Source organism: Sminthopsis crassicaudata, chromosome 4 (assembly GCF_048593235.1).
Source record: "Sminthopsis crassicaudata isolate SCR6 chromosome 4, ASM4859323v1, whole genome shotgun sequence".
In the NCBI taxonomy this organism is placed as follows: domain Eukaryota; kingdom Metazoa; phylum Chordata; class Mammalia; order Dasyuromorphia; family Dasyuridae; genus Sminthopsis; species Sminthopsis crassicaudata.
Window position 1 is genome coordinate 343,336,261 of NC_133620.1, and position 72,089 is coordinate 343,408,349.

General features: G+C 41.6%; 2 protein-coding genes across 6 annotated transcripts in view; both read left to right on the forward strand.

The window, feature by feature from the left end:
- The first annotated feature begins 12,541 nt into the window (after positions 1-12,541).
- On the forward strand, positions 12,542-58,733 carry MAP3K14 (mitogen-activated protein kinase kinase kinase 14). Its single transcript, XM_074261021.1, is given in 17 exon segments — positions 12,542-12,681; positions 38,535-38,675; positions 38,678-38,803; positions 40,143-40,212; positions 42,865-43,075; positions 43,207-43,779; positions 44,309-44,446; positions 49,163-49,292; positions 49,571-49,702; positions 50,754-50,858; positions 52,086-52,249; positions 52,570-52,720; positions 53,255-53,614; positions 53,844-53,950; positions 54,582-54,726; positions 55,791-55,891; positions 56,164-58,733. Coding segments are annotated over 16 exon segments (2,799 nt in total). The 5' UTR covers positions 12,542-12,681; positions 38,535-38,554; the 3' UTR covers positions 56,329-58,733.
- Positions 58,734-60,852: 2,119 nt separating this feature from the next.
- The window catches only part of SPATA32 (spermatogenesis associated 32), a 14,402-nt gene continuing 3,165 nt past the window's right edge, over positions 60,853-72,089 (forward strand). For 2 of the 5 annotated variants that reach the window (XM_074261023.1, XM_074261025.1), the window contains exons 1-9: positions 60,862-60,967; positions 64,282-64,336; positions 65,400-65,457; positions 66,070-67,139; positions 69,290-69,341; positions 69,897-70,033; positions 70,427-70,533; positions 70,950-71,093; positions 71,509-71,580. In XM_074261023.1, coding sequence (XP_074117124.1) covers positions 60,955-60,967; positions 64,282-64,336; positions 65,400-65,457; positions 66,070-67,139; positions 69,290-69,341; positions 69,897-70,033; positions 70,427-70,533; positions 70,950-71,093; positions 71,509-71,580 — 1,708 coding nt within the window. In that variant the 5' untranslated portion in view covers positions 60,862-60,954. Of the gene's footprint in view, positions 60,968-64,281; positions 64,337-65,399; positions 65,458-66,069; positions 67,140-69,289; positions 69,342-69,896; positions 70,034-70,426; positions 70,534-70,949; positions 71,094-71,508; positions 71,581-72,035 lie in introns of all 5 variants that reach the window. The other 3 variants (XM_074261026.1, XM_074261024.1, XM_074261022.1) reach the window with 3 other exon arrangements.

Below are 72,089 nucleotides of genomic sequence, written 5' to 3' on the forward strand. Positions count from 1 at the left end.
TCCTATTTGTAGTGGTCAGAATATTCAGGGATTTTATATTGGGAAGGAACCTTTGGGGCCAATGGGTCAGATTCCCCTTGTCTTACAGAGTAAGAAACTAAAGCCCCCATACTGACATACTGAGTGATTTGCCCAAGTTCAATTCAAGGCAGTAAAGTAGCATAGGCAAAATGTGAATCCAGGCCTTCTGATTCCAAGTCCAAGACTCTTTCTCTCATCTTGCCTTCCTAGGTCAGTTACCTCCTCCCATACAAGATCCATGTTAGTTTTTTTGTGAGGGATAGTTGTGAAAAGAATGATTGAGACTTTCTCCATTTTGTGTTATATTTCTTGATAGTATTATTTTACTCTTTTTTCTTATATCAAAACTTTTGGAAAGGGATGTAAAAAAAAAATTTTTTTTAGCACAGAGCAAACTGGCTCACCTCCTACAGAAGACAATGAATTGGTTGTATTATTCATTTATTTTAATTTGTACATTTTAATTTATTTCATTTAAATGATAAGAAAGGCCTGCAAAGTGTGACTCTACACTAATGCACTTCCTCCTAGGAGGTAGTTTTGAGTTGGAATGTCTTGGATACCTATCTCACTGACCTTGTCTAGCATAGAAGAAACATTCATATCTTAGAACTTCTATTCTAAAACGTGGAAAAGAAAAAGAGTTTCCATTTTCAAGGCCTAAAAAATCAGTGAGGATGAGGGTTTTGATTCAGTTCAATTAAACAAATATTTAATTTTTAAAAAACACCTATTTTCTACAAAGCTCTGGGTTAGGAATTGGACATGGAAAGACAATAGAAATCATTTCTTGTATATAAGGAACAGCAGATTCCTTGGGGAGCTCCCTCTTTGGGCTAATTCCTCAACTTTCATTTGCATTGTTAGACCAGGTCCCCAAAGGGCAGCTGACTCCAATTAGTCAGGACTTTAGGGTTAACCTGGAGGGTCAGGATTTTTTTAGTACAATTACTCAGAAGCCTCCACTAGTGTGCTTCCCCAAAGATTATTAGTCAGTACTAATTAACTTTAAGAAAGGGTGTTTACTAAGCACATAATAAGAAGGATAGTTGATATATAATATTCTGTCCCTTGCACACACAAAGTCTCTGGAAAGAGTAGCTCAAACTCAGAGAGCATATGTAGCCAAAGAACAAAGTAAAGTACCCAGTTTCTGGAAGTCTTTTTATCCCTTGGTAGAAACCTCATAAAGAAACCCTTGCAAGATCTTGAAGCTGCCTTTTCTTAGTAAATTGAGTTCCTGCTCAGTATGTCTCTCATCTATCAAGATCCACTTTAAAAAATGTTACCTTTTCTTTCCTCTTCATCTCCCATCATCTAGATATCTTCCCCCATTATTTATTTCTTCACTCTTGTCTCTAATAAAGAAATAGCATTTGATGGAATAAAATTGTCGTATGTCACATAAGCAAAAATATTGCTATCAACTCTGACAGAGATTCTAAATTTTGGAAGTTCCCAAGGTTTTTATTTGATAATTGGCAGGAGAGAAGAGAAATTCAATTTTCCAATTCCATCCCACAAAAAAGATTCCAAACCACTGGAATAACCACCAATTAATTGACCTGCTGCTACAATTCATAAAATTGGAATTCATTAAATTCATGAAATAGGTCCAAAGGAATCTACTATTTCTTCAGCCAGTTACAAAATGTTTTCTGTTTCCTATCATCAGCTTTTATCCAATGGTCCAAAGACCCTATGATTCTTTCTAACTATTTAAGGACTTATTCACATGTATTTTACTTTTGATTTTGGTTGATTGGTTCAAAAGCAATGCCTAGAACTTTTGTGATTAATTGGAATGGAGACGGAGCCTCACCCAAGAGATATATGTTGTTGTTATTGTTATTTCCAACTCTTTGTGATCTTATGAACCATAACATGCCAACACTGTCCATGGTGAGGGCTTTTCCTGGCCAAAATATTGGAATGGTTTGTCATTTCCCTCTCCAGTGGATTTGGTAAATGACTTGCCTAGCATCACACAACTAGCAAGTGTTTGAGGTTGGATTTAAGAAGAGATACATGTACTCAACTCTATTCTATGCTCTACTCTCCCTTGCCTCTTGTCCTTTTATCAATTGTGTTGTATCAAATCCTCACCCTGGATTACTCCTACCACCTGCCTCCTTCACTCCAATTTACATGCTACTAACAAAATGACAAACCATGCTGATTAGATCCTCTACAAATATGTATTACCTAATCTCAACTGGACTTTCATTTCAGCAAGGCATTCATTCTATTCTTCCTTATTTGATTCATTACCTTGCTCTCCTTAGTGGATGCTCTAAACCTTTTCATTTCCCTTTAAGTCTCCTCCAGGACATATTCATTCCATCCTCACAGCTGAAGATTTCATCTCATGCATACTTCACTGAAAAATTGGGGTCACTTGCTTAAAGCTCCCTCTTCTCTCTTACATTATTCAAATATCTCCTCCCATTATCTCCTTCACTCTAGTGTGAAAAGAAGAAGTAACTTTAGAGGAACAAAAGATCTAGAATTTCAAGAGAAATAATGAAAAAAAATTGGAAAGTAGTATCAGATCTTAAATTTTACTACAAAACAGGAGTCATCGAAACCATTAGGTAATGCTTAAAAAAGAGAGAGAGAAGTAGATTAGTGAAACAGATTAGATATACAACATACAGAAAGCAGCACATAAATATAACAGCATAATATTTGATTAGCTTGAAGACACAAACTACTGCAGTAAGGACTAAATCTGACAAAAACTACTAGGAAAATTGGAAACTACTGTGGTAGAAATTAAGTATAGACTAACATTTCTAAATAGTGGCTTTTCCAAAACTTTACATACTCCTCAAAACTCTCATTGTTACTCCCAGCCCTACCCTTTAAGATGAGAATCTTGCCACATATTTTACAGGGGGAAAAATTAAGTAAAAAAATGTACAGGAAAAAATATATTCTATCCTTTTCCTCATGTCATATACCTTGAATGCCTTCTACAACTATTTCCTTCTTCATCCCTGTCTCACATGGTGAAATAGCTTTATTCTTTATCAAGGCTAAACCCTCTACTTAATCAAGTTATCTCCTCTAACAGACTGCCCACTCTATTACCTATTTTCAATTTTTCCCTGTTTACTGGATCCTTCCCTACTGACTAGTAATATAACTAAGTTTCCCTCATTCACCAAAAAAAACTCTTACCTAATCCTTCTATCCCAGATACTTATAGTCCTGTAATTTCTTCTGCCCTTTGTGGCTAAATTCCTTGAAAAAAGTTATCTGTAATAGTTGCCTCCACTTTTTTTCTTTACTTTCTTCTTACCCCTCAAGACTGACTTCCAACCTTATCATTCTACCTAAAATGCTCTCTTCAAAGTTATCAATGATCCTTTAATTGCCAAATCCAATTACTTTTCTTAACCATCACTCTCCTTGACCTCTCTTTAGCCTTTGACACTACTGATCATCCTCTCCTCTTTGACATTATTTTCTCTAGGTTTAGGGAAAATTATTCTCTCTTCTCTTACCTCTTTAACCTTATCAGTCTCCTTTGTTAGATTTTATCCAAATCATCAGGTTCCCATAGAGTTCTGTCCTAGGCTCTCTTTTCTTCTCCTTCTATTTGATTTCATGTGGTGATCTCACCAGCTCCCATAGATTTAATTACCATCTCTATGCCTACAATTCTCAAATACACCTATCCTGCCCTAACCTTTCTGTTGACCTTCACTTCCAATTGCCTTTCAGACATCTCAAACTGGATGTTCAGTAGACATCTTAAACTCAACATATCCAAAACAGAACTCATTATCTTTTCTCTCTCCATCTCTGCTGAAGGCAACAATATCCTCCCAGTCTCTCAGGCTCACAACCTAGAAGTCATCCTAGATTCTTCACTTCCCTCTTACCCCCATATCCAATCCATCGCCAAGGTCTATCAGTTTCACCTTTGCAACACCTCTTGAATATGGCCTTCTCTCCCCTGATACTGCTACTACTCTAATACATCTCATCATCTCACAACTTAATGGTGTATCTGCCTTTCTTAGGTTTCTCACTACTCCAATCCATACTTCATCCAACCACCAAAGTGATTTTCTTAAAGCACATATTCAACCATGTTAACCTAACCCCTGATCTCCACTCAATAAACTCCAATGACTTTCTATTGCTTCCAGGATTAAATACGAAATCCTATGGTTGGTGTTCAAAGTCCTTCATAACCCTGTCTACCTTTCCCATCATATATCTTACTCTTCAACATATATAATCTTTGGGCTCCAGGAACTTTCTCTGACTGCCCCCAATTTTTTCCTCCTCATCTTTGTCTCCTGGCTTTCTGGCTTCATTAAGTCCCAACTAAAATCTCATCTTTTACAGGAAACCTGTCCCAATGCCTGTTAATTATTTCCTATTTATCCTTTTTATAGCTGTCTGTATGTATTTGTTTGTTAACTCCCTATTAAAGATTGTAAATTCCTTGAGGACAGGGATTGTCTTTTGCCTCCTCAGTTCTTTGCACACTGGACTGCAACACAATAGGTATTTAGTAAATATTTATTGTTTGAATGACATCTTAAACTATATACCACAGTTGAGTTCCACATGGATATATGATTTACATATAAAAGGTCAGATCATCAACAAACTAGAAAATCATGAAAAAAATATACCTTTCACAGTTATGGATAGGAACAGAGTTGATAATCAAAGGAGGATAAAGAGAATTACAGAAAACAAAATAGACACTTTTGATGACCTAAAATTTTAAAAGATTTTGTATAAACAAAAACAACACAATCAAAATTAGAACAGAAGCAATTCACTAGTGGGGAAAGTCTTTGTAATAAGCTCCTCTGATTAAAAATTTCCAATACATGTAAGGAAGTAATTCAAATGTATAAAAACAAAATCTACTCCCCAAAGGATATGAACCTGCAATTTTCAAAGAAATTCAATTTATCCATAATGATATGAAAAAAAAATTCTTCAAATCATTAATAATTAGGGAAATTCAAGTTGAAGCAATTCTGAGATTCCATCTCAGAACCATCAGATTGGCAAAGATAAAAGATAACAACAACAAGAGATAATTGGAGGAGCTGCATAACACAGACATATTAATTCACTGTTACTAGAGCTCTAAATTAGTCTGACCATTCTGGAAAGCAATTTGAAATTCTAACAAAAAACATCACTGAATTTTGATTATCCTTTGCACTACTAGGCCTATATTCAAAGAGATCAAAGAAAGAGGAAAAGGACCCATAAAAACAAAAATATTAATAGCAGCTCTTTTTTGTGGTGGCAAAAAACTGGAAATTAAGGGGGTTCCCATCAACTGGGGAATGGCTAAACAAATTAGATAACATGAATGCAATGGAACATTATTATACCTTAAGAAATGATGAAAGGAAGAGTTTTGGAGAAACATGAGAAAACTTGTATGAACTAATGCAGAAGAAAGGGAGCAGAACCATAACAATTTAGATAATAACAATAGTGTAAATAAAAACAACTTTGAAAGACTCAAGAATTCTGATTAATGTGTAGACCAACTATGGCTCCAGAATACCAGTGACAAAGCATGCTTTATGATCTAACATGCAGGAATTTGTTTTGATTCATTTTTATTTATAACATATTTATTTATATTTATAACAAGAACAATTTTGGCTGTGTGTGGCTGTAGGTAGGTGCATAAGAGAAAGAGACAGACAGACAAAAAGAAAGGAAGGGAGTGAGGAGATAGGGATAGAGTTAACAAAAATAAGAATCAATGAAGCATTTTTTTCAAATGCAGAAATAGACTTACATAGAAACAGAACAGTTGTGAGAGTTACCTGTTGACTTTATTAGATACTTAAAAATAAAGATGGAAGATAAATAAAAAGTTGAAGAAATAATAAATACTTGTAAAAAAAAAATCCAAACAAAGAGGTGTAGAATGAGACACACCTTTTTATTCATAACCGGTAGGTTAATCTATTTTGCTTCTCTACATTATTTCTTTCAAGGGAGGGCTTCTAAAGAAGTGGAAGGAGTTGGTGAGGAGTAATAAAATTGCACACACAAAAAAAGTAGTGCCAATGAAACATTTTTAAAATACACAGAGACCACCAAAAGGACATTAACAATAGCTAATAATAATGATAGCTAACATTTATACAGTGCTTAATTGTATGGGAGGCACCATGCTAAGCACATGTCTCATTAAATTAACATTAACTCGAAAAGTAAGTGCTATTATTACCTATTATCATTTTACAGATGAGGAAACTGAGACAGACAAATGTTGAATGACTTGCCCAGGATTACACACAGATAATAAGTTTCTGGGCCAGATTTAAATTAAGGACTCCAAGCTCTGTGCTCCATCTATTGTATCACTTAGCTGCCTGAATATCTTCCCCCCACTCCCCATTCAGAATGGTGACATCATCAAACAGGATTATTTTGTTACTCATTGTATTATGTGTATATATAAACAACTTGGAAAAAAGGAAATAATTTGTGTATAATAGGCATTTACAGATACCTAGACAATTATGTTCTGTTCTTTATCTAAAGAAATGCTCATATTTGTTAATACCATGCTAAAAAAAAAATTTAAAGCAAGCTCTACATAACAGATTTGCAGTTTCATGGATAACCTTCAGTGTTACACACACACACACACACACACACACACACACACACACACACATAAATGTTCACTTTGACATTTTAGCTCAGAATTTTTAATAAAAATTCTGGATTTTGCCAGATCCAACTTTTACATGCATCCTTGATCCTACCTCCTTCTGGTTTCTCCAACATCTTGCCTCCCAAATCTTCACTATTCTCTCTTATCATTTTCTCCATTTATTGATTTCTTCTTTGATGCTTACAGACATTCCTGCCCTCTCATCTCAGGAAAAAAAAAAAAAAAAAAGACAACTCTGCTTGATTTGGCCACCCACACTCACTATCATCCAATATCTCTCCTCCCCTTCTTGGCTAAACACCTTGAGAAAGCCATCTAAAATCAGTGTCTCCTCTTCCTTTCTTCTTGAGCCATTCTGAACCCTCTATAAGTCTGCCTCATCATCTCATTATTCAACTGGAACCTCTCTCCAAAATTACCAGTAATCTCTATTGCCAAACTGATGGTTTCTTCTCATTCTTCATCCTTTTTCAGCTCTGCAGTCCCTGGCAATGGTGACCACCTTCTCCTCCAAGGTACTTTTTGCTTTTCAGATTTTCATAACTATTGACCTCTCCTGGTTCTCCATAATTAGCCACTTTTCCTTAGTTTCTTTTACTGGTTTTTCATCCATGAAAACACCACCTGTGGATAGCCTCTAAAATCTGGGCTTTCTTCTCTTTTCACTATCTCATCAGCTCATATGGATTCAATGACTATCTCTAAGATGATTCATAGGACTATATCCCTAGCCCTCACATCTCTCCTGAATTACAGTTCTATAAAATACATTTATATATTGGAAATTCTGTCCCATAGCCAACTGAAGTTTAACGTGTTTAAAACAGAAATTATTATTTTTCCTTCCCACTCTTTCCCTTCTTCTGAGGTTCCCAAGTGCAGCGCCATCCTGGTCATCATTGATTCCTTCCTCATACTCATATCTCTCTCATTCTGTGTACTCAGTGTAGTGCTAAGTCTTGTTTCTATCTTGTTTCTACCTTCCTAATTTTTCTCATCCAAACCCCATTCCCTCCATTCCCACAGCCACCAATCAAGTACAGATCTTTGTTGTCTCATACCTTGACTATTGTAATAATCCCAGTTCTACGTTGTTTGTCCTCCATCTAGTCCATCCTCCATTCAGGAGTCAAAGATCTTTCTAACATACTGATCTGCTCATGTTATTCCCTCTATTAAGCAAAGTTAATGGCTCCCTATTACCTTCAGATCAAATTTAACATCATGTTTTCCTTTTAAAGCCCTTTACACACTAGCCCTTTCCTGCCTTTCCATACATTTATATTTATCATACATTTACTCCACACACTTCATGATCCAATTATGTTGGCTTTCTTATTGGTTCTTTCATATAACACTCCAACTCGGGATTCCAGACCTTTGTCCTAGCTGTCTCCCATGCCTAGAATTCTCTCCCTCCTCACCTCTTCCCTGGCTTCCTTCAAGACTCGGTTCAAATCCCACCTTCTGCAAGTTTTCTGTCCCTTGCACCTCTACAAATAGTGCCTTTCTTTTGGGATTAATTCCCATTTATATTATATAGATATCACATGTATATAGCTGTTTGTATTTTGTCTCTCCTCTATTCCATTGTGAGCTTTCAGTCATGTTTATACCTTTCTCTGTATCTCCAGCACTGAGCACAGTGTCTCTTAATTGTCTTAATAAATGTTTGCTTATCATGTTTAACCTATATCAGATTGCTTTTTGTTTTAGGGGAGGGGATGGGGAGGAGAGAGAGAAAAAAAAATTTGAAATACAACGTTTTGCACAGGTGAATGTTGAAAACCATCTTTGCATGTATTTGGAAAAATAAAATACTATTTAAAAAATAAATGCTTGCTTAATAAACATTTATTTAATAAATATATTAATAAGTGCATAATCTACAGATATAAATATGTGTATACTAAAAACATAAAAACCAGTACTTAATAAATGCTTGCTGGATGAATTATTGATTGATTGATAGTAAAAAGACTACCTGAACTAGACAATGGTACCAGAACAAACACTTCAAATGAGGAAGACTGTGTGCTGTTAACTCAACAACCAATTCTAATCAGGAGAAGGGATTAATCTAGAGGCAATACTTTTTCTGTCTACAACTTTAAGGGTAGAGATTCTTAGGGTGCAGACAAACCCCTGAGGGCATAGAAACACTGCTAGCTAATTTAGGATCTCCACAATTTAGGAATGCAGGATTATAGTTCTGATGAGGACAAAACCCAGCCTTAGACATATTGTCACTGAAACAGACTAATCAAAATGTTCTGCACTGCTATGTTCATTACATGTGTTATCAATATATATTTGCTATGAATATCACACTGAGATGATTACCAAAGACTCTTTGTTCTGTTAAGTACTGGTTTTTATTTTAATTCTATGATATATAATTCCAGATGTCAAGTATATCACAGTTGGTTTTGCAAGATATTAAAAAAAAATCTGACCCCAGGGAGGAAGGCAGCACAGTATACAATGTTTGCCAATGGACAGAGAACACAGATAACCCTACCTGCCTTTTGGGAATGGCAAGATTATGAGCATTTTTTGAAAAGACAGTTTGTCTCCTCTCACCCAAAAGAAGAGAGATAAGTGAAATCTCCTAAGAAAAAGCAGATAAGCCAAACACTCCCACTGGGATAGTACAGCTGTGAGAAGAAGGAAAGCTGCAGTCATAGCCAAGAATTTGCAAGAGAAAAAAAAATGAAAGGGATAGGAGATGATAGACTATAGCTGATCTTTCTCTATCCTAGACTACAATGGCAAAACTCCCCTCCTCCTTCCAGCTCATTCTTTCATTAAACCTATTTGTCAATGCTTATCTCTTTTATAATCTCTTTTAGCCAACTGATCTTAAAAAGAAACTGCTTTCACCAAGATATTCTTAGTACATAGGGGTTATGATAACTCTAGGATAAAAAGAAAATGAAAAAGTAAATTCTCTTTCTAGAGCTTCAAGGTGTTTCTCTAGAAAGGAACTCAACAAGGAACAGGGACTCAACATGATATGAATTATTATAAGCTCCTCAAAATAGAAGATCCAATGAATCAATGGATCAATATTGTAGGCACAACTTTAAGGCAATTGTAAACCATTTTAACTGGTAAGAAGAGGTTTGATAAAGAGAATTAGGAAGAAGCTCCAGAAAGTAGTGGCCCTTAGGAAAATATTCCCTTACTTGTCTTCCCTTTTTCATCAGGTTAGAGCTCCATTCTTGCCTATCTAGTCTAATTGCCCCTTCATTTTAGAGTTAAGGAAATTGAGGCCCAAGGAGATAAGCAATCTTTCCAATGTTATATAGTGAGTTAATGGCTGAACTCAAGTGTAATTCAGGTCTAATTCAGGTTCAGTCTTTGCTGACCCTAGATCTGTAAGACTGCAAGAAACGGAATTGTATATTTGGGACTCCTCAATCGGACCTTTTTCTTACTTATTTGATGAACTCCAATTGCTTACAGGAAACTGAGGCATCGAGAAGGGAAACTGCTGAAATGTCACACAGGCTCATTTGCTCATTATTTGTTCTTCATTTTCGAAGAGGACCGGTGACATCAGGAAGGTGATGACATAATTTGCAAGTGAACTGGATTTAAGTGAGGCATAGGCTGTCCTAAACAGATCATATCTAGAGTAAAGTGTTCATTTCTGGATAAACCATTTTAGGAAGACATTGAAAAATCAGAAAATTTTAAGTGAAGGAAAGTTAGAATGTTGAAAGGAGACTAGAGATTGTGTTACATAATGAAAGTTGGAGAAACTGGGGATGGGTAGCTTAGAGAAACAAAGACTAAAAAGACACCATAGCTGTTTTTTAATATTTGGTGGACTATCCTATAGAAAAAGGTTTAAATTTGTTCTGTTCGGTTCCAGAGGGCAGAATTAGGAGTAATAGGGTGTTTACAGGGGAGTTATTGAGAGCAGATTTAAATTCTCATAGGGAAAATTTTTTCTCAAAATTAGATGTCCTGTATTTCATTTATACTTTAACATATTTAACATGTATTGGTCAATCTGCCATCTGGGGGAGAGGGTGGGGGGAAGGAGGGGAAAAATTGGAATAAAAGGTTTGGGAATTGTCAATGTTGTAAAATGGTAAATAAAAACTATTTTTAAAAAAAGTTTAAAAAATTAGGTCTGCCCTTAGGAGCTCAGATTTGACTTCACACTTATCAGGTGTGTGATCCTGTGCAAGTCACTTAATCCCACTTGCCTCTCCCACCTTCCCCTGCAAAAAAGAAAAAGAAAAAAAAAAAACGTACAAAAGTGAATGGGCTGCATGCATGACGACACAGGGCCTTCTAGCAGAAACTGGCTGATGTCATCAAAATGACCTCTGAAGTGTCTCCCAACTGGACCTGTGATTCTGTGGGGAAGTGTTATTCATCAAGTTTTAAAAGATGGATACATAGGAATTACATTACCATCTCATTTGAGCCTCACAATAACCCTGAGGGTCAGAGACTATTATGTATGTTACAGAGGAGGAAACTGACGGAAGCTGTCAGTCAGTCAGAATGTGAAGCTGGGTTTTAACCTGACTTGACTCTAAATCTATTATTCCATGAATTCACATTCTGTCTCAGTCATTTGTCATCTCTGTGACTCCAGACTAATAATTTAGTCTCCCTTGACCCCGAATTTTTATTTTTTTTAATAGATTAGATGGTCCCTTTCAGCTCTGAAACTCTGGCCCCCGTTCTGTCTGGAACTGTTAATGATAATACGTCGCATTTTGGGATTTAAGCGATCTAGTTGGAAGCTCGTGAGATAAGAGAATATGAATGTTATTCCCCTTTTACAGATGAAGAAAACGGAGGCTCTCAGTGGTTGAAGTGATTTGTGCAGGCGCCATGGCTAGTAAATAGCGTAACTGGGATTCGAACCTTCTTTCTCTAGTAGTAAATCTAGCGCGTTTTTTACTAAACACTATTTACTTCGGTAGGTTTGGAAGAAAGTGAAAGACAGGAGGCTTCCATTCCTCGGGAACGGATTCGTTTCCAAGGCAACCAAAAGCCCACGCATGCGCAAGGTCACTTTTCCTTCCCGTAACCCCCGGAACGTATCCAGTAAAGGTCGGCGCATGTGTATTTCCTAGCTGTTGCCACTGCCTCAGTCTCGTTCTGGTCTCTAGTCGCCACCCCCGCCACCACCTCCAGTCTAGCTCCAGACCTCCCGGCCTCGGTTAGAGTTGTCCGGAAATAACGCCCATTTTTCATAGGACACGATCTCGCCAATCACTGCTCCCGGAAGGCGGAGCGACTCGGAAGGGAGCGGGTGATTGGACTCCGAGCAAATTGCGCTTTGCTTAGGACCCCGCCCCGAAAGTCGAAAGTCTAGAGGAACGCGTGGAAGGAGCTGCGCGCCGCTCATGTAGGTGGAGAGGCGGGGCCGGGGACCGAAGTTGGAGCCTAGGGGCGGGGCCGGGCGGGTGCCGGAGCCGTCAAGTGAAGGGATCGTAGCCGAGCTAAATTGGCGACGGCGGCGGCGGCGGCAGCGGAAGAAGACGAGAGCGCGGCGCTCGGGCCGATAGGTAGGCGGCCAGGCTGGCGCACGGACTCCGGGACAGCGAGGGCCGGGTCCCCTCGGCGTCTGGACGCGAATCTCCCGCGGAGCCCCGGGCCTTCCTCGGGGATCCTGGGCAGCGAGGCCCTCTTGGCTGTCTGTCCCACGCCCAGGCGCCCACTCTGCAGCCCGGCTCTCAGCCGCGGGGTCCACGTCTGGCGGGAGGACCTGCCCTTCTCCGTCCGGAGTCACCCCTCCCTCCCACCTGGGCCTCCTCGAACTGCGACTTGTCTCCCCTAAGCGGAGTGTCCTCAAAAGTACCTTCCCCTCGTTCGGACCCCGGCGCTGCCGCCCCGCGACTTCTCTGGGGAACGTGGACAAGTCCCCTTGGCCGCTCAGAGCCCGCCAGGTCACCCTCCGTAAACCAAGGCCACTGACCGTCCTTCGTAAACCGAGGCGGGTGAGTTCCTGGCTGTCTAAAACCCCATCTTTCAACCCTGACGTTCTTTGGCCCTCGAAAGAAAAGTTCCAATCTAAAAGCCGAAGCGTGTCACTCCCCTAGCATCCTCCCTCCAGAAGCCGTCCATCCAGGACTGGCGCTGGTGCCTTAAAAACTACCTAGGAAAACTGCGGATTCTGCATCCCTCTGTCCAGGCCAGGAGCTCTGTACGATACATATGCCCAATGGTAATAAGAGTGATTCTCTAGATGACTTGGAATTAGGAGTGTATCCATCTCCTAGCCTCTTAGCGAGGCTACAATGTTAATAGCAACTTCAGAGACACTCTTGGCCAGAGGAGAGATTCCTTGTCTGCTAGGCGTTCCTAATGCCCCCAAACTTCAGAAAAGTGCTTCCCCTACGGACATTAAAAAAAAAAAAAAAAAAAAAAAAAAAAAAATACTCTCAGCCCTAAGTAGGTAAAGAATAAGAAGAGGGAGGGGACAGATGGAGAGAAGGAAAAGAAATGTTAACATGTAAACAAAGAATTCAGTTCCATTAAACAAGTGTTCATTTAGTGCATACCAGTTCATTTTGACATCTGGATTAGGCCCCAGAGAGACAGTGAAGATCATAATAACTTGTTAAACATCCTGATGATTTAACAACTCCCATAAATGCACATGAAATTTAATGTGGTAGCTGATAGAGGGCCCATCTAGCCATCTAGACTGTCAGTTTGATGTCAGTAAAAAGATTCACAACCCCATGTTTAGAATTAGGTCTTTTAAGAAAAATTTGGAGGCAGTACTTTAATTTTGAATCTTTTTCTGTTTCTTTTACTCAGTTATAAAGGTTTTAAAGGCAGGGAACTTGGCATAATTCTTATCATATTGGTTTTTATTTTTTATTTTGAACAGGGCATAATTCCTGTAGGGTGCTTTGCAGTTTAATTCAAGAAACATTTATTAATCTCTTGTTATTACACAAAGAACTATGCTAGATTGGGGATCCAAAACCAAAGATAGATGGCTTCAGCCCACAAAGAGCTTAGATTGTACCCAGTAAGCCCTTAATAAATGTCTATATTGGACTGAGCTTTTCTAAGTGTTTTCACATCGATCTTATCTTGTCTTTACAACTTCTCTATAAGGAGGATAAGACAGAAAACTGAATTTGTCTAAAGTGATACAGCTCATTAGTGGCAGAGATAAGATTCAAGAATACAGGACTCTTGACTCCTAATTCCAGCATCCATCAACTGCTTACAGTCTTGTATATTTAAAATCTTGGAAGGGAAGAAGAAATGTTTGATTTGGAAATGGTCATTGTTAACATTTAACCCAGCATATAGTCATTTAGTTAATTTAATAATGAAGCATTTATGTTCCAAGAACTGTGCACACTTAAAGAGGCTATAAGTCCTTGCTTAATTGAAGTGGATTTATTGTTTTGTTTCTCATAAATCTTACTTTCTCTTTTTTTTTAGTTACTTAGTTCAACAGACCCCAATTCAGGAGTTCTTTTTTGTGTCATGGACCATCCTCTCAAAATAATGTTTATAAATGCATAAAATAAAATATATGAAATTATAGAGGAAACCAATTATACTAAAATACAATTTTAAAAACAATTTTAACAAGTTCACAGACCCCTTCATGAGAATCTTTCTCTAAGTATGAATCAACACATATTCTTGAAGAGTTCTCAAAAAGTAATGAGTTGTAATTTATCTTTTAAACTAAGTGTACTTTAAAATTTAAAAATAAATGCATTAGGTTACACTTTGAGGAAGAAAGTGTTGCTTTTGTCGAAAGGACTAGGGATCTCTGTTCTTGATCACATAGCTTAGTAGGTTTTTAGTTTGTAAGGAGCAATTCTCAAGAATTTTTTAAGCCTTCATAAAGAAAAGTGTTTAGTGTTATCACAGTCCCCCAAACTTGCCAGATTAGAATTCTTGTTAATGAAAATGTTTGGTTAAGCCTATTCCCTTCACCAGATGGAGATTTGGTTCCTCATTTTGAGTCTTATATTTGAAAAGCTATTTTGTAATCCACCTAGAGTGTCATTTGTTGCTGAGAAGAGAAGCTGTCTTTATTAGTTATTTGCTTCGATCCCATTAACATCAGTTTTAGATGAATGAGGAAAGTGCCACACAGTCCAGAACCATACTTTTCTTCCTATATTCTTTAGTAGAAATAAAGGAGTTGTATGATTTCATTGAAGGGTGTTTTTTGCCTTATGGTGACATAGGTGTGGTAGGGCCTATAATTTTGATTTGTTAAATTACTTTAAATTTCTTCCCCCCCCCCCCCAGTTTCATAGTAGCATGTTTACTTTCAGTAGATCTTTGTTAGCAGGCTTTTTTGCTTATTGAAGTTGACATGGTGGTTGTTTTTTGGAAAAAACTCAGTTTTTTAAATCCAAATTCATACCTAAAGAAACTCAAAAGATTCATTTAATCATTTAGTTGATATATAGTTAGCATTTGTATAGCAATCACACTTTTATTTAAAAGCTGATATATTTTTCCTGGCAAAGGGTTAAAATGCAACTAAAATTCTGCTTTCGTGATTAATAAGTTACTACCGCAGTTGTTTCTGATGCTTCCTGTTTGCTTCATTTTAATATTTCAGTTAAACTGAAAACATCTGAGCATTATGGGCACTTTCGATGGCAGCAGTGTGAAATTGATAGGGTATATAATAAAAGGGGGAGGGGGAAGAAAGGCCATGACATTGGGCCTGGGAACTCTTAAGGAAAAGTTACTTAGTCCTTTGGCTTCATAGGAAGTAAGATGAAGTGGAATTATCCATGTTTATTAGGATGATCATTTAAAATAATACTCTTGTTAAAGGCTTAAATTTATATAAATATTGATCAAAAAATAGAAACTAGTAGATTAGAAAATAATCCAGGTGATCAGTCAAATTGTGGAAAGAAAATTTTAGTTGAACTGGACTTATATTGTATGTTTTCCATTCTGTTTTAAATTTCTCTTGTTAATGCCAAGAAAAATATATTTATTAAATTCCTGTATTTTCCTTTATTATTTCTGTTTAGTTGAGAAGGTTTTTCCTTGAGGTATAAGGGAGCTGGACTAGAAGATTTTAAGGGTGTCTCTTCTGGTGTTGCCAATGTTTTAAGATTCACCTTTTTCTTTTCCTTTTTTTTTTTTTTTTTTTTGACATCAGTAGCCTCTTAATAAAATTAACACCTTAAAATTATATAGCACCAAAAGGTTAAAACAATTTGCATTCACATCATGAATTTTGATAGAAGCCTTTTTATTGTTTTCAATTTTTAATAAACTAGTATTTTTAATAATCTGTTTTTTTTTTACTATTCCCCTTCCCCATTGAACAAATTTTTTAAAAAAATTTTCAATATATATCCATATAAGTTTGCAAAATTTCCATATTAGCCTTGTCCAAAAATTATGTCTTTCTCTTCATTTTTTAGAGGAAACTAATTATACTAAAATATAGTTAAAATTAAAAAAAAACAAAAACAAAAACAAAAAACAAGTTCCTAGATCCTTCCATAAGAACCCCTTCCTCTAATCTATCTCTGTCAGGATGTGTGTTTCATTTTCATTCTTTTGGATTCTTAGTTTATTATTGCATTGATTAAAGTTCTAAAGTCTTTCAAAGTTGTGTTTTTTTTTATAATGTTGTTATTGTATAATTTGTTCAAATTCTGCTGTCTTCACTCTTTATCAGTTCATAAAGATCTTCCCAATTTCTTCTGAAACTGCCCACTTCATAATTCCTTCTAACCCAATTAATATATTATTATTTATATACCATAGCCATTTTCCAATATGAGGACAACCCCTTAGTTTCCAATTTAGAACTGTCATGGTAGACTTCTAAAATAAGAAGAGGACAAAGATTTACCTTTGTTTTGCAAATAGGAAAAAATGAGGAACAGAAGATCTCAGTGATTTGGACGAGCTCACATGGGAAGTTAGTAGCCTAGCCAGAATTAGAACCCACATTTCCGGATTCCCAATTCAGTGCTTTTTCTACTAATGTATGCATGGTATAACTCATATTTCTCTCAACCTGTCAACTTTGATCTTTATTAAAGCAGAATATTTACTTTTTTTTAAGTACCTGACAGCTCAGGATAGATAGAAAGTTAATTAATAATGCCCATTACTTTTTATTTGAACAAAAAACACTTTTACATGCACTGTTTCATTTGCTTCTCTTAAATGTTGAGAGATAAGAGTTTGGGATTTACAGTGTGAAGGGACTGAAAGAACAGCTAGTCCAATCCTCTTTTTACAGATGCTTGAATAAAAAGGAAAATAATGTATATCTGTTGATCGAAAAATAAGACTTTGCCTCCCTTATTTTGTGGGACAGAAAAAAAAAATGCTTGTTTTTCCCCAGCTTATAACACTTTTTTAAAAAATAGGTGTAGTTAATTTATCCCTGATTTTGAGTTTGAAGGCTATACAGAGGTATAAATGACCAGCATTAGATCTTATCTTAAAGGCAGTTAGGAACGGGAGGAAAAGATCCTGAGGCCCCTAGGTACCAGGTCTCTTTCAGCTCGAAATCTTTGAATCCTTGCAGATGATGAGGGATGAACACAAAACATGTTTCCCTTTGAAGAAAAATTATTTCATTTTGAATTAATTTTAAATGTTCTTTTTAAAGACATGAAATGAAAACGCTGGATTTTAACTCAATTGTTGTTCCCATTAAATAACATTTTGTTTTCTGTTGGGGAAGCTTTAATGATGACTGATAGTCATTTCTAAAGTGAACCTAGTTTTTAGAAAAAATAGATCACCGGATATCGAGCTCTGTGTTGCACTCTGTTAAGATGAAAATGAAACCTTTACTTCTGGAGTCAGAGCTCCCTGACTTGACTAAGTTTTAGGTAATAGAGTGAACTTGCAGTCAGCCAAAGATCTGATTTATTTCACAGACTGAACTTGATAGAAGCCTTAGTCATATTCCAGGCATCTTTGCTTAGGTGAGCATATTACTTTCTCTGGAAGGTGAGTCATCACTGCAGGGGTGTAGGTGACAGGCTGCTCCCCCAGTCCAGTTGCAGAGGAAGGTTGAACAGCCCTTGTTTGTTAACGAATGAGGCATTGTGCCTGGGACCAGAAGTTCCTGCTTCGAGAGCAGGGGATTAGGGAAGCAAATGTTAACACTTAGGTATATTTGCCTTGCTTTTTAAGCTTAGCCTATTGAAGTTTGGGAACCTTAATCAACTAGGGCCATCTTGAAGGTGGGAAAAAATGGTCAGTTTACAGGTGAGAGGCTGGAAGAGATTTTTGGGCCATGGAAGCTGGGAAAACCCCCAGAAACAAACAGAGCATTTGCTTGACAGATCTTGGAAAGCTGTTTTTTGCCTCTTAAGTCTTTCCCCATTTGAGCGGGAGCCTGAGTTTATATAGTTTCAGTAAGGAAAGGGCTGAAATTAGACTCCATTCTAGAAGGCTTCGGATATGTAATTTAATGCCATTACCAAACTAGCTTCTTAAACTGTCATTTTGTGGGAAAAGAAGCATCAGGGGGATCTCCTGAGCCAGACTTTTATCCTAATTTATTCATCTCAGTTTGCTAAGCAAATTATTTGTTGAGAGGTAATGTGGTGAAGTGTTTTTTCTACTACAGTAAGAATTAGAAGAACATTTTCTATGCTCAATTACTAACTAGCCATGTGACCTTAGAGAAGTCATCTAATCTCTCTACCTCTCTTAACCTATTTCCTTATCTATTAGTTGGGAATATTATTTGTACTACCTACCTAATAGAGCTGTTTTTAAGGATCATAATGAGATCATTTATATGAAAGTGATTTTTAAATTGTAAAACCTAATACAAACAGTAAGTATTATTACCTATGGTGAGTGTGCCTTTAAATATAGTCTTCCCTGGAGAGCTCAAATCTTCAATATCTAGAGTTATAATTTAGTTCTCAGGCCTGTTGACAGAGCTGGTGCTTAATAAATTGAAGCTGATTCTGTGCATGCTTCCAAAGCAAAGTGTTCATTAGTATTTATGCATTATATCCAAATACCATCATTAAAGGCTTTTTTGGTACTGTGGGAAAAGATAATGACTTAATTCACATAGAAAACAGTGATGAGGAAATTCCCTCTGTAGTACAGATCTTAGAGAATTAGAGATCTCAGTGCCTATAGCATACAGACATTAGTGGCTCAGGATTAGCCATTAAGTGTGTAGAAGGGGTGGGACCTGAACCTAGGCCTTCTTGCTGAACTCCTCTTTATCCACTATGACACAAGTTATTGTTAATAAATTGCATGTTTGGATTATGGTTAGTCCTTATTTATTTAATGCAGTGTAATTCTCAATGTAGTCAAACACAAATCTGCCACACCACTGAAAAAAGTACCATGCTAAATTTTAAAAATATTTCATTATAAATGTAACTATAAGCAAACATAGTAAATCAGGAATAAAATCATACACAAAACCATAAATGCCAGTTTACAGTTGGCTAAAAGAAGAGACAAAATAATAGTAACACTTGAGATTTTATATCCTTTTTCATAATCTTTTGTCTGTCAGATTTTGAGGTGGTTATTATATTTTATTCATAGTACCATATATTTAGAGTTGGAAGAGACATTAAAAATCATCTAGTCTATAGATAAAAAACTGAATCCCACGGGATCTAAGTAATTTACTCCGGATCACATGGGTGCAAAATGACTGACTTTGGATTTGAACCCAAGGCTTCTTATACTAAATCTAAAAGTTTTTTCAATTTCTTTATCTAGATATATTGTTATCTAGGGTGACCTCTTACTTTTAAAGATGGAAACTGAGGCCCAGTCACTGTGTTCTACAGTTGATTTCTTGTTTATTTTTAAATGACTCCTCGAACCATATCACTCCATTCATCCTCAGCTAAATCAGTAATACCCTTCTTTTCCCAGGCTCTGGTGATAAAAGGTAGAGTCTGAGCAACAGCTGTTCTAGACACAGAAAGCAAACTGAAGACTCTTTATTTGACCATCAGATCCTTGTAACTAAAGACAAGCTTAATAAGAAAACAAACCTGAGTAATATTACACAGAAGTTGAAAAGATTTTTGACTTTTGGGAGAACACTTTAGTAGATAGAAGTTTGCAGTCCAGAAGGACCCAAGGGTTCCATTACTGTTGAAAATACTTCCTAGCTGTGTGACCCTAGACAAATTAATTAATATCTCTTAGTGTCAGTTTTGGTGTCTGTGAAACAAAAGATTGGACTTCATAACCTCTAAGGTCTCTTTCAGCTCTAAAATTATGATTCTGATATTTTAAGGCTGTCTCTTAAAGTACCTAGTACTGTGCCTTACACATAGTAGGCATTCTGTAAATATTTGTTAATTGATTCTTCTCTAAATTACAAATCCATCAACCATTAAGAGACAATTTTTTTTATTTATTTTTTTTTTTTTGCTGAAGCAATTGGGAGTGACTTGCTCAGAGTCACACAGCTAGGAAATGTTAAGTGTCTGAGGTCAGATTTGAACTTGGATCCTTCTGACTTCAGAGCTGGTGCTCTATCCACTCCACCACCTAGCTGCCTCAAGAGACAAAATTCTTGAGCTTGAAGTGGGAGGGGGTATGTGTGGAGGGAGAGAGAGGAGGTGCATGTTACCTGATGCTTAGCCATAAGTGAGTGCAGTTAGAAGTCTGATTCCTTCCCCTGCCAGAAACTGGTCAACTGGATGGCAGATTAAAATCTCCCTCTTTATAAAGAAGAATCTTGCTTGTTTGCAAAATAATGTAATCTTTGGATGTAGGCCCCTTTTGAGTGCAAAATGCTATTTTATCTATAACCAGCCACCCACTGCTAAAGTTTCCTTTTATCTAGGCCAAGCCTTTGTCTAATGTGTTGTAATCAGAAATTGCTGAAAAGCCTATGAGGAAATGATTGAAGAACCCAAGTCTATAGTGTGAATGATGATGATTCTTGGGATGAGGAAATGGGAATACTTTGGGGATGGGATGGTATTTTGGTGAACTGGGCCATCTGAAGCCATTGTCAACCAACCAAGACTAATGGGATTTGGCTAGTCATGCTCTAAGCGAATTACAGTCAGAGCTAAGTGCATGCAAAGAAATATACATGGTTACAATTTTTACATGAAGAGGTAGCTGTGCTCCTCACTAAGACCAGACCCTTCACATGTATCTTTGACTTCATCTCTTACTTTTATCTCTCCAACAGGTTAACACAGCTATCATTCCCTCTTTCTCTAATATTCAGTCTCTCCTTTTCTCCTGGTTCTTTCCCTGCTGTTTACAAACAAGTCCCATGGTCTCCTGTCCTCAAAAAACCTTTACTGAGTCTTACTAGCCATGCTATTTTTCTATATCTCCTTTTTTTCTTAATCAAATTTCCAAAAAAAATAAATAAATAAATAAGCGTTTTAACTTCCTGTCAATTCTCTTCTTAATTTAGCAATCTTGTTTTTGTCTTCATCACTCTAATGAAATTGTCCTCTCCAAAGTTACTAGTGATCTCCTATCACCACTAAATCAAATGCCCCTCTCCTCCTTGACCTTTCTGCACATTTCACACGGTTGGCCACTTTGACTCTCCCCCCCTGGATATTCTCACTTCTCAGATTTCAGGACACTCCTTTCTCATGGTTCTCCTCCTACATATCTGACTACTTCTCCGCTCCTTTGCTGACTTATCTTCCATTTTATACCCATTAACTGTGAGTGACCCCAAGGCTCTGTCTTGAACACTCTCCTGTTTTCTCTGTTCTCTTTCTTTTGGTGGCCCCATAAGCTCTATGGATTCAATTATCACCTCTCTTCAAATGATCCCCATAACTCTCTCCTTACCTCTAGGTCCACGTCACCAGCTGGATATTGAATAAATCAGCTTGTCCAGAGGCATCTCAAACAAATGTTCAAGACAGGGCTCATTATCTTTCTCAGACTCACCTCTCCACTTGTTTCCTGGGTACCAGCATCCTTCAGGTCATGTACACTTATAGCCCAAAAGACATCTTTGACTCTTCCCTCTCACTCACCCCACACAACCAATCAGTTTCCAGTGTGTCCTTTCTGTCTCTACAACATCTCTCTCAACATCTCTCCACTCATACAGTCTTGTTCAAGTCCTCATCTCCTCTCACCTGGGCTATTACAATAGCCTCCCATTTGATCTCCCTGCCTCAAGTGCTTTCTCACTTTGACCCATCCTTCACACAGCTGACAAAGGGATTTTCCTAAATTACAAGTCTGATCACATCACATTCCCCACCCCTTCACACACATTCATCAAACTTGAGGGGCTTCCTATTGGTCCAAGGATTAAATCAAAACTCTTTTAACTTTGAAACTCTTCACAACCTGGCTTTCTAGTCATCTTATACTTTACTATCCTCCTGAAACTCTTTATGTTCCAGTCTCTCTGGAGTATACTGTTCTGTATGTACAAAAGCTCTATTCCTGTCCCTTTGCCACTAGCTGTCCCCCAGACCCAATTGCATGCCCTACTCATTTTTACTTCTTGGAATTCCTGATTTTCTTCATGACTTTAATTGTTAATATATCTCTTGATGAAAGCCTTTCTTGGTCCTCTAGCTGAAAAGCCTCCTTTTTTCAAACCAATCTTGTGGAGCTAGGTGGTATAGTGAGTAGAGCATCAGCCCTGAAGTCAGGAGGACCTGAGTTCAAATCTGTCCTCAGTTGCTTACTTGTATAGAAATACAACATTTCTTCCTCACTAGAATTCAGACTCCTTGTGGGCAATGACTGTTTTAATTTTCTATCTGTAACCTATTTCACTTAGTAAAGTTTTTGGCACATAAAAGTGGAATAATTGAGTGCTGATTTATTCATTGATGATCATTCTCTCAAAGCAAATCTATCTGCTGAGCCTGTAAGTATATGAGATCCCTCAAATATTTGTTGATTACAGCTTAATTTTACCTAGCTTAAAAGTGTGTTTATCTTTTAAAACATTTGGATTATCTGTTACACAGGAGGCTGATAAGGGAAAACTAAAAAGAGATATGAGTTCCCTCATACAGATGAGATGTGTATGTGTTTTAGCTACAAATGAATTTTATAAAATTCAGCTTTATTTTGTTTTCAGTTTTGAATTCTCTCCCTCACTCCTTTTCTGTTCCCTCCCACTAAGAAGGCAAAATAAACATTACAAATTTGCATAGTCACACAAAACAAATTTATATGTTAAACCAGAAAGAAAGTAAAACAAAAGAAAAGAAACTGTCCTTCAATTTACTGAGTCCTTCAGCTCTTTCTCTGGGGATAGAAAGTATATTTCATCTTGAATCCTTTGGAATTAGTATTGATCATTATGTTAATCAAAATCATTAAACTTTTCCAAGTTGATTATTTTATAATTTATAATTTAGAACATTGCTATTATTGTATAATTGTACTCCTGTTTCTGTTCACTTAACTTTTTATCATTCCTAAAAGTGTTCCCAGATTTTTCTAAAATCATCCCCTTCACCTTTTCTTACAGCATAATAATATCCAATCACATTCAAAGACCATAATTTGTTCAGCCATTCCCAATGGACGGGCAATTCTTTGCTACTAGAAATAGAATTACAATAAATATTTTTATGCCTTTTTGTCTTTCTTCAATCTTTTTTGGATATTGATTTGGATATTGTAATAGTACAACTGGGTCAAAAGGTGTACACAACTTAATAGATTTGGGGCCTAATTCCATAATTTGACCAGTTCACAACTCCACCAACATTATGTTAATATATCTGTTTTCCTCCAGCTCCTCCAGCATATGATTTTCCTTTTTTATCATATTATGGATTATCATGTCCATTATCATGGACATGAGATGTGTACCGTAGAGTTGTTTAAATTTGTATTTTTGTAATTTTTAAGTGTCAAACTTTTACCTGCTTGCAAACTCCCAAGTCCTGCAGGAACAAGTTTAAAATGTTGAAAAAAATGAATAAAAATACAGCATGACATAGACAATTTTAGTTTAGTTACATTTCTACTTGAATCTGACATCACTGATTTCTAGCAGTTTTTCATAAGGTTAATGATAGCTTGGATTTTTTTCCCCTCACTGAATACTGACTATTCATATCCTTTGGCTATTTATAAATTGAGAAATGGCTCTTATTCTTCTAAATTTAATTCAGTTCCCTATATATCTTAAAAATGAGAGAAGTTAATTTTATGAAGATGTTTAAATACTAATACCTTAACTTTGTCTTTCACCTTGGCTGTCATCCATTGGGTAGTATTTTAGGGGAATGACAAGTATCAATAAGAATCTATTGGGATTGAAGCTAAGACATAAACTAAAGAATAGAGTGAGGGGAAATGCATATTAAGTTATTTAGATGAAAATTAAATTTTAAGGGGAGTAACATGACCTAGAATGGTATTTCTTATCATCCATGTGAGCAAGTAACAAGTATCACAAAAATTTCCAGTTCAAGTACAAGATATATACCTCAGGTTTCTTTTTTCCTTCCCAAATAACATGAGAGAAGATGGAATAGTAGGAGAGTTTGTGGTATCCTTTGCCAGAAAATAGTTGCCTTTGCCAGAGAATAGTTGGTTACCAATGTCTTCTGAGAATATTAATTGCTAGAGTAAGACTGATTCACCTTTTCCATTCTTTCTTTCTTTCTTCAGGGATGATACAAGAGGCGAAGGGGAGGGAGAAGAGCATACTTATCTTTGGAGAATTTTGTTCATTCATGTGAAGTGCTTGTCAGAATCTCACTTGCTTCTCAAGCTAGAATTTTGATCATTATGGTATTTAGACCGTACTCTGCAAGTAGACTCTCAGAACTAGTCACCAGTATATACTTACTAGGCCTTAAAAGCATCCTCCTTCATAGTGACAATGAACCCATCTTCTTAATCCTTTTTTGACAGTTGAACCCTGCTCTAGGAAAATCCTAGTAAATGCTAAAACAGATTCACAAAATTGATAAAATGGGGTGTGTGTATGTGTGTGTGTGTGTAATCATGTTGATTTGCTTTATAAATATATTTGCCATCATTTAATGAATTCTTATATTCCTAGACTCTAATTAGAAAATTCAAATAAGAATATTCACAAGAAAGTTTATATTCAATGTAGTTGTATATCTAATTCTTTAAAAATTTGTCATTCAGTGACCTTAAAATTAAGCAGAATATATAGTTTAACCAGAACACCCTTTCTTCCCCAAACTATATGCATTAAAAACAGTTTTCTATATTCTTTTGGAAAACATATTCCTTAATATTTTTGGAACTCAATTTTAATGATTTTAATAATTTTAAAATTAAAGTTGTTTAGAAGGAAATGTTGAAAGAGTTCAGCTGAGTTTTTGCCTGTTCTTTGTCAATTTTATTCAAACTCCCACTCCACTGTTTTTAAAAATGTCTGTAAATCAGTCATTCTTTTTTTTTTTTTAATTCATTTTTCCAAATTATCCCCTCCCTCCCTTCACTCTCTCCCCCCAATGACAGGTAATCCCATACATTTTACATGTGTTACAATATAACCTAGATACAATATATGTGTGTAAATACCATTTTCTTGTTGCTCATTAAGTATTAGCTTCCGAAGGTATAAGTAACCTGGGTAGATAGACAGTAGTGCTAACAATTTACATTCACTTCCCAGTGTTCCTTCTCTGGATGTAGTTATTTCTGTCCATCATTGATCAACTGGAAGTGAGTTGGATCTTCTTTATGTTGAAGATATCCACTTCCATCAGAATACCTCTTCGTACAGCGATCTTCTGGTTCTGCTCATTTCACTCAGCAACAGTTGATTTAAGTCTCTCCCAGCCTCTCTGTATTCCTCCTGCTGGTCATTTCTTACAGAACGATAATATTCCATAACCTTCATATACCATAATTTACCGGACCATTCTCCAATTGATGGACATCCATTCAACTTCCAGTTTCTAGCTACAACAAAAAGAGCTGCCACAAACATTCTGGCACATACAGGTCCCTTTCCACTCTTTAGTATTTCTTTGGGATATAATCCCAATAACAGCAATGCTGGGTCAAAGGGTATGCACAGTTTGATAACTTTTTGGGCATAGTTCCAAATTGCTCTCCAGAATGGCTGGATTCTTTCACAACTCCACCAACAATGTATCAGTGTCCCAGTTTTCCCACATCCCCTCCAACATTCATCATTATTTGTTCCTGTCATCTTAGCCAATCTGACAGGTATGTAGTGGTATCTCAGAGTTGTCTTAATTTGCATTTCTCTGATCAGTAGTGATTTGGAACACTCTTTCATATTTCTTAATATTTTTGAAAACATGATCAAATTTTTAAAAATCTTCATTTGATTTATATGTAACTTTTGAAAAATATTTGTTAACATTAAGTGAGGCACATCTGTAGTCTTTTTTTTTCTTGAGACTTTTTTCTGTAGTCTTCTTCATAGTATTCTCTATTTCTAGGGATCTCTAAGGAATTCTAGAGTTACCTTTCTGATTTCTAATATAGAGCAAATAAATGAAATTGAGGACTGTAATGAAATGTATCATTCTAGTTCTCTAATATCCTTCAGTCAAATCAGAGAATATATGGCCAGAGAATACCGGCCTCATTTGTAAAGACATTATTGAGGCACAGAAGAGTTATACTGTGTTACCTCGTAATAATGACTGAGGGCAGGATCCAGAGTTAAAAAGACAGGAGTTCTTCAGACAGTTACTAGCTACTTAATTTCTGCCTCAGTTTTCCTATCTGTAAAATAGAGATAATAACAGCCGCTCCCTCCCAGGATGGTTGTGAGGATCAGATGAGACCACATGTAAAGTGCTGCTTAAATCAGCTGTTGCGTTGTTATTAAAAATAGCCAATATACAGTGATTTAAGGTTTTCAGAGCATTTATTAGCAAGTAGCAAGAAACTGGGCCTATAGAGGATGTCTAAGTGTGGACTTTGACACAGATTATGTGTCTTAGAAATTATTTAGTGACCTAACAGGTAGCACTTAACAGGAGCAGACTAACCAAAGTTTTTTTAACCTTTTTTTGTGTAATGGACCTGTTTTGTAGTCTGGTGAAGCTTGTGGGCCCCTTCTCAGATAAACATTTTTATAAAATTAAAATACATAGGGTCGTTATTGAAAACAAAAATTTAATTTTCCTTCCATTCTCATCCCTCCACCCCCTACTCTACTCCCCATTCATAAATCCCCTGTTAAAATCAATGACTGGGGCTAAGGAATATGGACTATCATAGGCTTTAAGAGGCACTGAGCTGTCCTGACAAGAGGCTTTGTTTTGTGCTGCCTTTTTAAAGTTTCTTAAAATAAATTCAGGTTTGGTCTTTTTTATCATAGACCAGAAGAGTGTGTTCTTTGGGTGATAACTCTGACTTCTATTGCATTCCCTTGGGCCATTCCCCACACTTCTCACTAAGAGGCTTTGGGGCTTGTACCAACTTCTGCATTCTGGGTTCCTAGCTTGACTTCTGTTCACTTGTGCCTATACGCCTACACACAGGGCACCAGAATATTAAAATGATCTAAAGCTCTTCACTGCTGTCTTTCCATTCTTTACCACAGGGAAGCTGAGGTCCATTTGGTCCAAAGGCATTATTGAGCACCATCTATGTTCCAGGCACTGTTCAGAGTTCACTTACTGCTTCTGAATCAACAAAGGGAGAGGGGAAAAGACAGTAGAGTGGTTATTAAACCACTTGCTATTTATTAAGCTCTCCTACTTTTTGTATTCAAAAGATTCTAACATATCCAGCCTGTGGTGTTCTCTCCCTGCTCTGAACTCCTCTGTAGCCATTTGTTATTGATACTTTTTAATATGTAGCATATGTGACACCTACAGCTAGTAAGTGGAAGTTTCCAAAACATAAACTTTGGCTCAGAATGAGGAGCTCTCTAAACAATTAAACCACTCCAATAATATCATGATGATAAAACTGATATTTAAAGTTTGCTGAGTGCTTTTGTTTGAGTCTCAAAACAACCCTTGGTGAAGTAGGTGCTACTGATATTGTCCCCATTTTACAGATATATATATATATATTTATATACATATATATGTATATATCTATGCATATATATATATATGTGTACATATATATATATATATATCAGACTGAGAGTGGCCAAGTCACTTGCCAAGTTTGGATGGTAGGTAGATTGGATCTCCAAATCTTTCCTTTGAACTCAGCACTCTTTATCAATGCACTGTGCTGCCTCTGCTGAAGAATAGGCCTTTCCCTTTCTCTGGATAATCATCTGTCAGAGATACTATAGAAGGGTGTATTGAATAAAAAGCTACATTGATTTAACTGTTCTCCTACAAAAGGAAGGGATTAAAGTGGACAATTGCTAGTCTCTTTGCACTCTGATTTCTTACAGCCTATATGATGTCTTTCAAATAGAATTGTAAATTCCTTAAGGAAAAGGTCTATGTTTTATACATTGTTATGTTTCCTGTAGCTGTTAGCCTCCTAACTCAAAATAAATAAATAAATAAAGGAAGGAAGGAAGGAAAGAAAGAAAGAAAACAAGAAAATAAGCAGGTGTTTAAGGAATACTTGTGGATTAATGGCTGGTGGCTTCTATACCCTAGGCCTAGAAAAGGGAGGAGAAAATGTAAAGTTCTGGAAGCATGTCTCAAACAGCTGTAGATTTTATAAAGAGGCAGAGAAAGGCCAGCCAGGAAAAACTTGCCTGGCTAAACTTTCCTGGAGTAGGCCTGGCTGCCTGTGGACCCAGCTTTTCATAGCCTTTCCCTGCCCTCTCTCTACCCCACCCTGCCACTCACTCCATGGTTGCCAAGTTTTCCTCTGGTCACAGGGTTATTCAGTATCTCTAAACATTTTTCACAAGAGGCTCTCAAGCAGGACTGTTAACCAGAAGTTGTGCCTGTTGCCTATAAATAGAAGTAGGAAGCTTTGGCTAGAAAAGTTGAAAGGCTGGCTGATGAAACTGAATTACCTTCCCCCTTCCTAAGTCACAATTGATTAAATTTGTTGTACCTCCCCACTTCAGAAAGAAAACACTTAAATCATTTGGAACTAAAAGAGACCTTGAATGTCAGTTGGTACCACTGAGGCCCTAAGAGGCAAAGTGACCTGCCCACACTCATACAAGCAGCAGGTAGCATTCTTGAGGAGGTGATTCCTTTCAGATTGGTCTTCCTGGGCAAGTCTTTCCCTACTCTCATCCATTTTTTTCAACTCACTGACCAAAATAATTTTTCCTTCTTTTAAAAAAAAATTTATTATAGCTTTTCATTTTTAAAAATACATGCAAAGATTTTCAACATTCACCTTTGCAAAACCTTAAGTTCCAAATTTTTCTCCCTCCCTCCTTCTTTCTCCCCTCCCCTAGACAGCAAGCAATCCAATATGGATTAAACATGTACAATTCTTCTAAATAATAAAATAATTTTTCTAAAGTGTAGATGAGATCATGTCTTGTCCCCCATCCATTAAACCCCAATGACTTCCCTATAGGTAACTGCAGGATTAAATATAAGATCTACTTTGGGGCACTTAAAAATCTTTATAAATGGGTCCCTTTCCAGTCTTCTTATGCCCTACTCGCCTCTACCCATTCTGTGATCCACCAATGTAGTTGATGTGCCTCACACACAATATTCCATCTGCCTACAATGTTCCAGGCACTGTACTAAGGACTGGGGATACAAAAAGAGACAAAAGATAGAGACAAATATATACAAAGCAAACTCTATGTAGGATATATAGGAAATAATTAATGGTATCTAGGCACTGGAATTAGGAAGTGTTGGGGAAAGCTTCCTGTACAAGGCAGGATTTTAGGTGGAACTTAAAGAAAGCTAGGGAGGTCAGTGGTCAGAAGACAAGAAAGAGAGTGAACCAGGCACACTTATTCCCTGGTATCGGCTGTCCTGCACACCTGGAATGCTCTCTCTCATCATCACTGCTTCTTCATGTCTGGCCCCCTTACAGACTCAAGTCATACATTTTGCCAGAGAATTGTTGCAATCTCCCCAGCAGCTGGAGCCTTCTCCAAGTTTGTCTTTCATTTATTCTTGTATCTGTTATCTCTTCTGTTAGCATGTGGACTTCTTAAATGCCCAGACTGTTGTTGTCTGTCTGGCTTTCTGTATATCCCCAATATTTTAAGCATAGCAGGCACTTAGTAAATGCTTGTTGATTGAATATTGTTTTCAATACTTTCATATCTATTATCTCCTTGAATGAAAGCATGACTGTATTTGTTTTTAAGTTCTCAGCAATTTACACAATAGTATTCTAGGAGTTCTTGAGCAAACTAGAGCACTTGGAAGAAGCCTGGTGGGAGAGGGAAAATTTGAGCTCCCCTTTGAAGAAATGAGTAGGACGCAGATCTGAAATGCTCTCTTTCTCTGCTTCTCTGCTCTTCATCCCTGGCTACTGTAGCTGGATCACTGACTGGTGGAAGGAATAAAGTATAAGGCTGGAAAGATGTTCTCATTTCCTCTCAGCAACCAAGTTGAAGGGGAGGATTTTATTATTTATTTATGTATTATTGTTATATTGTCCTATGACTCACCTGAGTGGTTCTGTGATTACGTGCACCTATGATAGTGTTTTCATTTAGCTCACAGTCAGATCCTTGTCTCATGGGCTGTACAACACTCCCCGTGCTTTGAGTTAAATTAAAATGCATTTAGAAAGTAATAAACAAATAAATAAAAATACATAAAACTTAGATAATATTAATATGTAGGGTTTTTGTTTGTTTGTTTGTTTGTTTGTTTAACTGAGGCTGGGGTTAAGTGACTTGCTCAGGGTCACACAACTAGGAAGTGTTAAGTGTCAGACCACATTTGAACTCGGGTCCTCCTAAATTCAAGGCTGGTGCTCTATCCACTGCGCCACCTAGCTGCCCCAATATGTAGTTTTCAAAGTCAATATTTGGCCTACATACATCTTTATTTACAGTTTAATAGCTGTTATTTCTATATGAATTTAGCACCACTGCTCTAGAAATTCAGAGGAGAAAAAGAGTGTTACCTTAGTCCAGGATAATTAGGGAAAGTTTCTAGGTGGTTTCTTGAATTTGGATGAAATTTGGTTAAGACAGGAATGAGTGGGGAGGGCAAGTAGTCAAGGTGGGAAGGATCAGAGAAATAAAATATGGAGCTAGGAAGACTTGTTTGAAACAGATCAGTTAGAGTAGAGCAAAGGGTTGGGGACAAGGAGGAGCATGTGATAGTAAGAAATAGGGTTGGAAATATAAACTGGAATCTCTTGGCTTTGGGAAGTTAGATCTTTTCTGAGCCAATCTCTGACTTCTCTTCCCTTTATTTGCCTTGCATTAGCCTTTGAGGCTTCAGTTTTTCATTCTTGGCTACTGCAACCTGACTTGGCCCAATGAAGCCTGGTGTCTAGGCAGGTTGGAAGATCACAAGAAGCAGCACTGGAATGACTTTGATTTAAAGCTAATGCCTTATTAAGAAAATTGAGTTATTCCACTTCTATTTGTCCTGCTATAAATTCAAAGTACAGGTTTTCATTTCAAATTATTATTCTCTAAATTACTAAATGGACTTACATTAGTCTATCCTCATCTTTCAGTAACACTCTCATCATCAAGAAGTCTTCATTAGTGTTAAAATTATGTAGAGCTTAAATCTCCATTTTACTTATGGGGACAATGAGACATATGGAATAACGAAGTAACTTGTTAAAGTGATACCAAGGCCAAATGGTGCTAAAATCCAAGAATTATATTGTCATTCATTAAGCATTATTCCTCCATCTTGGTTGTTCACAATATATCCCTTAAAAAGACTCAGTATAAGTCAGAGCCAACTTTTTTGTGATTTAATATTTTGTTTTTCCTAATTACATATAAAATTTTTAGCATTTAAAAAACTGTTCTAAATTCTTTTTCTCCTTGTCCTCTCCCCCTCTTTGAGAAGTTAAGTAACTTGATATAGATTATACATGTGTAATTGAATAGGAGCCAGTTTTGAAACTGGGACTGAGAAATGAAGTAGATGGCAAAACTTCACCATGAGGCAGCAACTAGTTTAGACTGGGAGTTATTGACTTACTTGGCAGGGCAAGGAAGGCAAGGGCCATGTTTGTTTTGTATCCCCTGCTGAACATCTACTATAATGCTTAGCTTGAAGTGGACATGAAATATGCATTTGAGGGGGCAGCTAGATGGCACAGTGGATAGAGCACCAGCCTTGAATTCAGGAGGTCTTGAGTTCAAATCTGGACTCAGACACTTAACTCTTCCTAGCTGTGTGAGCCTGGGCAAGTTACTTAACCCTAGCCTGGGGGGAGGGGGGAGAAAGAAAAAGAAATATGCATTTGACAGAGTTTGGAGATTCCTACATAGCCTCCAAATTGATTGTATTCAGTGAAAAGAGCTCATGAGGTATATGTTATGCCTTCCTGCTATGCATATAGACTGGCCTATTTAGGTAAGGGCTGTTAAACTTCCGGAAAGTTAGCTTTTGTGAATATTCAGAGAGAGAAGTGAACTGGCAGTACCTTTCAGCCCTTTGGCATTGAACCTTGGCATCCAGTGTATTAGCTTATTAAAATGGTTGATTTAACGGGAACATGATGAAAATGTTTAATGATCCTCCATTCAGCAGGTCCCCATAGTTAATCACTGTTTATATTTAGGTTTTCTTTCCCAATAGTCTACTTTTAGGGAAAATAACAAATGATCCTTTTAATATCATGTCAGGGAACGAGGGTTTGGTGAGCTTTTTGGTTGCTGTTTTAAACAGCTGGTTTATAAGATAGCTCCTCATCAGCCAGAAACTTTCATAGAATTATATGCAATCCAGACCCAAAAGGGGACCTTAGAAATCATCTTGCTTTTAGGTATGAGAAGACTGAAATATAGAAAAGCAAAGTGATTAGAAAACCCTAGACTTGGAGTTAGGAAGAAGTGAGTTCAAATTAGTCTCAGACATTTATTAGATGTGTGACCCTAGATAAGTCATTTAATCTCAATCTATCTCATTTTCCTCATTGGTAAAATAGGGATGATAATAACACCAGCCTTACCAGAATGTTGTGAAGATAAAATAGCATCTGTAAAGCACTTTTGTGCTAAATAAACATCAGCTGTTGTTATCATCATCCTCTCAAAGGGTTAGATCAAGCACTTGTTGAAAATTTGGAAATGGGGTTCTAAGCTGGGCTAGATGACTTCTGAGGTCCCTTCTGGCACTGTCATGGCATAGATGGAGTGGATTCATTCAGGAAGACTGAATTCCTGCAGAGCTTATGCCTGTAGAGTAGCACTAAAAGATCTTGGCTGTAGGACCCTAAGAATCTTAGACTTAGAGCTGGAAGGCCTCTTCTAGTTCTTCACAGATGATTCCTTGATTTTATTGATGAGGAAACAAAAGCCAAGAAAAGTAGGAAAGAGGTGGCCCATGGCCATCCAGCTAGTAAGTGGCAGAACCATCTAACCCAGGTCCTCTTTACACATGAATTAGGTGTTTGATAAACATTTCTTAAATTATTCATTGTAGAACTACCTGAGTTACTTACACCTTCCTCCCCCCCCCAAAAAAGTCCCCAAACCAACCTCCTATTGAGCTACTTGAAGAAAGCAAAGCCAGAGTTACTAAGGAACCATGAGAAACCACAATATAGTGTGCTCATAAATACATTCTGAGTCCCTGGAGATATTGAATAATATAATCCCCCTTTCTATTATTCCTTGGTTTTCTTATGAATGTGGGGAACACAGAGTAGATTTGGGTGTAAGCACCTTCCTGCCCTGTGAAAAGAACATAGGAATGGATACCCACTGGTGAGGGCGTGTTTGCGAAGCATGGACAGGGATGGGGAAATTTTTCCTGATGAATTTTTTTAGGCTGTAGATTTTCTATTAGTCTATTTCAAGGCAAGAGTAGAGTCATCCTAGTGCCATTAACTCTTAGCTCCAAACTTCTGGGCTTCCACCTTGCCATATGGCTAGGATTTTAAGACAGGAAATCACTTGTCCATCATGATGTCTCCTAAATAGCCAGGTAATCTTAGCAATAAAGTCCTTGGTTCTGCATTTTCCCCAACAATCTCTTTTGCATTTTGATCTGGATTGTAGTGCTTTTTTTTTTCAGTCTAAGTTTCAATACAAAAGTTTAGAGAGCTTGAAGAGGAGAGTGGGTGTTCACAGCTGCTGGGCAAAATTATACACTAGAATAGCTTAGTGAACTTGGAGGATAGTTCACTGAGTGCCTGAGTCACTGTCATGTGGCTGATGGAAGGCTCTGAAGCCAACCACAGGGGATTGTTTTACAGCTCTCTGGCACTCATTGTGTTTCCCTGAGGAGGTGATACCTTAATACTGCTCGCCTGGTGTCCTTCACCAGTTGTGCTCTAGGGCTGCAGCTGCTGTCTGTTAAGTTAGCCCTGAATGTGCTCCTTGTTATCTTGGCTTGTAAGCTTGCCAGGTTGGTTGAATCATGAACAGAACTAGGAGGGATGTATGGACTTGGCTTCCTAAGCCAAAACATCCACTTATCCTCAGCAAGGGCAACTTCTTCTTAACCTTAGGTACAAAAAGTCAGTTGCCCCTGGCTGGACACCTGTCAGAAACAAGACAGCTGTGTCCACTTAACTCCATAAAGAGTTTAAGGCTTTCCGAGCTAGGCCTCTGTCTTCTTACAGAGAGGTGCTTGTTTATATTTTGAATGGGGTTAAGTTATATCAGGTTCGGTATTGGTGGTTTCCAAGATTTTCAACAAATTTATGATAAGCAAATAGTCTGGATACCTAGATTTTGGTCCCAGTTGTGCCACTGATTTGTTGGATTTCCTGGAGCAAATCAGTTTAGTAAGGCATAGTTTGGTGTTCAGGATCAGTGTAGTGTACACTGCAGTGTAGAGGGAACTTATATTATACCAGCCACAGTAAAGGTTGTTGTTTGTCCTTTGTCTTGAAGTGGTACCTCAGAGTTGTTTTAGTTTGCATGTCTCTAATTATTAATGATTTAGAACATATTTTCAGTGACTGTAGATAGTTTTCCCTGACTTCATCTAAAAACTATCTGTTCATATCTTTTGACTATTTATTAGCTGAGAAATGATTTGTATTCTTACAAATTGACTCAGTTCTCTATATATTTGAGAAATTCTGTAAAATTTTTTACCTATCCTTAATTAAACTGAGACCTGTTAAAGACCTTAGCTTGTTACCCCCTGCATCCAGGGTCATCTCCAGTACTCCTGATCTATATCTTGCCACTGGACCAAAATGGATCAGGAAGAGAAATTAAGGCTGTTGACTTTGTATATGCCCCCCTTCCCTCTCAAGCAAGTCAAGCTATCACTCTCATGTTATCATCATTGGACCCCCTTCAAGAGTGAAGGATGAACATAATTTCAGTTTAGGAAAATAAAACATACTCACCTGAAAAGGGATGGAATACAAGCTGAATCCTTAAGGGTGGAGGGCCCATGGAGTCAAGTAAGCTGAGAGAAATTAGAGAAGACTGTCCTTTTCTTTAACTCATCTTAAACCACCTAAAAAATTTTCAGTGAATAATAACTCTTCATTTGATACCTTGCTTGGTATCAAATAAAAATTTCCTGGGATAAACAGGGCTGTAATTACCCTTTAAGGAACTTTAAATGTAATATGGATCAAGATTTTGTCATTGTCTTATTGCAAAGTGGCCTGGTTATAACTCTGAGGTAGCACCTTACACCTTTCAGATTGACTAAGTTGACAGGAAAAGATAATGATAAATGTTGGAGGGGATGTGGGGAAAATGGGACACTAGTTCATTGTTGGTGGAGTTGTGAACAGATCAAACCATTCTGGAGAGCAATCTGGTACTATGCTCAAAGGGCTATAAAAGAGCTATAAAACTGTTCAATACCCTTTGAGCCAGCAGTGCCATTACTGGGTCTGTATCCCAAGGAAATCATAAAAGAGGGAAAAGGATCCCCATTTGCAAAAATGTTTGTAGAAGCTCTTTTTGTAGCAGCAAAGAATTGGAAAATGAGTGGATGCCCATCAATTGGAATGCCTGAACAAGTTGTGGTACATGAAGGTAATGGAATATTATTGTTTTATAAAAAAAATGATGAACAAACTGATTATAAAAAGGCCTGGAAAGTTTTACATGAACTGATGCTGAGTGAAACAAACAGAACCAGGAATATATTATTGTGCATAATAACAGAAAGAATATGTGATGATCAACTTGATTGTTCTCAATGATTCAGTGATCCAAAGCAATCCCAATAGACTATGGACAGAAAATGTCATCTGCATCCAGAAAAAGAACTAAGGAGAGTGAATGTAAATCAATACATGCTCTGTTCACTTCTTTTTTCTGTTTTTTTTTTTTTTATTTCTCTCATGGTTTTCCCTTTTGCTCTGATTTTTCTCTTCCAACATGATTCATAAAAGCAATGTATATTAAGAATAAACTTACTACAATAAAAAAGTGACTTGGTTGTTTACACAAATTTACAATAAGTTCAAGCCCTCTAAAATAAATAACTCCTTTGGTTATAGGAGAGAAGGTGGCCAGGAAAAAAAAAAGAATTTTCATTTCTTCCTTTCATATTTTGATCAGTGTTTAGAGAGGCTGCACTTGGAATGGACAACTTCAGCTATTGCTGGTTTTTAAAATTTGAATGTTTAGAAGTACTCTTAAGTTTTTAAAAAGCAATTCCATGCAAACATCATTGTAGGAAGCATGCTAGTAGTAAGGATCACTTCCAATTATATCTTTGTACCTGACATCTTCCTCTATGTATGACCAAAAACTTTTTTGTAAGATGAAAATATTTGAAGCTAAAAACCCCAACCATATTAACAGAGAAAGAGCCAGCCTCTGGTCGTCTACATGGTTTCCTCTCCTCTGCTTCATACCTCACTCTCAACGTAACCTTAATTCTGACCTTGTCACCCCACTAAAACTGCTCTCTTCAAAGTTGCCAGTGATCTCTTAATGGCTAAATTGGATGGCATTTCTCCATCCCTATCTTTGTTGACCACAACATATGTATCATCTGATACTATTGACCACCCTCTCTGGAAACTCTCTTCACTGGGTATTCATGGCGCTGCCTCCTCTTGATTCTCGCATCTGCCTGACAACTTCCTCAGTCATCATTGCTGATTTGTTATCCATATCTTGTCCTCTAAATATGATTGTAGTACACCCCCTTCCTAAGGTTCTGCCCTGGGTTCTTTTCTCTGCCTACTCTCTCTTGATGACCTCATCAGCTCCCATGGTGTTTCATTATCAGCTCTTAACAGATAATGACCAATCCCTCCATCCCTAGTTTCTATGGCTAAAGCAACTCGTCTTGCCACCAAAACCCATCCCTCTTTCAAATTTCTCTCTCTCTGTCAAAGCCATCTAGATTTTGAGCCTTAACTCTTCACCCTCTCTTACCCCAATATGGCCAACATCTTTCACATCCAGTCCCTTCCTTAGCTTCAAATAGATCCTAGATAAGATTCTCATTACCTATCACTTGGATTATTATGGCAGTCTCTTCTATTTTTTGGTGGAAGATGGGACAATAACCTCAATTGTTTTCTCTACCTTAAGCTTCTGCCCGCTCCATTTGTTCTCCAACCAGTTGCCAGACTGATATTTCTAAAACACTGGGTCTGACTCACTATCCTGACTAAGGAACTTCAGTAGTTCCCTGTTATATCTAAAATGAAAAATAAAAAAACTCATTTTTTTCCCATTTTAAGCCGTTCATAACCAGACCCCATTCTTCTTTTCCAACCTCATTATATCTTAGTCTCCTTCACAGTACGTGGTCTAGCCAAACTGGCCTTCTTGATGTAGCATATAACATTCCACTCCCTCTCTCTATGTCTTGGCACATAGGGGCCCTATCAGTCCTTACTCTTACCCATTAAAATCCCCAAATTTCCTTCAAAACTCAGCTCAAACACATTACTTATAAGAGAACTCTCCCACCTACCCAACTGCTAGTAACTCCCCTACAAAAATGCCTCAGGTTTGTTTTATTTACTCTTATGTGTTGACTCTTCTGATAGAATATAAGCAAGCTCCTTGAGCATAGGGACTGTTTCATTTAAGTCTTTGTATTTCCAATATTAGAGGGACAAAGTTGAATTCTTTTTTGTTGGGAAGAGTTGTGGATAGGTTTTAGAATTGTGTGTGTGTGTGTGTGTGTGTGTGTGTGTGTGTGTGTGTGTTCAAACAATATTTCAGAGTACCTTTTATGTTCCAGGAACCATATAATATACAAAGATGAATAATATGTAGTCACATCCTCCAAGAAACTCAAAGCCTAGTAAAAGATATGACACATACATCATCCCTGTACTACACAAAATAGCATGAAACAGCCAGTAGAAGGATAATAATAATAATAAAGTAATAATGTGACAGTATCCTATGAAATATATAAAGTACCATGATGTTAGTTCATGGCTAGAAGGGGTTAGTTCAAGAAGGACATTCCTGGAAGGAATGATATTTAGGCTGGGCCTTGATTTAAAAAAACTCAAACCTGTTAAGGGGGGGGAGGGAGAAGGAGGGGAAAAATTAGAACTAAAGGTTTGGCCATTGTCGATTGTAAAATTACCCATGCATATATCTGGTAAATAAAAACTAAAACAAACAAACAAAAATTCAATTTTTCTTTTCCTAATGTTTTCCTTTTCTGACCTTGCCCTACTTTCAGAATATTCCATTTTCCTTCCTTGATATTAATTCATTCAACAAACATTTAACTACCACCGTATATTTTCTGGGGTAGAGAGCACAGTAAAAAGTTTTGCTAAAGCATTGTTTCTTCTCAACTTATAGCATAAGACCAAAATATAGCTAACAGTATTTCAGAATATTACATTGTGAATGAATTAGAGAGTTTTCAACATGTGATTTGGTTTTCCTCAGAGTCTCAGTGAAGCTGTGAGATGGCAGTGATGGAGATTATGTGCCAAAGTGCACCAGACTCAGATATTGGGCACCAGAAAGAGCTTGCCAAGGGAAAGAGCCAGATTCCAGCCAAGAAGTCCAGCTCTGTCTGCAAGCTTGAACTGTGGAGAAGAACCGGGTTTTCTGTGGACAGTGGGAAATTCTGAACGATGTAATCACCAAAGGCACAGCCAAGGAAGGCATGGAAGGAGGATCGGCTTCCATCTCCATCATTGCCCAGGCAGAATGTAAGTGGTAATCCAATCATTTCAGTGCTCTTAGTCTAGGGAGAGAGGGAGAGCAATTCTTTTTCATCATCTGCAGATCTGAGTTTGATCTTGCTTTAACTTTAAAGAGTGAATTTCTGCCTCATTCTCCCTTATTCTATCAATGGTTTGTGTGGTTGGAGAACCACTCCTGAGATACAATCCCTATTTCTTCTGGTGGGAGGTTTACAAGTTTTCTTGGGCTTCCTAACATTTTGAAAATAGTTATCACACATATACCCTCTCTTAATGTTGTAGTCAGGATAGAGAAAAATATTGTCATTTGTGCTATTAGACAAAGGGAGGAATTTTCATGTGTGGCAAGAAACATGGATGATTCCAAAAGCAACAGTAAGAAGTCATGCCTGTGTCATATGTTTTATGAGAGAATTTATGATGTAGAAGAGGGCAGATTTCTTTGAAGACTCCCTTTTTGACTGTATTCTTTGACCCTTCACCTACTTGATAGGTCCATCCTCACACCTCCCATGAATCCAGCACCTAGCTCTGTAGGTCGACTGGGTATAAAACAGAAGTAGTATTATAAGGCTTGTCATCTTCTCCTGCTAGGAAAAGCTTCCTTCCTAAGAAAGGAGTGAATTCAGGGAGGCTCCCAGAGGGGACTGAGATGCTCCTGAGGGAAGCAGGGCTAGATACAAGATGCCTCTCAAGGCCTCAGCTGGCAATGCTGCCTCTAGGGAAATAAAAAAATTTTGACCAGGACAAGTTGTCCTGGCAGGTCAACAGCCCTTCTGTCCATTCCATCTCCAGTTTGTAATAAGAGCTGACATTTAGATAACATTTGAAGGTTTGCAGAATGCTTTTAGACACTTTCGATTGGTATCAAGAGATGTCAGGAATTTGGGGGGAACCAGAGAGTCATATCTAAAGAGATGAGGGATAAAACCTACATAAAATCCCATATCTACTGGTGGGACAAATTACTCCCCTTATTTTCTTTATTTGTAATAATAAGTAGGGAACTAGACTAGGTGATCTCTTAAATTTCTTCCAGCCTTGGCCTAAAATTGAAAAGTCAGTAAGATTCAGTCAAGAGAATGAAAACCCAAAACGAGGGGTGATGTTGAGGGGGTCTTGAGTGGTAAGAAGAGAGGATCATGGGAGCTGACAGTAAAAGAAGTCAAGTGGTGAAAGGAAAGGGAAGATAGTGTTCCAGACACTAGGGTACAATTACTTATTGTAACTGGTCGCTGTGAAACTTTTCATACCTTGACCTAGGTGCTTATTTTCTGTTAACATTAATTCATCTAACTGTTGAACACTTGTCTTTCTCTTCACACCCCCCATTTCCTTCAAACAGGTGAGAACAGCCAAGAGTTCAGTCCCACCTTTTCAGAAAGAATTTTTATTGCTGGCTCAAAACAGTACAGGTAAGAAGACAGCTTCAAAGAAGAACATATCTCCTTTGCTCTACTGAATAAACTGGAGCAACTCCCTCTCTACTTTCTAGGGAATAGCTTCCGGAATGAGGCAAAGTTTGCTGGCTCAACTCTTCTCTTGACAAAATAAGTTTTTTTTAGATGCTTTCTACAGCTCATGATATCTTGCAAACTAGAGATTTCTTTCTCCTGAAGCATTAGTTTACCTTGCTTCCTTCAATCCTTTGTCATCAGGGAGGATTTTGGGAAACATCACTAATAGCACCTGATATCTGGCCCCTAAGAAGTACTGCCTGAACTGCCTTCCTTGTTTAGGAAATACTTATTTGTGCAGTGTCCAAACTAAACTCCTCTCTCCTCTGAGAAATGTTAAGGTGACATTTAAACATAAGGAAATCCGACCATAAGAAATCCGACCTTTCCATAGGAAATCAGAGTTCATAGAATTGTAGATTTTTTTCTTTAAATTTTTATTTTCCCTAGTTACATGTAGAAACAACATTTTTTTGGTTATACATGTACATTCATCTTTTTTAATATATTTCATTATGAATTATATTGGGAGAGAAAATTCAGAACAAAAGGGAAAAACCATAAGAGGGGGAAAAAAGCACAGAAGAAAAAGAAAAAAAAAAAGTAAACATAGCATGTGTCCATTTATATTGAGTCTCCATAGTTATCTCTCTGTATTTGAATGGCATTTTCTATCCAAGAATCATTAAAGCTAAAAAGGACCTGAGAAGTTACCTTCATTTGACAGAGTAACTTGTCCAGGGTCATCAAGCTAGTGAATGTCTAGGATTTGAAGACAAGTCCCCAACTCTCAATCTTGTACTCTGTGTTTTGCCTCACAGTACCCTAAGGGCATGCCCTTCCTCCTAAAACCTCTTTCCCTTACTCCCAATAGAGACAACATTAAAAACCTCCAACTAAGTTAACTTTAAAAAATGTCCTTCCTCTACTTTGTTTCTATTCAAACATCATTATCCAGGAAATCAAGAGTCATTAATGTTGAGAATTGGGAAATTATTCTAGTGAATTGAACAAGTCTCCATCCTACTAAGACATGTCAAATGTCTTAATAATGATATTAGTTGATGTTTACATAACACTTGAAGCTTTACAAAATGCCTTAAATGCTTCACAGCAATTCTATAAGGTATTATCATCTCAGGTACAACATTGTTTACTCTATTTTAGACAATTCTTGCTTACTGTAATGTGTAAGTTGATTATTCCTCATACCTCCTCTCCTTGGGGAGCTCGGCAGTGGCCTTGCCTCTTCTGCAATAGCCCCAGAGGGTTCTGGGCTTGGAATTCCAGAAGCCAGAAGGACTTCAGTGCCTAGGCACCATTCCCCACAGCTAGAGCAGCTTCGGTGCCCAGAGCCGCTTGCCATCAATGCTGCTTCAACCAAAAGGAAGAAACTATATTAGTTTCTGAGAGCTGTTCAGAACTATCCCATAATTTAAAGCGAAACATGTTTGACTTTTGTTACAAAACAACTATAGCAAATTCAGGGCTAAGGGTAGGGTTGTAGACAAATCCCTTGTAATTGATGCTCCATTATGATTGAATGAATCCAAATGGCAAACTTAACCCAAGGTTGCAAAGTGTAACATGCTGTCCATTTTCCAGCCATTTGGAGAACCTGAGATAAGTTCTTAGATCTTTGGCTAGTTCATACACCTAGATTCAACTGTATACAGCATAAACTGCCTGTCGGGTCCTCTTCAGTTTGGGGAAGAAAAGCCCACATTACTCTCTGCCCAATGGAGTAAAGAAACTATATTCACCAAAGCAAAGCAGAAAATATGTTTTGATTTGTATATTCAAGTCAATAGCCATTTATTAAGTGTTCATCGTTTGCCATATATGATATTAAACTTTTAAGGATAGGAAGTGAGGCAAAAAGACAGTTGCTACTGTCAAAGAGCTCACAATGTAATTCAAGAGACAGTATGCAAATACCTATGTATAAACAAGCTAAATCCAAATAAATTTGATAAGGCCCTAGCATTAAAGGGTTTGGGGCAGGGCTTCTTGTAAAAGGTGCCATTTTAGCTGGGACTTGAAGGGCACATTGTGCTAAGCACTGGAAGGCATATGAGGAAGTCTAAGATAAATGGATCTGCCCTAAAAGAGCTCACGGGAATGCAGCTTGGGCAATAAGATACACCCAGGAAAAGATCACTAATAATGCGAGCCACTGTATGGTAAGGGTCAAGTAAGTGATACAGAAAATGCATGCTCAGAGTACTGAAGTGGAGAGGCCACTGCCAGCCAGGCCAGTTAATCACCAGATTTGAGAGCAATAGATACTCTGGTATTCATGTGGAGCTGCCCAAATCTTGTCAACAGATCTCACATTCCTCTAAGAATGAGTTGGGGATAGGGAGGAGAGACCTTCAGCAGCCTCAAAATGCTCCTCTAAAAGCATCCTTCAAAAAGTGACCAGAACAACTCCTTTATTGTGTCCGGATCCATCCCTTCCTAGTGCGTGTCTCTTTCCTGTTTGTTCTTAACCATCCCTTCAATGAACCTTTTTGCAGAGTGGGGTACAAGGGGTGGCAGGCAAGGAGGGGGCTCCCAGGAGGCACTTGCATGTGCCTATTGAAGCAGAATTATCTCTTCCTTTGACAGCCGATCTGATAGTCTGGACCAAATCCCCAACAATGTTGCCCACTCAACAGAAGGAAAAATTACTCCTGCCTGTTGGAAGGCAAAACGGCGAAACAAGGCTGGGAAGAAACGAAAGAAGAAAAGCTCCAAGGTGCCAGGCCAGAGAGGTGAACCCTTGGCCAAGCCTCTCCCCAAAACCCCTGAACAAGAAAGCTGCATGATCCCTGTACAGGTGAGCAAGCTCTGCGTTAGGCCGCTTGTGTATGGCCTCAGCTGGCCCCTGAGAGGGGTTGGGGGGTGGAGAGGGGTTGAGTGACAGTGCTCATCAGAGGCTCTGCCTAATGCTCATGTTTTCCCTACTAGGAGGATGAATCCTCAGGCCCATATTTCAGCAGTGTCCCTCAGTTTGCCAGTCCTCTGAAGGAGATGGTCCATAGCCCATTGGTTTTTGAGAAAGTAGGAACGGGCCTGCATTCAACACTGAAAACCTACCCTCGAGCTGAACTCCATAAACTGATCAGCCCAGTGCAGTGCTTGAACCACGTGTGGAAACTTCATCATCCCAAGGACTTCATTCCCCAACCAGACCTACTACACTCTTCCCTTCTCCACAAGAGACTGCCCCGTCCTTTCCCCTTCTCCCCACTTGTCATCCAGAAGCCCAGTCCCTTGGGGACCTTCTTGCTGAGTAACTTGGGCCGTGTAGATAGCAAATTCCAGCTGTCTGGCCTAGGCCTGGAGACTCCCTGCCCAAAGCATGGCATCTCCGAAAAGCTTTCCGTGGAGGAATATCTGGTGCATGCCCTGAAGGGAAGTGTGAGTGTGGGTGAGCCCAGGAACCTAACCAGCCTCGCTAAGACCTGGCAGGGAGGAGGGGCAGGTCGCCAGGGCCCAGTCCCTGAGACAGAAGAGAATGAAGGTGTTCTGCTCATTGAGGTAACCCACCAAGAGCACTCACTCCTCAGGGCAGGTGGGCCAGCTACTTAGAACTAGAATAAGAATCTCTTTCAAGCAATATTGGGCTAGGGCTGGGAGGGATAGAGAATCTAAAAGATCATTTTCTAGGTCCCTATTGTTGAAAAAACATTTTCCTAAATGAAATTGACCTGTCACAACAAAGTCAAAAATAATAATCTAGTACTTCATTCAGAAAAAATCCATTGTTGGAGCCTATTAGAATGACCACCACTCTGGTGACCAGGCTAGTTAGTTACCAACCTCAGATAGTTTGAGCAATAGAAAATCTAGTATTAATTTGGAGCTTTTTTTGCTACCCTTTTTCTTCACAACAACCAATTGGGTGACTTTTGCTAAGCTCAAAGGCTCCAGGACTCCAAAAAAGGGTAATCACTTTGAGATGGAAACAACTTGGTACTCAACTTGTTGAGTCTAGGTTAGAGACATCAGGGATGAGGGAGCACCACCAAAAATGATAGCTTAGGAACACTTTTCTGTCTCTCCTTAGAAACTCAAACCAGTGGATTACGAGTACCAAGAAGAAGTTCACTGGACCAAGAGCCAAGACTGCCTGGGCAGAGGTTCCTTTGGGGAGGTGTACAGAATGGAAGACAAGCAGACAGGGTTTCAGTGTGCTGTCAAAAAGGTATGCAGGGGCCTCTTGAGGAGAAGCAGGGCAGCCAGTCATGCGGTAAGCTGGGCATATGTCCAGTTCTGTTCCTTCCTTGCTTTCTTTCAAGGACAATTGTGGAGCAGCTTTGGGTCTGGCATGTACCAGAGCCCTGCTGCTGGTGCTGTCTGCTTTGGTGAGGTGGAGAGGGAAGCTTCCATCCTCCCATGACCCAGAAATAGGAACTCTGTTCTTGTTAGAAGTGTGCTGCATACATGTCGGGTGCAAAAATGCATGTTCATGTTGGAGGCTTCCCTGCGTGGGGGCCAGGACATGAAACCACCACCAAGGCTGTAGTCGAGACATGGAATGGAACTGAATATGCCTATCTAGAGAATCTAGAAAATACCACCTCCCCCAAGCAGGAGAGAGAGGTCAAGTCAAAATGAGATAAATTTAGAAGAGAAAGAAAGAATTCCAGAATTTTACTTTAGCAAAATCTCTGTAGTCTAATCTTCTCATTTCAAAGATGAGTGGAGCATTGTGGCTGAGTGGAAAGATCTCTCCTATAGAGTTGGAAGACCTAATAACCTCCTTAGGCCTTAGGCCTTTATCTTTCAAATGAAGGGCTTGGACTAGATAGCCTTTGAAAGAGCCTTCAGGATTCCTTGGGAATCAAAGACTAGAAGAGAGAAAGTGAACAGAGTGTGTCAAAGCCGGTCCTGGAACACAGAAGCTTCTTAATTATTTCTACCCCAGCATACAGGGGTTTTCCAGGTTGGGAGTGGGGACAGAGAGGAGTAGTAGGAACACAGACTTATGATTTCATCTGTGTAGGGATCTCCTGGCAAGTTCAAGTCTTTCTAGCCTCATTGGACATTACTAAGCCTCTCACACTGTGATTCAGGGAGACTGTGCCTCACTGATGACTCTCTATTTCTGGTCTCCAGGCCTCTGCCCTGTAATTCACTCTCTCCTTAACTGCTACCTCCTAATAGTCTCTCTCCCTTTAAGATGCCACTAAGGCACCATCTTCTGCATGAAGACTTCACCAGTCTCCCCTAAATAGACCTATATTTAACTACTTTTTGAGTGTATTTACTAACTGTTTATATATACATATATTTTTATTTATTTATTTATTTTTGAAATTGGGGTTAAGTGATTTGCCAGGGTCACACAGCTAAGAAGTGTTAAGTGTCTGAGGCCAGACTAGAACTCAGGTCCTCCTGACTTCAAGGCTGGTGCCACCTAGCTGCCCCTAATGTATATATTTTTATATGCTTACTGTCTCTTCCCCACCCACCCACACTCAATGTGAGCTTATTCTATGTATTTATATCCCCAGAACTTAATGCAATACCCAGCAAATAGTAGTCACTTAATAAATATGTCTTAATATCAGTACAGAAAAAATATATAATTTTAAAAATAAAAAGTATAAGTGCAGGTAGGGAGCTGTTCTTTAGCTTATAGGCTTATTGGTCTGCCTGGGTGACCTCAGAGGCTAAATGACTGGCCAATGCAGCTTGAGGCAGGACTTTCCACTTGGGGGTCTCTCACTCCAGGACTGAGTCTCTGACCACTTGTGGCACAATGCATTTTCCTATGCTGAAGTTTCCAAAGTGCTGACCACCCTAGTGGATAGCAACATTATGGTAGAGAATAAATGATTTTTTTTTACCTTACTGTAGTTAACCAGGACCCAGATTTCCTCACCCCCTGGTCCCCATCCAGGGCCTTGTCTCTGTAACATAATGAACCTGGACAGGAAAATATTTAAGATCAAAGTCAATGGCAGGGGCCTAAACATCTTAAGCCTGCTGCTATTGACCTCACCTTGACCTGTACACAGCCTAATTCAGCTGCCCCCTGTTCTGCCTTCTAAAATATAGCTCATATGAATTGGGCACTACCCAGCTCCGTCTCTTGATCTCTCTTCTTGATGACAGCAACTGAAAGATTTGGAAGTGAAAGAATAGGCTAATGTCACCTCTGATATAGGGCAAAATCAGTTTTAAAAATTAATGCATCTCAAATTCAAAGACATAAATTGATAAACATTGAACAAAAGGGGAGCTAATAACTGGTTCTGATTATTATGTTTGAACCAAGTGAAAAACAGAAAGCATCCTGTGGTTTGTAACATGTGATTGCTATGACAACAACCATACAGATCTAAAATCTAGACTGGATAAGGGTGTGGCATGTTCTCTTGGGCCAGGCTCTGCCCTGGAGGTTGGTGAGACAGGGAGGAGGTATCATATCACACTCAAAGATTCTTAAAGCTGGAAAGGGCCTCGGTGATCATCTAACAAGCAGAACTGATTTTCAGTGCCTTTCCTCTCCCGCCTCCCCTTCCCCCAGCTTCCATTTGCAGCCAACATATTTGGGAGTGGGCCATCCCATTGGAAAAATGACAACAATCCTTCTACAATACCTGGCTCCCCTCCTCTAGGCTGGACTTCAATCTAACCCTTTCCTATTATGGAAAATTGACCATTGTTAACCAAACCTGCAAAAACACTGCATACATTTAATGACCAAGGGCCTCTACCCTCCTTCCCAGAAAGAAATACAAAGTCTTCGCCAGCATCATTGGGCATCATCTTCCACTTAGAGGCCAGGGTCAAATGCCTGACTTTCTCTGCCTGAGTTTGACACTGGGTCATAAAAACAGCCATTCCATACAGCAGGGGGGTGGGAACTTCCCAGTTTGTAAAGTGTTTTGCAAATGAACACCTTATTGCTAAGTTTTGTTAGCTCTGGACTTCTTAATTGCTCTCAAGATTCCAAATCCTCAGCCACAAGAATGATGCAATAGAGAAATAGAGAATCTCTCACCCTCCCCTACTCCCCAAAGACAATACAGATATATGAGACCAAAGCACAATTACACTTCCCAGCACCAAATCATCTGCCCAAGACAGCATGGCCTGGTTCATCTCAGTGCTTTCCACCAGACCTCATCAGTGCTTAATTCAGTTCTGATGCCCAGATGTAGCTGGCAAAGCAGTTCTCTAGTCACCTCTTGGAGCTAGTATGCTGGGCTCAGTAACGAGGAAGAGGACCGAGCACAAATCTGGAGAACAAGGATCAGAAACAGCAGGAAAGTGAGGCTTCCTTGTTCTGGGGGAAGAACTCAGAAGTGCAGATGCCACATGATGAGGCCAGCCCTTGTTGGTTCTCCTTCTACAGCATTAGAATCACACAACTCACCACATGTGGCAAGTGCTTACCATGACTGAAAACTTTTCTCTCAGTGGTCAGAATAACTTGTAAAGGGCCGCTAAGTACTACAGTAGGTAGAGTACCAAGCCTAAGGTCAGAAAGACCTGAGTTCAAAGTTTACTGATTTCTTGACCCTCAGTAAATCTCTTATCCCGGCTTGCCTCAATTTCCTCATCTGTAGAATGAGTTAAAGAAGGAAATGATAAACCACTCTAGTATCTCTGTCGAGAAAACCCCAATTGGTATCACAGAGAGTCAGACACAACTGAACAGCACCACACTAATTTGTCATGATGGAGTCTTAGCTAACTCATTTCATCATGACATAGGCTTAATGTTAGCTCCTTAAGAGCAGAGAATGCCTCTGATTTGCTCTGATGCCCAGCACAGCCTCATACCCTCATAAACACGCACATTTCCAGTAAAGTCTGAAACATTGAAGAGTTAAGTTATATCTACAGATCTTTTGAAATATTAAAAACACCTTCAAGTTTGCATTTTTCAGTCATGAAGAAATTCTCATTCTTTTGCCCTTTGGTTAAGGATTTTAGAGTTGGGAAGACTGATAAGTTTAAGAAAAAAAAAATTTTGAGCAAGTTCTTAAAACTTTTTACTAAGCTACCCACTACACTGTTTATAACTAGAAAAGCTACATTTTCCATACAGAGGCAGTACATCCAGAGTTTCTTGTGCAATCAGAGCTTCTGCTTTGCAGATTAGCTGTTCTGCTCTACTAAATCACTGAGTAAAATCATGTGAGCCATATTGTAGATCCCTTGGAGTTGGAGGGAGGGGGAAAAGAGAGGAGATGCTGCTATACTGGTGCCCTCTGCTGTTCAGACATCAGAGAAGGAGTTCTGTCTGATTGGACAGGAAAAAAGTGTGTGGAGTATTTCAGAGCTTGGGTCTGAAAGGTTCCTTTTAATAAAAGGCCAAAGCACAAGTGACTGAGGAACTCTGACCAGTAGTCTGAATGGAAACACAGATTTTATAAGAAGAGACCCAAATGCTAGTAAGCTGCTTTTATAGAAGCTGCTGTCAAGTTAGAGTATCATGACCACTGTTGCTATCTCTCCTCTCTTTTCCCCTATCCCATGAATGAAGAGGGACTGTATTTTAGTTTTTCTCAATTAGATCTACTACTAGCAAAATGCTAAGAATCTGGTTATTGAATAAATGTTACAAATTATTGTTAGCCAGCATGATCAGTATATAGTGTTGAGATATTGTAGTTAACATTAAGCTATGTTTACTACAAATATGGATTGCCATTTGGGGGAAACTTCAGTAATAAAATGTGCCTGACAATAAAACCCTGATCTGTAATTGAGTCATAAATAACTTACAAAATACTCTGTGCTCTTGCAGTGCCCTCAGGGTTATCATCATAAACAATAGCATTGTACCAGAAGGAGACAAAAATTTCTGGTTGAAAAGTTGCCAAATAAATCATTTCATGTTGTTCACTCTGATAATTTGAAGGTTCCAACTAACTTTTGTCTCCCCCTTGATTCCTTCCAGGTACATGTCGGAGTTTTTCGTGCAGAGGAGTTAACGGCATGTGCTGGACTGACATCACCCAACTTCGTCCCCTTGTATGGTGCTGTGAAGGAAGGTCCCTGGATCAACATCTTTATGGAGCTTATGGAAGGTAAGAAAAAATGACTTGAGGCCCTTCCTCCTCCTATGTACCTCTTTCTTTGCTTCTCGGAAGATGAGAACTTCTCTCATCCTCTTCAGTTCTTTATGTTTGTATCTCCCTTCCTCTGGTGGGAATTGCTTTAATTAGCTTCTGATTGTTGCTACTCCACTTAGTTCCCTTCTTGAAGAGCAGCTAAGACCACATTTCATTAGAGGGAGGGTCTTAGAGAAAAGTATTATTCTTACACTTCACAGTCTGAAGACTAGAACTAATTTTTTTCCTCTTAGGTGGCTCACTGGGTCAGCTGATAAAACAGAAGGGCTGCCTTCCAGAAGACCGAGCCCTTTTTTACTTGGGCCAAGCCTTGGAAGGGCTGGAATATCTCCATACACGAAGGATTCTACATGGAGATGTAAAAGGTGAAAATCACAGGATGACACATTCTGACCTAGAGCTAGCTTAGCTCAGAGAATCTTTGTCCAGAAGTTCCTTGACTCCATTTTGCTGAATAATCTTCTATTTTTTTCTTCCTTCCCAATCATCCTCTAATAAGATGTTCTTAACTAGAGTCTGTGAACTTGTTATATTTTTTAAAAATATTTTCAGTATAATTTGTTTCCTTTGTAATCTTATATATTTGAGTCATTTAAAATGTTATTCTGAGACGAAATTCATAGCTTTCACTTGACTTCTAAAGGGACTCATCATAATCAATATTTATTATGTGTCATTATCAGCTATGTGCCAGGCACTATGCTAAGTGTTAGGGATACAAAAAGAGGCAAAAGATAAGAATCTCCCTTTAAGGAGCTTACAATCTAATAGGGGTAGGTAACATGCAAATAAAAATACACAAAGCAAGCTGTATACAGGATGAACAAGACTTAATAACAGAGGGAAGGCTCTAGAATAGTTACCCCATGAAGGTTAAGAACCTATTCTCTAGTCAAAGGAAAAACATTTTTAGTGCTCTTGACTTGACCATTGTAGCAAGTGGTATTGTTAGAGAACTGAAAAGTCATCCTAACATCTACAATCCCAGAACTAGATTTGGGAATGCTAAAAATGCACTTTACAAATTAGAATTTTGGAGATAATGCCATCAGAAGAGTATTTTGGGCACCCTTTTCCCCTTCCTTCCCTGCAGGCCAGCTTTGCCCTAATGGTACATCTGTGCCAAACTGACTAGCACCTCCTACACTGGAGTGATTGAAAGTAGCCTAGAATAAAATGAATGACAACATTAACAGAGCTTTGGGAGGGAAGTTTACAAAGTTTGAGTCAAATTTCAGTGTGAGCTGTAATCTCTCTTTTGTGAGTAATAAAATTAGTTAGAAATATCCAAAACTACTGTGAATCAGCCAGAGTGTGGATTCATTGGGGACCACACCAGGCTAGACTGGGGGTGGTTTGGAAATCAGCATCACTCCCCTCTCTGATCTTTGTCCTCTTTCTCTGGGCTCCCAACAGCTGACAATGTTCTATTGTCTGGTGATGGCAGCCGGGCACTCCTCTGTGACTTTGGCCATTCTACCAGCTTGCAGCCTGATGGCTTGGGAAAGTCCTTTCTTACAGGTAAGGCTCTTGGATTAACCCCACTTTTGTTTTGGTTTTAAATAGTAATTTATTTTTTCCAAATATATGTAAAGATATTTTGACTCCAAAACATAGTTTTTAACATACATTTTTTAAAAACTTTGTGTTCTAAATTTTTCTCCCTCTCTCCCTTAACTCTCCCCTCCCCAAGACAGCAAGTAATCTGATATAGGTTAAATATGTGCAATTCTTTTAAATATATTTCCATATTTGTCATGTTGTACAAGAAAAATCAGACCAAAAAGGAAAAAACACAGGAAAGAAAAAAATAAACCAACAACATAAAGGTGAAAATATTATTTCAATCCACATTTGATCTCCATAGTTCTTTCTCTGGATGTGGATGGCACTTTCAATCGAGCCAAGTCTATGAGAGTCGATCATCACATAATCCTGTTGTTACTATAGTATGATGTTCTCCTGGTTCTGCTCGCTTCATTCAGCATCAGTTCATGTAGGTGTTTCCAATCTTTTCTGAGATCATCCTGCTGATCATTTCTCATAAAATAATAATATTCTATCACATTCATATACCATAACTTATTCAGCCATTCCCTGAACTGATATGGGCATCCATTCAATTTCTAGTTCCTTGCCCCACTACAAAAAGAGCTGCTCCAAACATTTTTGCACATGTGGGATCTTTTCTCCTTTTTTATTATCTTTCTTGAATACAGACCCAGTAATGAGACTGATAGATCAAAGGTTAACCCTATTTTTGTGACTAGTTAACTAACTAGTAGTGTCAACAAAACTATAATTTTGGACTGACATACTTGAAGACATCTTTCCGTTCACCTAGATCTTGGATTTTAAAATGTGTTGATTTTGACTGAAGAAAGCAAACTTACCCATATTTCAACTTTTCTTATTCAGAAACTCATGTTGGGAATTCTAAGTATAAATTTTATTTTCATTGTCTGACCACAATAACCACACTTTTAAAAAGCACATTAAAGAAGAAATTTAGTACAGAGGTCAGAGACTATTAGAGACACAATTTCACCAGACCCTAGGATAGATTGTAGTGTATGCATTTTCACCAATTTGATTCATCAAATGTGAATTTCATTTAGAAGATTTGTATCTTCAGAGTGCTTTTACATAGTGATTTTGGAGGAAACCATGGGAGATCAGTAGGTGGTTTTCTCCTCGGCCTCCTGCTTGCTAGAATTCTAAGAAATGATTTTACCCTTGTTTTTCCAGGGGACTACATCCCTGGCACAGAAACCCACATGGCTCCAGAAGTGGTGATGGGAAAATGCTGTGACTCAAAAGTAGACATCTGGAGCAGCTGCTGCATGATGCTGCACATGCTCAATGGATGTCATCCTTGGACCCAGTATTATAGTCGGCCTCTCTGCCTCAAGGTGAGTGATGATAGCATGTCCAGTTGTTGTCTGGATGGGTCAGAGATTCCCCCACCACACACTCATGTGCCCTGATGGGTTCAAAAGTAAAGGACATCCAGTTTCTTGCTGCCTGATTCTTTTGTATTTCCATCTAACATCATTCTTTTAGGTAGAACTTGCATAGGTCAAGTCATTGCTTGTACCTTCAAGATCTCTGGCTAGAGCCCAATTTTTAACATTTTGACTGCAAAACAGAGTATAGTAGAAAGAGGAAATTGAATATAGAGGATTTATTCCTCAAGATAAAGCCCACCCATTTTTCTTTCAAAATCTCACAGATTGCTAATGAGCCACCACCTGTGAGAGAGATTCCTCCTTCTTGCACCCCTCTCACTGCTCAGGCCATCCAGGAGGGATTAGAGAAAGAACCTGTTCACAGGGCATCTGCCACAGAGCTAAGGAGAAAGATCTTTCTGGCATTGCAGCAAGGTAAGGAACTTAATACTTCTCTTACTGGGCTATCACCTCCCCAAGCTAGGAAGCCTCTGAGATCCATTTGACCAAATCGACAGAATTCCCAAATTTTATTGTTGATCTAATCCACACATACAGCATCCTATGGGTGCACTCTCCTGGGGAGTACTAACTGGGAATAGAGGGCACTTTGGGAGCAAGGGAAGATTAGTTTACTCCTAAGAGTCTAAAATTAGATCTCTGGATTGCTATTAACTGAGACCTTCTCCCTGTATGTTCTGCCAGTTCTTAATCATATAGTTAGAAGTATTAAAAGTAGAATTTTAAAAATTAATCACAATTAAGTTTGAGTCTGAAGGATCCCCCAGCTCTGGAAACTACCTCGATTCCCTTCCCTATGAGCTTTTCTTTGTCTTCTTGTCAGCCTGTTCCATAGCTCCGCCAATATGAAACTTTCTTAAAGATACCCCATTTTCCAGGCACCTGGGGACCCATAGAAAAGTAGAAATGTAATGTTTCACCTCTGTATGTATCCTTTGTGTTTTTTAGTGGGAGGTTTGAAAAGTCCTTGGAGAGGACAATATAAGGAACCAAGACAGTTGCCTTCCAACAAAGACAATAGTCTAGAAACACTGGAATCCTTATCTATGCCAAGTGAGCCCATCCCAGAGGCTCCAGAGCCTGGGCTGGCCACTGAAGCAGTGGGTTTGACTGCCAAACTTCAGCCACCTTTACCACCAGAGCCACCAGAGCGAAATAAATTGTTACCTCTGAGGCTGAGCCAAGAGGAGTCTGGGACCTGGGAACTTCTGCCTCTTTCTTCCTTGGGCCACATCCCTGCCAAGAGCTTTGCTTCAGGGGAGCGAAAATCAACCTCTTCAGATGAGGAACTTCAGCAACTTGAGATAGGTAATGACCTTCTCTAGACAATCCAGGCCTGGTCACTGAGAGGGCCTGGTTCTAGGGTGGCTGGTTCTTCCTCCTTGAGCTTAGTGTTTTCTAAGTGGGTTCTCCCCTTCACACTCTCCAGTGAGATTTTCTGCTTTTTGATCCTCTTCTTTCTGCATGAGTTCTTCCAAGGGTGGGGGGAGTCAGCCCATTCTGGTGATTTATACCTGGTCCTGCCTTTTTCTTGCAGAATTATTTCTGAACAGTCTATCTCAGCCATATTCCCTAGAGGAGCAGGAGCAAATGCTCTCTTGTCTCAGCATTGACAGCCTCTCCCTATCTGATGCTGGTGAGAAGGTAAAAAACTCATTTTCCAAGGACTGCTCTGGAGATAGGAGCCCTTTCTTGGCACAAATCAGTGTTTTAATAATTCAGTTACTGGCTTGATGGCTTTCCCATTCCTTGTTTTCTGTGTTGCTTATGCACACAGTCTAGATCTCAAGACAGGTTCATATTGGGGAACTAGGTTAATTGATACTTGTAGAAACGGGTGAATGTCCTATGTGTGAATAGAGGGAAAAACAGATTCCCTTACTCTGAGTTTGTCCACTTTTTTTTTTTAGTAAATAGAAGCTAACATCTCACAGGGAAATTGTTTTAAGGGAAAAGATAGTCCAGTTTCAACTGATACAGAAGTGGGTCCAAATAACCCCAAAAAATTACAGAATTGATTTATTGGCCCTCATTCATACAATTTACCTTTTCCTTTATGTCAGGCCCTGCATGAGCCCTTGAACAAATGCTTGCAGGTTGAATAGTTGTCAGCCTAGACCAGTGAACCCATATGGAATTTTAACTGTTTCTCTGCCAATTTTAGAAAGATGACATCTTTCCCCAAAATGTGAGAGACAGGAAATTAGTCTCAGCCCTGGATTGTAATCGTAAGATAGGGAATAAGCAAGCTGATTTTGTCTCCTTTTGATTTCAGAACCTGTCCAAGGTTTCTCAAAGCTTACGAGAGAACTTCAGCTCTGGAATCCACTCATGGAACAGTCAGGCAGATGGGCAGAGTTTCAGCTGGAACAATTTATTGGGGCGAAGCCGGCACACAGACATACCCAGCTATTTCAATGGTAGGATCAATCACCCTCCTAAGCTCAGGATCCCTTGTCCCTACCTCTGGAGAATAACATTCTGTCTGCCCAAGAACATTGAGTAGTTCATTTTTCCCTCTCCTGTTAGCTCATAGCAGCAGTAATTTTCAGAACTTGATTCACCTATTCAGCAAGTGGATGAAAGCCCTCCTCCATCTATTGCTTTTTCCAGCACAGAGCATTGGGAAAAATATTTTTCTCAATATTTTCTGAATAGTGGACTGAAATTTTTAGGGTATTGGAAGGATCCCAACTTAAAGTAGTCAATGTCTTCCACCCTAGAAGAGAGCCAAAAAGAGAAAATGATAAATTCATTCTATTAGCTGAGTAGGAAAGGAGAAAACAGATCCCTTGGGAAGTGTCAACCCAGAGCTCAGTAATTCTGTGTCTGCCATAATCCAGGACACCCTGCGGTTGTGCTTTGGTGCTGGAATCTTTAGGGTACTGATGCCAAACCACAGTGGGAGAGAGGAAAGGCAAGAGAAAGGCCCTCTTTTGAAAGTTGGCCCACAAGCCCAGTTTTGTGGCTTTGCAAATAGACTTAGAAACTCCCATCAGCACATTAAAAATTTACCCATCCCTTCCCAGTTACCATTGCCATACTGATGATATCATCATATAGGATTGTATATTGTATTGTATATAGGATCAGTGGTCAAGTCAGGCTCCAATGCAATGAGTTGTATTTTTAATTTTTTATTCCCCACTACCTATGTAGTAGCCATTGGTTTGTTTTGTTTTACATCCATGCTAATGTGCATCTAAATTGGAATGTGTATTTTTGTGTCCATAAAACCCTGAAAGCCAATTATGTTTGAGAGCCACGTATCAGCAGAAAAGCAGTCCTGTAGTTTTAGGCATAGCCTCTTTGATTTTCTTCCATGGTAAAAGGTAAATTTCCTTTTTCCCTCAGGAGTGGGAACCCATAGGTGATTACAAAGTAATCGTGACAGGTGGTTTGAACTTTATTCCTCCCTATTCTCCCCCAGCTTTAAGGACCCTTTTGGGGCTTCTCTCCCTACTCATGGTTATATGTCTTTCAGGTGTGAAAGTTCAAATCCAGTCCCTAAATGGTGAGCACCTGCATATTCGAGAGTTCCACCGAACCAAGGTGGGAGACATTGCTACGGGAATCAGTAGCCAGGTAAAATGGCAGAGACCACCTCAGAACACGGGTCATAAATAAAAAAGTGGGAACCCCCAAAGTAACAGACATTAATGGGGCATACCTTTGCTGTCTGTCTCCGGCCAAAGATGGGAAAGTATAGGAGAATGGACCAAACATTTCCTGAGTGTAACAGGACAAACCTGGCTTCCCAAGAGCTTTTGTTCTTCGTGGGGGCACAAGGTAGCCTAACTTGCTTTGACTCTGAATATCTCTTCTGAGCCCACTCTGTCCTCCCCTGTGATTTCCAGATCCCTGCTTCTGCGTTCAGCCTAGTGACCAAGGATGGGCAGCCTGTACACTATGACATGGAGGTACCCGATTCGGGCATTGACCTGCAGTGCACCTTGGCTCCTGACTGCAGCTTCGGTTGGACCTGGAGGGTCAAGCATGGTCAGCTGGAGAATAGGCCTTAACTTCCTTCCTCCTAGCCGCAGCGCTTGGGATCCTAGAAATCACCCTTGGGAGGCTGTGCCAGCTTTTGATTCCATCTGAAGAGATGGACTTGGCTTTCCCCAAGGGACTTAGCATCTCCTAATAGGGATGAAAGCTGGGACTTGGAAATTTCTGGCGGTCCACCCAGTAATCCCACCCGTGTGATGGAGAAGCAGCGTATGTCCTGACTCAAGGAATTGGTATGGGCCATGCTGTGTGTGGAGGAGGAAGACGTTTAAAATCATCTTTCCTAGGAATAGAAAGGAGTTTCCTCTCTTGGCAGAGGAGAGATGGTGTGGTGTGCTCTGCAGTAGTGAATCACCTTGGAGCAACAGGGAGAGAGCAGCCTTGGCTGGAGTTGAAGGGAAATGTGGGACAGCCACTTTGCCCTGCTTTCCTCCCAGAAGTTAGGTGTGAACAGGATGGCTTTCCAAAAGGTGCTCCCCTTTTCCAGTTACAGGAACTAGTGCAGAAGATGGGGTACTCCCTTAAGTGAGAAGGCTGAGGTGTTCCATTCTTGCTGCCTTCTGGCCAGGCCACATTCCACCTACTCCCCCTTCATGCTGCCGTTTGGGCTTGCAGTGATACCTAATCTCTGGCTCTTTTCCTCCTATTTTAAAATGAGACACTTTCAGTTACAAAGAAATCCCAAAGTCATAAATCTCCCCTTATTAGAATTCTGTTTTGGAGGGGAAGGCTGTATATCTATTTGAGAAAGTATTTGTGTGACGTGAGTCTCAGTAGAACCGAGCCTATCTGAATCCCACAATATCTAAGCATGTTTTCTGTTCCATTGGCAGTTGGTAAATGGCCTCTTTAGTGAATTTCTTTTCCCACTTGCCTTCCATCATGGAAACCAGGTTGAATACAGCTTCTGGTGAGAGTGTGTTTGAGAAGTCCATTACTGTCCCAGGTAGTGGAGTTAGCATCAGGCAGTTTCAGAGTTCCCTTCATGTACAGCTAAATTGGGATTGACTGAGGATGGAGAGAAAACCAAATTCTCAGCTCTACTAATGACTCTGTGACCTTAAGCTCACAAGTCTCTCCAGTTTACTCATATGTAAAAATGATTGCAGTAACCCTCCTTTCTAAGGATGTAGTGGCAATGTAGTGAGATGCCATGAAAGCACTTTGCAAAGTGGTGTCCCCCAAAATGCCATCTCTTATTGGCTGTAAGCTGCCAGAGCTTTGACTCCTGGATTCCATTGACATGCGATGTCCCTCTCAGCAAGGATCTATCTAGTGGAGCAGGTCAGGGTGCTAAGGCACCTTTTTTGGGCCAGCCAGCTGAGGCTATTTCTTCCAAGCACTGAGAACAGCACTTTGATCCTCATGCAGACTTTTTTCTCAAAGCACTTTGGGGCATTACTGCTCCCTTTGAGGGCAAATTGGTTTCCTTATGTCCTCCACCTTTTATTTTTACACTTCAGATGATTGTAAAGCTCTAAGCAGAATGGATTACAAGATTTCCCACTTCATCCTGATTCCCCAGATGCCCAGGAAGGGGGCTGAAAAGATTTTAGCTTTTTTAAGGGGAAGAACAAGGCCTAAGAATTGACCTTCTGGCTCCTGCCCCCTCCCATTCTGATCATTGTATCCTTACCATGTAGCATTAAGCCAACTGTGAACTGTTTACATTTAGGAGGAGGGGTAGTCATGGCCCCCAGTGGCCCCACAGCTACTCTGCCATGGGAGTTTCCTCACCCTGGCCTTCTCCCTTGGGTCTTGTATTCTATAGATGGGTCCATCACAGGATACTGAGCCTCCTCCAAAGGCTCTGGCATGACTGTGTTCTGTGCTATCATGGGGATAGGGGTGGAGGGGTCTGAGAGCCCTGAAGCCTGACAGTGAATCATGAGTGAGCCTCAACACGTTCCAGCAGAAAGTCAGATGACGACCTTGTTTCAAAACCTGTCTCTGGCTTTTATGTGTACAATGCCGTGAACGTCCCTCAGGCTCTCTGACCTTCAGTCTCGTCTGTAAAATGAAGCTAGACTAATAAATGGCCTGAGGTCCCTTCTAGCTCTAAATCTGTGACCCAGGCATGTGAAGGACATCTTAAGGTCCTTAAGATGCTGCTCCACAAAAACAAGGGGGCAGTAACACATTCTGGGGGCCCAAATTTGTCAAGTCCGTCTCCCTGAGTGCAGCCCTGAGATCCCCCAAATGCCAGGAGAAACTTCTGGTAGAGCCCTTTGCTGCCCAGGACATATTTCATCCAAACTTGAAACAAGTACCTCAGTCTCATTACTGCCCTCCTTGCATCACCAGCATCAATGTCTACAAACCTCAACTGAAATATGTGCACAGCTCTTCAGAGTTGGACTCTTAAGTCTTGCCCTTAAAAAAATAAAAGTTTGGAACAGTGATTATTTTCCTAAACAAATATGTCTCCTCTCCTTTGTACGTGAGACCTTGTTGCTTCTCTTGGCAACTGACCTGAAACCTCCTTTAACCTTTGGGTGGAGTCTTTCTAGACTATTCCCTGAATAGATGCAAGGGGTGTTTTCAGTGTCTTTATGTTATGCCCTTCCCCACTTGTATGACAGAGTCTAGAACTCAAGGCAAGCATACCATGCCAGGTGCTCCACCCAGCCGCAGGGAAGTCCCTGGAAACCGTCCAAACCCAGCCCGGAGGAGAGCAAGCTGACATGGGACCAACACACTTAGTGGCCTTAATGCCTGGTCCTCCCAACCAAACGGAGCCCAGCCATGAGTATCCAGGACTAAGGAAGCAGATGAAGGAGACCGCTGCCAGGGCGGGTAAGAAAGGGGCACAGAGCACGCTTCCCAGCACAGATTTCCCACCTCTGCAGCCACCTGCCTGAGGAGAACCCACAGAGGGAGCGCAGTCCTGGCGTGTGCTGTCCAGTTTCTTAGAGCTGGGAGTCAGCCAATTGTGGCCCAAATCTGTCTGGGGACCCCCTAGTGACTGAAAGCAGGGGACCAACAGAATGGCTGCCTGGAGGCCCTGACTTCTCGCTGTCAATGGATGATAAATTTGAACTGATTCTGAGACACTTAAAACACCAAGTGGAAGAGGGGAGATTCTGCCCCCAACTCCAGGATTTATCCAGTCTTGGAAACGAGTGGAAACTCCCAGTCAGGAAGATGAATTCAGATTCTCTCTGAAACCCTGCTGTGACAAGGAACCCCTGGACATCTTGGGGCATCTGTGTGTGTCCGCTCCTTCCTTCTCAAAGTCACTGAGTAAGCCACGGGGCGGAGTGCAAGGTCCGCAGAGGTGAGGGGCGAGCCGGAAACACACTTAACCCTTTCGTGGTCCTTCGGGTGACTCCCTCGGGAACTAAAGCCCTGGATGGGCGGCATCCTGCCCAGTTCTTTCTTGTCCTCTGAGCAAAATAACAACCCTACAGAAACAGGAAGTCACACACACACAACCTCGCTTCGGCGGGGGCGGGAAGAGAGATTCTACAGCACGGCAGCCTTGCTCTTAGTAGTGCCATAGCAAATTCAGACGGGGGGGGGGGGGGGGGGGGGGAAGGAAAAGTGGATGACGTTTTCATGTGTAAAAATGGGAAGAATGGAATTAAAAGAGCTTGTGTGTTATTTATATGTGGGGAGAAATAATAGCACTGATATCGCTCCCTAAGGTCACAAAGCACCTACAATTCTTTGACACAAGACCGGGAGAGAAGGGCTGTTACCCCTCCCCCTCTCCCCTCCCCCCCCGTTTTAGACATGAGAAAACCCGCTGAGTTGAAATGACTTGCCCAACGTCACACGGGGTCGCTAGATGGCGCCAGAGTGCACAGAACGCCACCTGGAGTCAGGAAGGTTCCTCTCCCCCGACTTCAAATCCAGCCTCAGACACCCCCCTAGCTGTGCGATCTGGGCAAGTCACTTCTCCCTGCCGATCTCAGTTTCCTCATCAGTAAGAATACGCCGGAGATGGAAATGGCCAGGCGCTCCGGTGCCACGGCCAAGAAGACGCTAAACGGGTCCGGAAAGAGCCGGGTGTGCGGGGGAGAAGGGACAGAACCCAGAGACGCGCCCGAGGTGGGGTCCCAACTTCCGACCCCGCGAAGAGGCCTGAGCCTACGGACACCGGGCGCGCCTTCCCCTGCGCAGCCCCGAGCGGGGAGCCGCCCGTCGGGTGCTCTGAGATCCCGGAAGAGAAAACAGACTCGGGGTTCGGGCTGGCGAGCGGAGCCGAGGGCCCCACGGGGGCAGCGAGCTGGGAGCAGAGGCGTGCATCATTCCCGGGTCCCGAAAGGCTGGGGCAGGGAAGAAGCAAGCCGGAGAGGTCTGGAGGAGCCTCGGGGCGCCTTGTTCCCCTGTCCCCCATCGCCGTCCCTCCGCCAAGTGTCCTCCGTCGGCAGCTGCTGCTCCTCCCCCCCCAAGCTCCGCAGGGTGTCCGTCACCCCCAAAGGCGCGTGGGAGAGCGCGAGCCCGGCCCCCGCCTCCTCTCATCTCTTTCCGCGGCTACCCTGTGACGTCACAGTGAGCCGTGACGCCACAGGGGCCCGGCCACTACTCTCACCGGGGACGAGCGGGGGGAGGGATTCAAAGACCGCGCTGGAAGCGGAGGGGCAAGCAGCAGCCACCAGCCCACTCCCCAATTCGGGGCAGGCACTGGAGTCAGCATGGGGGTGACAGGTGCGAGAAGGAGGGGCGCCGAGGCAAGGGCAAGGGGCGTGGGTACCGAGGGCTCCAGCCAGGGCCAGGACCGCAGAGCTGTCCCCCAGGAGCAGGCTTAGAAGTGAAAGGACCCCCCGCAGTGACAGCCAGAGGGGGCCTTCCATAGATAGGCAGAGGCCACTGACCCAGCCTTTCTGCGCGCTTTTTGTTCTTGTCTGTGGCTCCCTGGCCTCAGAGGCGGGGCGAGCCACTTATGCTCACACGTAAAACATCCGAGGCAGCGTCCGAACTCAGGTCTGTCCCACTGCTCCATGCTTCCTTTAGGAAGGGAGCAAAGCAAAGGAAGAAGAGGACCCAGGAAGAGTCGCCCCCAAACCACCAGAGCTGCTCCTTCCACACGTCCCGGCCCTCAGCCAATCCTTTTAGTCTCCATCTGCTCCCAATTCGCTGTCAGTGCAGACCTTGCCGCTCCCCCAATAATGAAAGGTCAATTAGCAAACCCTCCTGGTCCCCCTCCCCTCCTGGAGGTCTGCATTGTGCATATCCCCCTTCAAGCCCCAGTGAAATACACCTTCATCTCCCTCACCTCCTACAGCCGTGGTCTCCTAAACTCTGGAGCACTGCGTAATCTAGCACCGTGGTTCTCAAAGTGTAGTCCAGAGAATCCTGGGGGCAGAGGGAGGCGAGGATGTCCCTGAAACCCCTTTCAGAAGGTCTGCAAATTGAAAAATAATAATTTTACTTCGAATATGGTAAATATAAATATAAGCCACATAAACAAGACTTTTTGGACAGCTCCTCGATGATTTTTAATAGTATAAAGATCCTGAGAACAAAAATTGGAAAACCACTGATCTAGAAACCCTGACACAAATAATGCAAGCCAGAAGGTTTTCCAAAAGTGACCTCTATTTAGAAAGTCAAGCATCCCTTAATAGGTCAGAGCTGGCTGGACCCCTCTAAGGACCAAGAAAACTCCTCACCAGTGCGCGCCCACACACACACTCAAATCCCTGAAATGCTCTTGCTCTAGGTAGCTCTCTACTAGTAAAGAAGGTAGCTCAATGGGTCCATGAAATCACAAGTCCATTGCCCAACCCTGTGATTTTTGAGACATGCATGTCTCTTCACAATATCCACTACAACCATCTCTACTCTAGCAGGGATGATGGTTGTCCCCTTTTTTGTCTTCCCCCATCGCCAATTACTTCTACCAACAAAAATCAGATTCAGTTGTATGAAGAAACCACAGAAATCATCAGCCTAGAAGAGTCTCTCTTCCCTCCCCACCCAAAAATCAAGATACAATCACACACTTAATGCATGTTGCAACATTTCTAAAGATCTGTGACCAAGAATCCAGATACCTGGCCCCTCCCTGGTCTTTGATCTTCTATACTTTTAGCTCAGTTCCACTTTGGTCCCAAAGATTTAATTCCTAGAAATCAGCGCCACTATTTATATAATATTATCTAAAATGAGGTTATTTGTAAAATGCTTATTAACACAATGCCTGACACACTCACTGAAGAGGCTTTAAAAATGCTTGTTCCTCCCCTCCCCCCCCCCCCATAGCCCTAACCATCTTGATTCCTCAATCAGAAAAGGCACTTCCATAACTCAGAATGGCCCTTCAGACTTATGGGGGAAATCCAACTATCTGCCATGACCTCATGGCTGGTTTTGATAACTTTGGAGGACAGAAGAAATTTTGCAAGTCACCACCACCACTACTATATATAAAATATATGGTGTTATATGGTAACATATAATTACAAACCTTAAAGGAAAAAAATAATGAATTTCGGCCTCCCCTAACCAGGAATCAGATTTAATTTTTGCCTTTGAAGATATCAGATATTTATCTTATTCCCTCCCCTTCCCTCACATTTGGCATAGACTGTTAGAAACTTCTCAGATCAAATAACTAGAGTTAAGGCTTTGGGATTGAGAGATGTCAGAAGACGAAGGGAAGAAGGAAGGATAAACATGGGGCTGGGAAGAAAACCTTGGGTTTGGGAAGGAAAATGGATAGAGAAGAAGCCTGGGGAACTGATATCATTAAAAGGATGTAAAAACCTTCTTCAATTGTTGTTAATGTGGTGGGGAGATAAAAATGTCCAGATTTACTTGAGAGGAAGAAAAGATATGGTTACAGCAGTTCTTAAATTAGTAACCTTGAATTTTAAAAGTATATGTTTTGATAATTATACTTTAATGTGATGGGTTTCCTTTGTAAATTCAACATATTTTATTTATTGCATCTGAAACACTGGCATTTACCAGGCTGTCAAATTCAGAAAAGTATTTTAGATTAGCCTGAGAGTATAAAATATGGGGCTCTAAGTGGGCAAAAACTTCTAAAAGTTTGAGAGGACTGTAGAACAGCACAGCAGAAGGGGATAATTGATGGAGTAGCTAAGTCCCTCAAAGATAACAAGCTAAGAAATATACAGAGATGGAGAAACCAGGAATGAAATGGAAATGAAAGCTGGATTTGAAATAGATATTTGATGGAGGGAGAGAGAATAGAAGATAGAATGAAATGGAGTTAAAGAGTAGAGATAAGAGACAGAGAGAGATTAATAATACCGAGACCAGGAATGGAGTGGACGATGAGAAATGGATTTGAGATGATAGCTGGGAGTGATAGGATTGTACCTGATGGAAGAAAAAAGGATAAAAGATATAAGGAGCTGCTCCTTTCTTTTTAAAAAATTATTTTAATAGTATATTTTTTCAGTTACATGTGAAGGTGGTTTTCAAAATTCATTTTTGTAAGATTTTGAGTTCCAAATTTTCTCCCTTTTCTCACTTCCCCCCTCCCCAAGATAGCAAGTAATCTGATGTAGGTTATACATGTACAATCATCTTTAACATATTTCCATATGAGTCATGTTGGGAAGGAAAAATCAGAGCAAGAGAGATAAGCCATGAGAAAGATTTTTTAAAAATCAAAATCAAAAGAAAGGTGGAAATAAGTAGTATGCTTTGATCCACATTTAGTCTCTATAGTCCTTTCTCTGGATGTGAGTGGCATTTTCCATTCAGAATCTGTTGGAATTGTCTTGGATCACTGAATTGTGGAGAAGAGCTAAGTCTGTCATAATTTGAGCATCACATAATCTTGTTGCTGTGCTCTCCTGGTTCTGCTCATTTCACTCAGTACCAGTCTGTGTCTTCCCAGGCTTCTCCGAGGTCTGCCTGCTCACCAGTTGTTACAGAACGTGGTATTCATGTGCCTTAGCCCATTCAGCCATTCCCCTGATGCTGTCTGCCTCCTTAGAAGCATTCTGTGATGAACTTCTCACATTTTCCCCATTTTTAACTAGGTGTCAACGGGTTTCCTTGTTGCAGTAAGAAGTCTGTAGAGGTCGTGGAGACACAGTGAGGCCCACCCCCACCACTCTAGCACCCCCCCCACATCACCTGCCATTCCACCATCCCTCCCCTCTTCCCCTCCTCATCCCACTCCCAGCACAGCTGACCCATGGGGGGAGGAGGAAGGAGAAGACAAGGGCTCCCCCTCCCCAAGCCTTCTCCTTTTCCCTTCTGTGATCAGTTGGAAGCTTCACAGGAACCTAGGAACTCCGAGCTAGAAAGCACCATAACCCCGTTTTGCTCTTAATAGGAAGATCCTGAAGGGGAAAGGGAGTGATGGGGACCCGTTCCACAGCTTGTCCTTCTATGATGAGGACGGATGTACTGAGAGCACATCTGCATTCACTTCAGGGGCAATTTCCCAGAACCCCACTGACTTCTCCTACAAGGAGGAACTCAAGATCAGGCCCTTTGGGACCTATAATGCTCTTAGTCAGCAAGGGTCACATATCAGGGCCGCAGAGGAGGAGTTGGAGGAGGAGGAGGATTTGGAGGAGGAGGAGGGAGGAGGAGGAGGATAAGGAGGAGGATGAGGAGGAGTAGTTGGAGGAGGTGGTGGAGGAGGAGGGGGGGTAACAAAGAAGAGAGTGGCAGAGCTACAAACAAGTCTTTGGTGGTGCCGGTGACAGTGGCACACTGGGGCACAAAAGCGGGGTGAGCTACAGATTTCTCCTGTCCTGCCTTCCACCCATCCGGAGCACACCTTAGGCTTTCAGATCCACTGAGGGGCCCCCAGTGGGAAGCAGGCCAGATGGGGAGTGGGGAGAAGGGTGGGAGTCTCGTGTCATTGCTGCCTCTGAGCCTTCTCCTTGAGGAGGTGGACCCAGAACTTAAGGAAGGCTCTTTCGGGTCAATCACTCCCCCTTCCTGCCCTGACAGCCAGAGTAGGTTCCTTCCACTGCAGGATGTCTTATCTCTCCCCAGCCTCCTGGCAAGTGGCAGAGGAGGGCCCAAGGGCACCCAGGAAACTTAAGGAGGAGGCCATGAGACACTGCCCACAAGCACAGATACATGTCCTGTGGCTCCCTGCCTCCAGCTCAGGGACCTTATTTTTTTTTATTCTTATCAGTGAGGACTTTCAGGAGGACTCTGATCCCCAGCCTGAGCCTGTGGAAGATGAGACCGAGGTAACAGTCATTTTGTATTGGGGTGGGGGACCTCTCTTCTTGGGGGATCGCTCCTGGGATGGGAGGTAACCCAAGGTATCCTCCCTTCCTCCTCTCTCCCACTGATTGGTGGAGTTCTTGGAGAGGGCTTGGCAGTCTTCCTGGGCCATAGTGCCGGCCTTCTGCTCTGAGATCCACAGCCCATCTCCCAGGGCCTTTGACCTGTTTCTTGACATGTGCAACTCCTGCCATGATGAGCAGCGTGTCAAGCAGGAGGGGGCAGGAAATGGGCCAGGGCATTTAGACCAGGCAGGAGTGGTGAGCAGATGTGCCCTGGAGGGAGGGAAAGGGGGAGGGAGGGAGGGGGTGGAGGCGCTGTTGGCACATGTGTGTGTGAGGGAGGGCAGAGGGGAAAGAGGGAGGGAAAGAGAAAGGGGGGGGAGATAGAGGGAAAGAGACAGAGAAAGAGACAGAGAGATAGAGAGAAAGAGACAGAGACAGAGAAAGAGAGATCACAGACAGAGACAGAGAGAGACAAAGACAGAGTGACGAAGGGGAGGGGGCGGGGAGGGGGAGCGCGGGCACGCGCAGCTGGGGAAGGGAGGGTGGCCCACGGGCTCTTGACTTCGGCAGCTGTTAGATGACACCCTTGACCTGGAAGCAGAGCAGGACCTGGACTCGGAGTCTGAGTTGATGTCCGAACTGGAGCCAGAGCCTCGGTTGCTCCCGGAGTCGGAGTCGGAGCTGGATGAAGAAGACCCCGTCCCAGTCAACGTCTTTGTTCAAACCTCCAATCTGGCATTCAACCTGGCCCCGAAGAACGCGCCGGCGGGGCCCAGAGTAAATGTCCAGATCCAGACGGCCGTGGGGCCCAAGGGCACGCTGGAGCTCAGCATTTCCCACGAGCCCCGGAACCCGGAGCCCGCGCCAGTGAAGGACAGCGGGAGCCACACCTTCCGGTCGGTCTTCGTGCAGACCTCCAAGCACCTCTTCCGGACGGAGCAGGTGATTCCGGAGGCGGACGCCAAGCAGCCGGCGGACGCGGGGCGCCACCCGTTCCCCATGCGGGACTGGCCCTTCCAGAAGCCGCGAGGCACGGGCTCCAAGGAAAGCCTGCTGTCCGGCAACAAGATGCTCATGGAGGACATCCGAGTGCAGACCTCCCACCCGAGCCTGGGCATCGAAGGCTACCCGCCGCAGACCCCCGTGCAAGCGCTGCTGCCAGAAAAGGCGATCGCAGAGGTCCAGTCCATCTCCTCCCCGAACTTCTCGGCCAAATTCTCGGAGCCGCTGGACTTCAGGATGTTCGACTCCCGCCCGACCTCGGCCAGCCTCCCCCCCGCGCTGGTTTCCAGCACCTCGACTTCCCGCAACTCCTCCTCCACGGAGCTCGTGGTGGATTCCCAGGCGCTGGTGGTCTGCCAGTCTCCCTCGGGGCTGAGAATGGGCTCGAGGTCACCCATGACCCAGGGGTCGACCACAGACCTGTCCGTAGCCACCGAGCAGCCCGCCTCGCCCCCGCCCCTCCTGAAGCCACCGGAAGCGGGGGAGCCTCAGAAGTCGGTGGGCCAGGAGTTCGCCCTGAAGTCAGGCTATACCCTGAACATGGCCAAGTCCCCGGCGGAGAGGGCCGCCATGGAGGGGGAGGTCAACCGCCTGCAGTCCGCCTCCTTAGCCCCGATCCCGTCGGCGCCCTGGAAAGAGTAAGTAGGGCCGTGCCCCCCCCCCCCCCCCCCCCCCCGGCCCGGACCTCCCGCACGTGTGTCTGGGTTCGGTTCGGGAGGAGGAGCGGAAGAGGGTCCCTCTCACTTAGGAGCATACAAGCCCCCCGGAAGGGAAAGGAGGTGCGAGATGGAAGGAAGGCCAGGCGGGGGCAGAGGGGCGGGACAAGGCTCCACAGTGGGGGCGGGAGGGGCGAGGGAGCCGGGGCCAAGACCCCCGGAGCTGCCGAGGGCTGGGGGCGGGGCAGTGATGTCCGGAGTGCAGACCCGCCCTGACCCAGCTGGATGGACCCCTTTCCCTGCCCCACCCCAGACTCTTGCCTGGCTCTCGCCAGGGGTGACCACAAGACATACATGGCCTCTAGGGAGTGGAGGGAATCAAAGTCTGGGGCACGGAGGGGGGTGCAGAAGCGATGGAGCAGCGTACCCTCTGCCGATGCTTCGTGGGAATAAAGAGATACTGAGACATGGACGTCCAAGAGCCCTGGAGGTAGGGGGGGCCTAACTCCCCCACGTCCCTCCCACCCGCCCACCGCCTCCGCTAAGAGGCCGCCCTTCTCTCCTCGCTGGCGGGAAGGGTCCGGGGCTCCTGTGACTCTGTGTCTCTTATGTTGCAGCTCAAGGTCAAGAACCAGAAGTGGGAATTCAATATTGCTACATATACATTTTAAGCTGTCACTCTCACATCATATCCCAAAAAAGATCAATAAAATCCTCCAGTGGTGGCTCACCCCACCAGCGGGCCCCTTTTTTGTCCCCAGAGAGCCCAGAGCCTTCTGAGTTTGGGGTGTTTTCTCCCAGGAGCCTCTCCCCACTCCCCTTCCCCCACCATGAGCTTTCCCCCTAGGCCCCACCTAGGTTAGCACTCCCATCCCTGCCTCCCTGCCACTCAAAGCTGACCGTGGGCTCTGGCCCCAAGTGTCAAAGGCCGGACCTGAGCAAGCAGGGCCCAGTCTAGTCTGTAAGGGGCTCCCGCCTCCCGTTCTAAGCCTGTAAAAAACGGCAGGGATCGGAGCAGAAGAGAGGCGATTCCTCTGACGCCCGGGTGTGGGAATAGCAGGAATGTCTTCTTAGAGTGGGACAGTGATGACCAGAATTTTCTGGAGCGGACCTTCCTATAACTTCTCAAGGACTTGTGCGGAGCACTGCTCTGTAACTGGGCAAACAGTACTGGGTTTAGTCCGCAGTCCCTCTGAGCCTCAGGCAAATAAGGAAGTCAGACTCAGGGCTCCCTCCACAGGGGTAATCTTCTGGTTTACACATATTCAGCTGAAAAGTCCTGAGCTCCTTGGGGGGAAGGGGAGGTCATCCCCATCCCCAGAGGCTGATGCAAATCAAAGAGCTTCTTTGGCTTTTGGAATAAAAATGCTCAAATCCTGCCAAAATACCCTAGCCTCAACTTCCTGCAAATGGGAGAACGGGGGAGGCCTCGGTGCCCAGAATGCTCGGCCCGAGAGGATCCTAGTGCAGCCCCAAAGCTTGGAGAGAAAGCTGGGGGCAAGAAAGGAGGGAAGAGGGAAAGAATGGAAGGAGAAGGAAAAAGGAGAGAGGGAGCGGAGAAAGAGAGTTCTGGGAGCTTGGCATGTGGCGCAGGAGGGCAGGCAGAAGGGAGCAGAGAGGGTAGGGGAGAGGGACCAGGAAGAAGGGGACAAGAAGTCGAAAGAAGGAAAATGAGACAGCAAGGGGGAAGAGGAAGAAATTCAGAGGTGAGTGACTCAGAGGCTCAGAGGCTAGATATGAGCAGAGAAGAGAAGGGTAGTGGCTCCTTCCCCCTGGCCCAGGCTCACCTCTCTAGGGTCAGGTCACTGATGGCTTGGGGTGGGGGATGGAGAGACCCCAAACCTGATAATGATGTAAAGGGCCCTGTCCTGGAGGTCATGTGACCTCCAGGTGTGAAACTGCCACCCATTAACTAACTCTGGGACTGTGAACGAGTCACTTCCTTATTTTCACTGATCTCAAACTGAAATCTGGCTTTCCCTTTCAATGATTTGAAAGCATTATTCTGAGAAAGTCTCTCCCCAGCCAAAGGGGGTCGGTCCGTGACACACAAAAAGAGGTTAAGAACCCCCGGCCCAGATGCTCTCTAGAGTTGCTTCTATTGCTAAGATCTTTATGAATCCATGCTGCAGGTGGTCACCAACAGACGACCAGGAGATCCACAGTGACACAGAAATGGTACAGGTGAGGCTCCGTCCCTCCCCCCTTTCCTTTTCCTCTGAAGATAATGATAGAGCACTTCTGTTCTCCACATTTCTCAAGACTTCAGGTAGAGGACACCCACCCATCTAACTTCCTAAGCCTGGTTCCTCCTATTACACAGATGGGAAAGTTGGGCTGAAACTGAGAGCCGGACCTTAGGGCTTCTACTAGCTAAGCCCCCATGGCCCTGAGGTTACGGGATGGGGGAAGGGAAATTGGGCTCTAAACTGCTTCCCCCCAATCAGAGCCTCCGGGCTCTCTGCTTAGGATCCAGAAACAAAAATGAATGGGGGGAGGGTGTTAGAAGATTGACAGCTGAGAATGGCCATCTGATCCAATCCCAGACCCGCTTGGGTGTAACTAACCCCCAAATCCAGTCCTGAAGACGAGTGTGAGCATCCCCTGACCTCTAGTCCTGAGCGAGGGAGGAGCGGTCAGACCCGCTGGCATGGGGACCACGAGGTTTAAGAGTTTGGGTTTGAGGCCGAGGACAAGAAGGGTTCTTGTGGACTATTGGTTAGTTCGGTGTTGTCCCAGCTGGACCCAAGGTGCTTGGAGCCTGAGGTGGGGGAAGACCAGGCAGATCTAACCCCCAACATGAAGAAGGAGTCTCTGGCCTCCTGGATCACCCAACAGGCTCGGGCGAGGCCTGCGACAGAAGCCAAGTCTCAGAGGTGAGGGCTGGGGGCGGGGAGAGGGGGGCCCGGGAGGGGCTCTGCTTCCCCAGATTCCTCTCCCCAGAGTGCCGGGGACACTAACAGTAGTTGGGGGCTGGCTCAAGGTGGATCCCAGGATGGAAAAAACTGTCTGGTGAAAATACGTAGAGAAGAACTGCACGCCTTTAACATAGATTGGATTGTCTGGGGGAGGGGGAGCAGGGAAAGGGAGGGAGAAAAACTTGGAACCGGGTTTTGCAGGGGTGAATGTTGAAAACTAAATTTACACGTATTCTGAAAATTAAAAGTTATTGTTTAAAAAAAAACTACTTGGAGGGAATGGGGGGATGGGAGGATGGGGGGAAAGATGGAAAAGCCTTCACCCATAGTAAGGTTATACTTGGGTGTCAGCATTGACAGCCCTATTACCAATAGGAGACGGGATCTCTCTAGCCTCTTTGCACCAGTGGACATTCCTGCTGAGTATGAGCATCCCCTGACCTCTAGGCAGGTGGCAGGTGAGGGGAGAGGCTCCCATCTGGAACCCAGGGACCCTTGGTGGGGAGGCTTAAGTCAATCTAGCCCCTGGGATGGAGAAGACAGCTAGGTGCCCCCACATGGGTGGAAGGTAATAGAGCTATGTATAAAATCACATTTTTGTGATTCTAAGGCATTAGTAGGGGAGGTCGTTTAAAAAAAAAAAAAAAAAGGAATTGTGCAGCAAATACCTTTGTAAATGGAAGAATGGCTCTCCTAAAATACCTTTTATGTAAATCTAGATTTTCATTTTTTTGGGTTTATTTAAAATGGGACCTAACCTGCTGCCCCTTCGGATGCCCTACTTCCAACCCTCTCTCCCCTTTGCCCTTCTCCTTACAATTTTAAGTTTTTAAGGCACCAATCCCCCCCACAATCCCCACCCCACCCCCAACAGCCTTCCAGGATGTCTTCCAACTGTTTAAACCGGGCTCCCAGGGCAAGCTGGACATGCGGAGCATGAAGGGGGCACTACGGACCCTTGGCATCCAGTTGAGCCCTCAAGAAGTGTGTGAGGCCCTGAGGCGGGCCGACCTGGACGGTATGTCTGCCCCCGGAGGCCCCCCCCCAGCCCAGTCTCTCATCGCAGCCTCCCCTTCCCTTCTGCCACCAAAAGCATCTTTCCACTTCTCACTCGGTCCCTCCAGAAAGCTTTTCTTAATAATCCTTGGCCGCCTCCCACACTGCATCCCCACTCGCCACAGAAGGCCACGGGAGGGCAGTCATTGACCTTTCAGACTGGTCCGTTGGATTCACTCAGTGATGAACTGTGGCACAGCAAAAGCTAACATTTCACTCCGAGGGTTCCCTGGGCAGGACCCTGAGCTCGCTTCTTCGGCTAGGTAGATTATTCCTATTCCCCTCTCAGAGGCAAAAGGCCTCTGTTTTAGGGGGGGTGCCTTGGGAGTCCAGTGCAAACCTCTCTAAACACAGGACATTCTTTCTCCTCTTCCAAGGTGACGGGGCCGTTGACTTTGAAGACTTCCTTGGGATCCTGACAGACAATCACCGCTTTGCCCAGTGTATGGGTGAGGAGGCTTTTTTTTTTTTTCTTCAGTCGGTAGTGGGGTTCAGGAGAGGAAAAATCAAAACCTGCCACATTCCCAAAACCTCAAAAAAAATGAAAAAGAAAAAGAAAAAGAAAAAGAAAAACAGCACTAGTCCCTAAAAACATTGTCCTCAACTTCTGTCCATCATAGTTACACTTCTAGAAAAAGCTGCCTACAACTCAGTGTCTCCACTTTCTCTTCTCACTTCTTACCATCTGGCCTCTGAGCTCTCTCAACTGATGCAGCTCCTCTCTCTCCGAGACAACTCTAGTGAAGTCTCCATTGTCAGCAGTGCTGGGTTTTCTCCTTTGCCCTGCTCACGACCCCGGGGTGTTCCTCGAGATTCTGTCCTGGACCCGTCTTTCTCCCCGTTTCCCTAGCTGCTCTCCCCCATTGGGGTTAATGACAACTCCCAGATCTCTGTCATTCTCCAGAGCTCCTGTCCCATGTCTCCAACTGCGTATGGGTCCCAGAGGCATCTCCAGCTC